This window comes from Macrobrachium nipponense, chromosome 15 (genome assembly GCF_015104395.2).
Source record: "Macrobrachium nipponense isolate FS-2020 chromosome 15, ASM1510439v2, whole genome shotgun sequence".
Lineage (NCBI taxonomy): Eukaryota > Metazoa > Arthropoda > Malacostraca > Decapoda > Palaemonidae > Macrobrachium > Macrobrachium nipponense.
In genome coordinates, this window is record NC_087208.1 from 70,886,626 (window position 1) to 70,956,625 (window position 70,000).

The window sequence follows — 70,000 nt, forward strand, 5'->3', positions numbered from 1 at the left end:
AGGGTTAAGAAATCTTACTCTCTCTCTCTTACAGCTTTACATCCCAATGTATATTACTTAAGATTAAATTAAAACTAGGTTTACTACAAGGTTTGGCTAATTTTTAAAGTTTTACTTGACATGGTTTGATAAAATATTTTCACTTTTTCAATGTTTACAATGGTATTTTGTTATTTTGGGTTTATCCTAACTATACAAGAATGAGGTTTAGCCCTAACTAATTATAAAATTTTCATACAAATGTTAATATAATGTATATGGGGATTTTTTACCCACTGCTTGACCTTAGTCAGTATGAACAAATAATTGTACCAGTATGACTGGTAGATGGCACTGTGCAATTTGCACCAGTGTACAGGAAGTTTAACAGGTAGAATAACGAATAAATACTAGGACAAAAGGAAAGGGTGGGTTAAAATTGCTACATGAATTAATATTAAAGGTACAAAAAGAACCAATCTATAAGTTTCAAAAGTGGGACGTAGGGAGTGCCTTAGCACCTTCCTCTGGATGAAGGTGCCCAGTACTCAGAAAGAAGTATGTGATTAGTAAGTAGTTTAAATGTGGAACAGAAGGTTTAAGGTTTGTGAATGCACCCACACAAGGGGCGAGAAGTAGAAGTATGAAGAGAGTAAGTGGCACTTCCTCTGGATTAGGTAATTTGGGCACTGTGCCAGGTTTGGGCAAGTGCCAGGAGAGCACAGTGGCTCTTGTAGGCTACCTGTAAGACCTATGACTTGTACCCCTCTTCCTGGGTCCTTTTCTAGCCTGCCTGTTCATTGGTATAGGAGGACCCCATGATGCCAGATCCATAGGAGGAGTTGGCATCTTAGGCACTCCTGCTGCCTCAACAATGAGAGTCTTTAGGGTGCCAACATTCATCGTCACTTGCTGGCACAGTTCATTTAGTTCAGCTTTCAGCTGGGGTATAGTCAAATTTTCAGGGGACATGGAAGGAAAGGAAGAAGGTTTGGCAGTCGTTGGAGCCTCACAAGTGGTAATGACCAATTCAGGCATTGTTTGCAAGGCCACACCTTTATGAGTTTCTGCCATTTCTGCCATGGTCATGGTAGTCCAAATAGGACTCAGGTTTACATTGGGTAAACTTTAACTCTTGGTCTGACATGGATGACGGAGCCAAGCCAGGAAGTAGGAGTGTACCCTGTTGGTGATCTCTTTGGGGAAGATGCAGTGTGGGCTCTGGCACTGGATTGGATTCTGGCCCAGGCACAGACTTTGTGCTGAAGAGTGGCTCAACATCCAGAATGAATGTAGTGGAGCACTGCTCAGGGCACTCAAGTGGCACTGGCAGGGTGTTGAGTATAGTTTGTGGAGGACTCTCTGTGGAGGCCTTCAAATCCTGTCCTAGGAGGATGTCACAACCTCCAGGAAGATATTTAACTACTGCTAGTCTACAGATTCTTGAAGGATGAGGTCTGGTGACCCTCAGCTGAACCGTAGGAAGTATCATCATCTTCCAGTTGATTGCCTCTACAGTAATGAGGTTGTCTGTTGATGGTGGCTCCGTAGGGGACTTGATCTTCTCTTATGAAGGAGATGTGTGCACCAGAGTTGTCAAAAGTTCTGACCGTGGAGTACATGGTAGTTACATGTGGGAGGTGACACAGTAATAGGACCCTCGGCTGGAGGTCCTAAGGGTGAAGGTGTGACTACCGCCAAGGCAATAGCAGGTGTAGCAGTCTGGCTTAGGCACTTCGCCCATTAGGCAGAATGTCCGTAAACTTTGCAGGCAGTGCAATAGTTCTGGCTGTAGTCTCTGGGTGGCACTGTTCTGTTTAAACTTAAAGGAGCAGGCCTGCTGCTGGTTCAGGCAAGCATTGCATTATCCGAGCTCGTAGGGGTAGCAGTTGTCACAGTGTGTTGGCTGTCACATGGTTTGTTTGTGACACTGCTCAATGCTATGTCCAGTTTGTTTGCAGAAGTTGCAAGTAACTGGCTTAGAGGTGGGCCCATTCTTGATCTGGGCCATTGAAGATGTGGAACTTGGAGGCATAACTTCCTTGCCAAGAGAGCAGATGTGGGGATGATGGATTCCCAATTATTTACCTAAAAGCAGCATTCAGCAATGGTAGTGGGACGTTTCTCATATATATAAGTGGCGAGTGCGCTTGGAGCATAATAGAAAAAAATCCTCCAAATGTACATGCTCTGAAAGATCCACAAGAGTTTGGACTTTAAGGGAATCCAGCCAACTGTTGAAATCTTTCCCTTTGTGATATGTCCAGTCCATCCAGGACTGTCTAGCTTCTTTGAGTAGGCTATGCCAGCATTGTCTCCAGCGTTCAGGTGTAATTTTCGTACTTTGTTGACCACCCTCTGACTGCTGCAGAACTCCTAGTTCAGCAGTTGTCAAAGTATGTAGCGCTTAATTAAACCCTGCCCTTCGTGTGCTTGTTCAGAATTAAGCAATATCTCAATTGCAGAGGGGCCGTAGTTGGCAGAAACATTCTGTATTTGACCGAGCCATGCTCTGGGCTCATCTTCCAATCACGTCTGGATGAGCATGCTCATACTGTTTAGAGCGGACTGGGGCGTGGCTGGAGAGGAATGATTAGCTCTATGTTGGGGGAGTGCCATGGCACTGCCGTGGCAAGCTTGTTCAAGAGCCAACTGGGCATGCTGTGCTTCTAGCTCTAGTCTCTCCTTCTCCTCCCTGGCTTCTCTGTCTGCTCTTTCCCTCTCCTCCCTGGCTTCTTGTTCCTTTTGTCTTTTTATCCCAGCTTAAGTCACTTGGGCATCAATCCAAGTGGGTGGTCAGGACTTCTCTTCTGAGGGCCAAACCCTGCCTGACTTCTAGAAAGCTCTGGTATAATTCAGCATAAGTAGCCATGGTTGTGGGAGAGAGGTGTATTGTTGAGTATGCATCCTCTACACAGAATGGTGAATCCCCAAAATGGCACTGGTATTAAGGTAAGACGGTGTGCCATAGAAACAGGTGTGGCACTGTGAAAGCAGGGCCAAGATGGAACCACAGGAAAATAGGAAAGAGGGGCCAGTGTGCAAAACTGGGGGGAGTTGTCAAGGTTGGGGATAGGAAAGAGAATAAAAGTTGCTTGCTGGTCCCTTAGGACAAAGGTTTATTCAAAGTAATGCCTTGTGTACGGACAAACCGGCTAGTGCACAGGTTGATAAGTGAGGATTCAAAAACAGGTTAACATGCACACGGGTTGGTACCGATGTTCGTGCAGCTGTTACATAATAATGAAGTACAATGATTGTGTGTGGGAAACGGCAAGTCTAATAAAGTAATAAAGGCAACAAAAAATTTGGTAATAGTAAAAAATGAAACGTCACACATTTTGAATTGTAAATGGGCTTGTGGTGTCTGGCCCCCTTGCCAGGCTTACGCAAAGAAATGAAGTCAGGATAAAAATAGAGAAATCACCAAAATGAGTGCAATTCCAAAGGAACAAAAGAAAAGTTATGCTTTATAGTTTCAAATAAAAAGTTTTAAAATTCCCCTCCCCGCAACTCAGGTACAAGTAATGTGGTTTGATTTAGTAGGCCAAACAATATTGGTCTGTTGTAAAACATAAGGTTTGTATATCACTCACAGTAATATACATGAGTAAATACTATTCTGCTAGTCCATAAAAGGTACATGTTCAAGAATGTATTCAAGCATAGAAAATGTGTTAATGGTTAAACCAATAACACAATGGGGAATAATAAGATCATTCGTGTTATGGAATGCTCTGAGTGAAAGTGAAAGGGGTTTAATGCTTAGCGCTCAGGAATAGTCAAACGGTAAGTCTGTCTATCAATGTGCAGGGAAAGTACCAACACAAAAAAATTGTTTCGCTATTTACGCTGTTATTATTAATTCACATCAAATTCTTTTATAATTAATTATGATGGTAGGTGAATGAAGCTACTGTACCAATTTACTAACAAGTTAAAGTTGTAAAAGGATTTCAAAAGAATTCAAACAGATATTGGTTACTCGGAAGCTATAGCTTACACAGAGGGGGTTGCCAGAAAGGTATATTGTAAGTTTTCTACTAGAGACACATTGTCTCACAGATAACATACACTACTGAGAACACAGCTAGTGGCAACAAGCCTTCTCTGAGCAATGAATGAAATTTTGTAGACACTCATTATCACTATCCATTTGAACATTTAGGACTAATAACAAATAAAAGGAGTAAAAATAAAATACTAGAATAAAGTACTTACAATTGCTTACTGCTGTTCACAGGTGCCAAAGGGGGGTTTTACAATAAAGATTCATTTCTCTCACAACTATCATACTAGTAAGTGGGATTGAAATTTTACTCTGATTGAGAGTTTTAGTTATTAAGACTTCATTTATGTGATCCTGGCAAGGCCGCCATCAGTTACTCTAAAATTAACTGACATCAGACAAGACTGTGTGCCACGCAGTTAACAATAGAGAACAAGGGAAAAAAGTATTAAAAATTATGTAGTATGCAACTTCTTGCGTTCTTCTAATTCTAATCAAATTAAAGATGCACTGTAATTCCCTATCTAAATGCGATTTATGTAATTGGAAGTTGCATAAAGGAGAGAGGATAAGTAACTTAACGCTATTACAGTTAGCAATATAAATGAACACTTCTGGATGCAAGTCACAAATATTATCCACTTCACTTATTCTCTGAAGGAGATGCAATGGGGGATTTGTTATATATTATGAAAGCAGACAGTAATTAAGGAAGGAAAAGAATTGTGCGTCAAAACAAATTTCAAAACCAAAACTGTGCCTTGTTCTGCTTGATAATTGGAGTCTTGGAGTTGAGCCGGGCACAGGGTTAATGGTCTTGGGGGGGAGAGGAGGACTCTACCCCGGACGGATATTTCTCAAGTCTGGAAGAGTATAGGGATAGGGGAAAATTACGACCAATCAAAGCACGAGCAGCTGATATATGACGTCACAAGCCACGCCTTTTAGCTCCTCAGTCACGATGCGAAGAAAAACCTCCCAGTTTCAAAGTTTACGGGTTGTATAACTTATAAATTTTAGTCAGATATATCTAAACATAATACAACACTCATTTAACAACAATATAATCTTCAAACAGATGCACCGTGAAATTTATGTGTTATTGGCTTCTCCCTCTAGGTAATAGTGCTTAGTGCCTGTTTATTCCTGCTCACAAATTAGACATTTACTGTATAAATAATATTTTCATCACGAGTTTCTAAATTATATACTTGAAAATTCATGTTTATAATGCCATTTATGAAGAGTTGCAATAACTCTTGGGATGAATCAAACAATATACAAGATGGTAATATTGATGGTATCTGACCTGTTTGAAGTGAAAATAGAGAGAGGGAGTAGGCTTACAGTGCGGATTTCTGAGGGCATATGCTATTTCGTAGTAATGCACATAACTGTGCATTTTATAAAAGCAATATGCTGGTCATTAATTGGTCATGAACAGGAATCAGACTGATATAGTCTCTACTATTTACAGGGACACAGTATCAGCCTAAGGAAACCAAAGGAAACCTACGGTTATTGTTGTTTTGGTGATCTAAGGTAGCCTACTTTAAACCATATAAGTTACCAGGCAAACTCATTCTGTCAGTAGCTAATCTGAAATAAGGTTTTGTTTTTCAATTTAAGGTGTATTTTATTTTTAAACTAAACTCTTGTAAAAAAAATTGCCGTTTTGAGTGGATTCCGTTTTGATAACCTTAACCAGTTGTCCTTGCCTGATTGGTACTTGTCATTCATTGTGTACAAATATATAAAAAGTTTTTTATTGAATAATTTTTTACTTTTACTTTTCATACATTGTGTACTAACAAATTTTACTTTTCATACTTGTGTACAAACAAATTTTACTTTTCATACATTGTTTATTGACTTTACTTTTCATACATTGTGTACAAACAAATAAAAAATGATAACGATAATTCTTAGTATTGAATATTTTTAGCAAGCCTTGCGTTTGTTTTTGCTTAGATCATTGTGTACAAAGAAAAGACCTGGATTATTTAATTTATCCAAATTTTTAGCCAAGCCTCGTACTTGTCATTTATTGGGCTACAAAAATTAAAATGAGTATTTCATAGTATTTAATATTTTAGCAATTATAGAAGTACATAATACCTATTATTCATAGAGTTACAGTAGACTTTTACTGAGTTGAACCAGAGCAGAATTGATGCATAAATTTATTAGAACTGTGAATAGCTTTAAAATAAATATGGATGACACTTTCTTCCAAACTCTCTCACAACAGAAACTAAAATATATCAATTCATGTATGTATGCATAAGGCAGTTATTATTTTAGTACAGTACATAATATCTTTTTTAGCTGAAACAACAGACAGTAAAGCCTGAAAAATGTTCAGTGTTCCATGCTTTTAAAGTCGTCACTTTCAAAGTCCAAGATTAGATTCATGTTGATGAGAGTCGAAGTGCCGCGAAGTTCTGGGAAGAGTTTAACGATTTTTGAGGATGTTCTTTAACTCATTTTATTCCATATTCATGTTAGCTATTTTGGGAAATAAAAATTATATTTTTGTAATAGTGGGAGTTTTGAAATTCACCTAGAGTTTAACAATTAATTTTTTCAGCTAACTTCAGAGGTGACACACAAAGGAACTATGAAAGGTAGGTAACGTTTTCCCAGTTAGGAGTTCTCAAGCCAATTATTTAAGTGAGTGTCATTTTGTTTTGACACTCATAATATATATATATATATATATATATATATATATATATATATATATATATATATATATATATATATATATATATATATATAACAGAATGAGCTTCATGAGGACGAAAATATAATTCATATGGGATTAGAATTGGACACTGTTGATATTGGTGAACAGGAAACGGACATATAAAAGTAAACAAATACCAACATATCATTTTGTTTTAAACAGAGTTAGGGCTCCTGGATTAGCAAACTTAGAGAAAGAAGTCGGCTCTAATTCTGTGGAAGGTCATTTGACAAAGGTGGATTTATGGTCACTTTACGGAGGACATGACACACTCGAAATTTTGATCAATTTTTAAAAAGGTTGTATAGTTGCTACTTAACGGCGATCAAATGCTGACTAAAGTAGCTTCTAGACAGATATTGATTGATGTATTTGGAGCGTTACACAATTGTGTGGGAAGTCATGAGGTAGTTCTCCTTGTTTCGTTTGGTTGGTTATGGCTTAAGTTAGTCCTATACTAGCACTGGCCTGTCCCTCGGGGAGGCCTGAAAGGATATTATAAGTATAATAAGGACTGGTGTGGATTCAGGACCAATGCAATCGCCTGAAACTCACTGTTTTTAGACATTAAAGTTATCGGTATGTTGATGTTCGGCTTCACATTTTTTTTGAAATATCGAAGTAATTGCTTGTCACATGGAGTTGCCGATTCTCTTTCCTTCTAATCATTAGGTACGACTGCGTCTTTCGTTGTTTGATGTTTCATTTCTTTTTTGAGACTTCAGTACCCCATTCCTTCATTGTTTGATTTTCCCTGCCTGTAAAGCTTTCACTTTCCCAATCCTTGATGCTCCTCTCTCCCTCTTTTTGATGTCCCTTTATCCTTTTATCGTTGTTTTCCTTCGTGTTTGGTGCTTATTCTCTTTGCGGTCGATGCTTCCTTTCTCTTCTCTTTAAACAGGTTTCGCGTTTTTATTTCTTCGTCTTGCTTTACATTTCGGTGCCACTTCTTAAATTTTCCTACTTCACTTTACGCCTCCCAATAGCAGAATCTTTATCAGAAACGAGAGAGAGAGAGAGAAAGAGAGACTGAGAGAGAGAGAGAGAGAGAGAGAGATCCACTAACTTAGTAACAATTTCTCAGATATAAATATGCGGATATTGATGATAATGGATGGATCGATAGAGGTTTTTCCCCTTCTCCAAATGCGATCTGCTTATTTCCTGCAACTGAGGCGAAAAATTTCATTCTCGCATAAATCAGGCGTAACAAACAGAGGGGAAAGTATCAACCGACGGCGGTGCAGAAGAGCCTGAAAGATTCCAAGAGATTACGTCGAGGGGTTTGGCTCTGAAAGGCTGCATTGTGGGTAAGGGCGTCAGGGATGGACTTAGAGTTACTAATATTGTTAGGAAGGTACATTTTAGTTTGAAATTAATCTTTTTGACAGTTGCAGTTTGCTAGAAGTTGTTTTTGCCGTTTCATGATTGTGGAACTTTTTATTTTTTAGTGATTATGACAAATTTGTTCACATCCTATTCCTTTAGAACATATAATTGTGTTCTTTAATTCTTATTCTTATATATATATATATATATATATATATATATATATACTATATATATATATATATATATAGTATTATATATATCTTTAAACCCACGGTGGAAAGGTGTGAACTTGAAAATGTAGAATATACTACGAAAGTACTTGTTCCAGGTCCCTTGTTACACATATTTTCTACCGTGGATTTAAGGATATTCTCAAGTACGTGCTCCTGCTAACTACATTGGATATATATATATATATATATATATATTATATATATATTATATATATATATATATATATATATATATATATATATATATATATATGTGTGTGTGTGTGTGTGTGTGTGTGTGTGTGTTTGTTCGTTTGTAATAATCTAGAAAATGGAATGCGGAATTCGAATAGGAGGACGACAGTGTGGCAATGCATAGTTTCGCTTATTTTTAGCCAAGTTTCACGCGATAACTTCGCCATCAGGGCTAAAAGTAGCAGCCTTATGTGATGGAAAGCGTAGGAGTAAAAATGACAGAGCCGCCGTGGGATCCCGGTTGGATCCAGTTTTATCACATACATCCAGCGTCATTTAGAGGAAACTCTCTTTGGTTACTGCTCATATTCGTTTCGCCCACATAAGGATTATAAGTCCTTTGTGAATAGACGTAACTTTTATACGCTTTTACTAAAGGGCACTAAAAGCATTATTGCCTGCCTTTTTTTTTTTAGATGGTTTAATCAGCAGCTACGAACAATAATTTCCCAGTTCTGTTTTTCGCTAGCAAACTTTTGTTGGTCTATTGGTTCTAATGTTCACTATTCATGCTTTTTGAATTTCAAAGTTAACAGCAGTTTTGAATTACGGCACAGTCTCTTCTGACGGCTTTACTTTAATAACGGGATTAAATGAATGTCTGAAAATGTTTTCATGACGACATAACTGTTGTTCATAACTTGTTTGATAAATGCCCTAGAAAATGTTGAATGACAAATTTCTCCTAGTTATTCCTATGTCTGACTGCAGTATTTAAACTTGATTTGTGGGTTTCTTTACACTTTTTGAATAAGGTTCAGTTTTAAACACACTAACACAGATTATTAAGAAAAACACTATGGCGTCCCAACACTAGTGGCCATGCCCGTCGAGCATACTTTACTCTCGCTACTGAAGCAGTGTTGCTGGACAATCACATCGTTCTGGCTCCATACTCTGTCGGTCAGTAAAGTGGAACGGGTTATGGGAACAGTGTTTGCCCATCGGGCAGTACCCACTAGCATGAACAGGGCCTAAGTTTTGTTTTAATCCTAAACTGGTTCTTAAAAATCCAAGAAAAATTGGCTGTGATTATTGAATCAAAGATACTGTATCTAACCTTGAATGTTCCTTGGTGGTTGTAAGTGCAGCTATCTAAGATGCTAAAAGTGTGAATTGATTGTCACCATGTGGTCAGCCATAAAACAGGCCTTACTTTGATGATGATGTTAAAATCTAGGCACAAGCCGATGGTGAAAACTCTTTCCGCATTCTTAACATATAGGAAAATAGGAAAAGCGAATGGGATTTTGATGTCTTTCTACAAAAATTAAATTCCTTGGTTCCGAGAGTAAAACTTAAAGTAGAATGGGAAAACAATAACCAAATCCCCATTTTAGATGTCTTAATCATCAGAAATAATAACAACTACAAATTCTCTGTCTTCAGGAGAGCGACATTCTCACTTTCATACATACATTTTTACAGCTATCATGATATTTCAGTTAAACTCTGCATAGCAAGTAACTTATTTCTTGGAGCCCTGAGAATTTGCTCCCCAGATTTTCTTAACAAAGAACTTGAAACAATCAGAAATTAATTAATCTTGTTAAAATACCCCCAAGCACATAATAGAAAAAGCCTTGCATAAAGCAAAGAGCATTTTTTACCAACCCACAGAAAACAAAGAAAAGGTAATATTCACAAACAAAACCATAATCCTTCATGTGGATAATTTATGAGGGATAATACAAACATTAAGCCACCCCACCCCTTTCGCCTTCTCTTATCCAAATACATTAGAAAAATCCTTAATTAACTTTCAGCAGAAACCAGTTTCTAAAGACATAGAAGTCTATGAAATCCCCTGTAGGGATTGTCATAAGTCATAAATATGGATTCACAGGAAAATGATTAACAGGAAAATCCCTCTCGGAAAGATTAACTCAACATAAGCGCTCAGTTAGACGTGGACAACATAGTTCAGCAATTTTCCATCATGTAAGTAACACGAACTATACCATGGACTGGAATTTATCCCAAATTTTATGCAAAAGCAGCTGTCGATACAAATGTCAGATGGTAGAACCTTCACTGATAAAACATCAAGATAATAGGATCAACTTTTCCAATGGGGCCTGGGATTCTGAACCTATAGACAACATCTTCCTTAAGGCAATGTTGAGGAGGTTTAAGACATTATTGACAGAACCAACGTCAGCTTAGCACTGACCCCAGGCATAAGCTAAGGGCATATCTCCCACTTTATATTTCGCAAATGTAACTTCCTCTGTCATTCACTACTTGATAAGGGTGGGAGTCAGTCCACCAAAATATATCTTTAGCTGTAAGCCAGCGTGTTTTAATGGTCCCTTTATACTTGACTTACATATATATATATATATATATATATATATATATATTATATATCATATATATATATGATGTGTGTATATATATATATATATATATATATATATAATATATATATATTCATACATATATATATATATATATATATATATATATATATCTATCGTATATACGTATATATATATATATATATATGTGTGTGTGTGTGTGTGTGTGTGTGGTGTTTAATGTCATATTTTAACAAGTGAATCTTAAGAAATATTCCTTTTAATAAGCTCTGTTAGCTGCTACTTATATTTGATTTGAAGGATTATTATTTAAACTTTAGCTTTGGGCCTTAACAGAAATGAATATTTGGCTCTGAATTTTGGCGGATTCGTTCATTTGACACTGCTTCTATTGCTGGTAATTGAAAAATGAGGATCCGGCATTACCGTTATTGGTGGCAATTAAAATCTCGTTTGACATTGTTCATATTCTTTTAATCAGATAGAGAGGATGTGACGTTACGTTAATGGTGTTAAGAGAGTTTTACATTCCTCTCATGTGTGGTGATTGAAAATGGACGATGTTATTTGTCCTGACGTCAATCTCCCAAATTGAGTATGCGCCATACATTATATTCATCGATGTGTCTTACATCAGTCAACTGTTGGGTGTTGTACTGAATTCATGTCCTCGTCCCTTATTAACCGATCCGTCTGCATGTTTCTTGAGGTCCTCTGCTCCGGCCTTGACACTCGCGACCGTTTCATAGAGTGCCAAAAATAACATTTAACTTTGACATCCGTGAAGTGCACTCTAATATATGTTCTGTAAAGGTAAGGGGAATATTTTAAGTATCTCATCAAGGTGTGGTTTTCAAAATAAAAGCAAGAGTTCCAGATATTTCAAAACTGCATAGCAATCGTACTTCGTTGAGCAATGACTTTGCAGGTTCGTCGATATCGTTTTCAGGTGCTCAGTGAATTGCAGGTACTAATATTTTCATTTAGAAGTTTGAATGACTCAGTTGAAAACGGAAGTAGGTCGAAAAATGGGATTATAATAGCTGGTTAACAGTGTGTATGATATTCCTTTTAACTGTGTCATTACAAGGGATGATCTACATCTCTCATATGTACGAATAATGCATTCGATATTTGCCCAGTTCTCACAGAATATTGGTGCTGTTTGAGACGTTGTGAAAGAGATTTACCGGTTTGTCCGCAATAAACTTTATCACATTTTTTGAAGGAATTTCATATATGCAGCCTGGAAGATCTTTAGGAGAATTTTTCATTACTAAACTCTTGACATTAATATTACTGAAAAAAAATTTATGTTAAAAAGCTTTAAAATTCTAGGAATTTCTAAAAACCTTTCATCATAGGGTAATTTTAGAATGTTATGCTTACTAAGTTCAAGTTAGTCAGTTAAATAAAATGTTTTCAAGCTCTTTTCCCTGCCACATCTACAAAAGTCCTTGGGTATTTAAGTTTCAAGGCAATATCATAAATAGTGATTGGAGTAGTAATGGACAAAAGGAGGCAATGTTGGTTGATTTCCGAAAGACTGAAAAGGTGAAATTTCTATCATTTCTATGGACAGTTACATCAAGAAAATTCAAATTACAATTTCTTTCTTTCTCTAAAGTAGATTTTATAGAAGGGACTAAATTATTGAGATTATTAAGGAATTCCTGGAGATTTTCGTGACCTGGCCAAATACAGAAAATATCCACATACCTAAACAATATAACTTTTTTGGGGCAAAATTTTTAGTAAGAGTTTTGTCTCAAAAAATTCCCTGTAAATATTGCTAAGGACAGGAGGTAAGGGATTACCCATAGCCATGCCAAACTTCTGTACAAAAAATTCCCCATTAAAACAAAATTTACTATCTTTTGATACATAACCTTATGACTATGAGGTTTGTGACAAAAGTCTTCCGAATGTTTGATGTGACTGGGAGAAAAAAGTGCCTAAAAAAGGAGAAAGGAGCCAGCTAACCATTCATGCGCCGGAGCTTTCGATTACAAAATTTCTAAATGGTTAGCTGGCCTCCTTTCTCCTTTTTAGGCACTTTTTCTCCCAGTCACATCAAACATTCGGAAGACTTTTGTCACAAATTCAGAGAAGCACATATACCACTTCACAACATAAACAACTTTTAAGCCTTGACGTAGACTCCCTATTCACAAAAGTACCAGTACAGGACGTTCTTGCAGTTTTTAAGGGAAAAATATCCCCCTTATTCAGATCATTTCCCTTTGGCACTTGACAAAATAATAAAGTTAGTTGAATTATGTGCATCTAATAACGTATTTTCATTCGGGGAATCATTCTACAAGCAAAAATTTCGGGTGTAGTATGGGTAGTCCTTTAAGTCCTATTTTTATTTTAGCCAATCTGTACATGGAATACTTTGAAACTACAGTAATAAATGCAATAAAACCCAAAAACATGCTGTGATGAGATACGTGGATGACATACTAACATTTTGGGATAATAAGTGGGGTAAATTTTAATGAATTCCTCTCAAAATTAAACGCATTAGTGCCCAGCATCAATTTAAAGTTGAATGGGAAACAGACAACAAAATTCCTTTTCTTGATGTTTTAATAATCAGAGACACGACAGAATACAAATTTACCATATACAGAAAACCAACGTTCTCACTTTCATATATTCACTACTTTAGCTATCATGACAATACTATCAAGATAGGTCTAGCTAGCAACCCTATTCTTAAGAGCCTTACGAATTGTTCCCCAGATTTCCTGAAAAAGAATTTGAACTAATTCGCAAGCAACTTTCATCTTTAAAGTATCCTGACCATATAATTGAGAAAAGCAATTCAAAAAGCAAACGTCAATTTTCTACCGACCCCCTAAAGACAAGACCAGAGACACACCTAACAATAAAATAAAAAATTCCCCACCTGGAGACGATTAAGAGAGTAACTCACACCCTTGGGAAATCCAACCCTTTTGCTATTTACTACCCAACCCAAATACCTTAGCCAAATCCCTGATTAACGTCCAATAAAAGACATCGCCCAAAGACTCTGGGGTATATGAGATCCCATGCCAGGACTGTGACCAATCTTACATCGGATTTACAGGTAAATCACTTCCCCAGAGTATTAATACAACACAAACGGTCAGTTAGGTATGGACAACAGAACTCGGCTATTTTCAACCATATAAATGAACATAACCATAGAATAAACTGGAATATGTCACGTGTAATTTATAGCAGCAACTGCCGGTACAAGAGTCAAAATGATGGAATCGGCCTTAATAAAAGAGAAGCAGGTAATGAACATCTCAAAAAGGGAATTGGACATCGGACATCGTCGACGCAGTGTTCATTCAACCAACGCTTAAGAAGATTAAAGGAAGATTATCAGCGGGGGTGACCTAAATTGGCTTACTTGTGGACGAATCTCTTGGTATAAATACCACCTTTTCTGTAAACTTTTTCTCATTCTATACCTAAGAGAGAGACAGCAGTCTCTGAAATATAGTACTTTTCTCTCTACATTTTGGTGTTTTTATGGGCTCCTTTTTGTTTATTAGATGGAATTCTGTTGTTACAGAACACTTTTACCAGTCATATATATCATATATATATATATATATATATATATATGATATATATATATATATATATATATATATATATATATATTATATATATAGATATCAAAGATGTCTGCCATTATACCTGAGGAGGAAGAGATTTTTTGCTTTTCACGCAAAATTAATTTCTCTCGGACTATTTCATTTTTCTAGTTATTCTAATTGTGGGAGGGGTTTGCATGTTCACAGAATATAGGAATTATATTAGAAATGTATATTATATATATGTATATATATATATATGATATATATATATGCATATGATATATATATATAGTGTATCTATATATATATATATATATATATATATATATATATATATATATATATATATGTATGTATATATATATATATATATAGATATATATATTATATATATATATATATATATATATATATATATATATATATATATATATATATATATATATATATATATATATATATATATATATATATATATATATATATATATTTATATATATATATATATATATATATATATATATATATATATATATATATATATATATATATATATATATATATATATATATATATATATATATATATGCATATATATATATATATATATATGCATATATATATATATATATATATATATATATATATATACGATATATATATTATTATTCTGGCCACATCTTAATATTAAAATTTCAATTTTTTCTTCTATGTTCCTACGCGCTTTGCGTATCACGAGTCCACAATATCTGGACCAAGAAATAGAATACATAAAAAAGATAGGAAAACGATCTCTGCTACCCACCTCATTTAATTGATTTATGTTATCAAAAAGCTCACAAAAAGTTTTATAATGTTGCAATAATGAAAAAGAAATGCCGAAAAATGTACTTAGCTTACCTTATTTTTCGTGTGGATTTGAAACCATAAAATCAATATTTAAATCGTTTAATGTTAATGTAGTGTTCTCTAATACATACCATTAAAGATATGCTAATTAAGAATACTCCTGTAACAAATAACAACATCATTTACAAAATTCCTTGTAAGGATTGCCCATCGTTTTACGTTGGTCAGTCAAGTAAAAATTTATGTGTACGGATTAAGCAGCATATGTATTCAGTTAGAACAGCCATACTTCAATGCACTGTTTATCCATCTGAGTGAAAAATCTCATTGTATTAATTGGGGTGATACCTCGGTAATTGCTAGATCTAATGATTATGTTTCAAGAAATTTACTGGAATCGGCAATTATACAAATCACTAATAAAAACAATCTAATCTTAGTCTGGGAATGTACCTTTTGACCCATATATTTGTAAGATGTTTATGAAGGACCTTAAAGTAAATGAACAACTAATAAATTAGTCCCACATGTATATAGTTATTATTTCTTTCTCTCTCTCTCTCTCTCTCTCGCTCTCTCTCTCTCTCTCTCTCTGTTCGATATCGATATTTTCTCTCCCTCTTTCTCTTGCTCGATATATATATATTTATATTTTCTTTCGTCTTTCCATTAATAATAATTTTTTGGAAAAATTTGTGTAAAAATTCATGATATTAAATTGTATATGCTCCGTGTTTTTTCAAACTGTACTGTTTTCTGGGAAAATCACTTGTTTACTGAGTGTATCCTTCAAGGTGTGGCTTCCCATCAGGCAGCTCCTCACTTCTGTAGTGATGAAAATGAAAATCGCCCTATTGCTTGCTAATTTTTGTAGTGTCAGTTTGTATATTAAGCTTTCTTTTGAATATGTTGTTCTCTGTAAAATCAGTTTGCCTCAGTAAAGGGTCCGAACAGGACCGAAAGTACTTGGCTATCTCGCTTTTTCATTTTTTCCTTCGTGGCAAAAAACCTTTATCTATACATAGCATCACGTTTTATATTCTTCGTGATCAAGTTATTCATATATATATATATATATATATATATATATATATATATATATATATATATACATATATATTTATATATATATATATATATATGTGTGGTGTGTGGTGTGTGCGTGTGTGTGTGTGTTTGTGTGTGTGATATGTCACATATCTCTAAGTACAGTATATGGTGTTTCATATATATATATATATATATATATATATATATATATATATATATATATATATGTATATATATATCGATATATATGTATTATGTATACATATAAATAGTATATATATATATATATATGTGTGTGTGTGTGTGTGTGTGTGTGTGTCAATTAGTCCAAAGGAGAGAAGAATATACTAATAGTTCGATAATTTCGCTTCCCACCAGGCCTCTTCAAGAGCTTTATTTTAACTAAACAGATTTAGTGTATGCATAAAGATCATTAACATTTTTCTCAAAGGTAAAATACAATTAACAGAACAGTTGTCAAAGTACAAAATAGGTCGTTTAGATCATAAACAAATTATCAAATTAGTCATTCAGAAAAGTTAAAGGAGAGAACTTCTCAACTATTTGGTGATTGGTCATTTAAACTTTTCTCTGAATTTGTACTGTTGGGAAACAATATGAATGATAAAGGGTCCATTTATATATGCCCCGACTGTTACTGAAGTTCTTTTGTTTGCTAAAACATATATATGCAAGCTGTCCTCAACAAATTTCTTGCAATCATACTTTTCCCTTGAATGATATATCTGCTTTGTTCCAAAGGATAGGACAGCCACAATTTGGCACATGTAAATTAACAGCACTGTTTTGGGGAATTTGTCCTCGATGTTTGGAAATTAATTCTCTTATCAATATCTTTTCCGGTTTGTCCCAGTTTTAGATCTGCTTGAACTCTAATATATTGGAAACTTAAATAAATGTTTTTTCCATACCTGTTTCAGACATTTTGAAATTAATTAGACTTGTGTAACAGATACAGGTTTTGCTTTTAGCAATAGGTATTATAAGCAGAGATTTGGAATGCAAATGAGCAAATGTTTGTCTCTAGTACTGTCCAACATATGCATGGAATTTTATGACACTCGAATTGCCTGCAGCATATTGCCAGATGATGTTCATTGGCTTAGATACGCAGGTGACACTTTTCCTGTTTGGAATGTAAACCACGACACAGATAAATTTCTATCTGATCTTAACTCCTTAGTACCATCAGTAGAGTTCACCAGGGAGAAAGGAAGAAATAACTCCATAAAATATTTTAGACACTAATGTGAACAGATAACTGTTAAGTACAAGGCTTTGAGATTTCACTTTTTAAGAGCACTTAGACTAGCTAGCCCTGAGTACTTAGAAGAGGAGATTAGTATTATCACCAGATTTGGCATGAAAAACAACTTTCGATCAAGGAAATAGAGGAATGTTTATTCTTAGCTAAACAAACTTATTATAGAACAAACACCAAAAAGGAATATGATATGAGTAATACTCTGGTTTTCCCTTCCCACCCTTCATTCAGGAATATTGTTTATCCTTTGAGATTATTCAACTTCAAAGTGGTATTTCCTTGCTCCAAAACAATGGGAAAGACAGTTATTCACAACAGCCCCAAACAAGGTGTGGTTTACAAATACCTTGTGAATGTGGCAAATTCTATCTAGGACAAACCGGAAGAGATATTGATAAGAGAATTAATTTCCCAGCATCGATATTGTATAAGGACAAATTCCCCAAACAGTGCTGTTAATTTACATGTGCAAAATTGTGGCTGTCCTATCTTTTGGAACAAAGCAGAGATATTATTCAAGGGAAAAGATTCGATTGCAAGAAATTTGTTAGAGACAGCTTGCATATATATCTGTTTTAGCAAACAAAAGAACTTCAGTAACAGTCGGGGCATATATAAATTGGACCCTTTATTCCTTCATATTGTTTCTCAACAGTACAAATTCAGAGAAAAGCTTAAATGACCGATCACCAGTATTGAATAGTTCTCTCTTTCCAACTTTTTTTTAATGACTAATTTGACCATTTGTTTATGATCTAAACCAGGGATGTCCAACCTGCGGCCCACGGGCCGCATTGTGGCCCACTCAATGTTTGGATGCGGCCCACTATCGACTCTCATTAAAAAAAAAAAGTTTTAGCAAATTTATCATGTAGTGAGTACCAACTTGAACTGATCGAGCTGCAAAGTCGGGAAGGTTTAAAAACTTTCCATAGAGAGCACACACTTCCTTTATTTTATAAGAAATTGCATTCTCTCAATGAATTCAATCAAATTATAAATTATCTAGAAAATTATTGTGTATGTGGGGAAGTACATACTCTTGCGAGCAGTTTTTCCAGCATGAAAAACATTAAACTGCAGAAGAAATAGTTGACTGACAGACATTTAGCAAACATTCTTAGAATTAAGAATACATCCTTCGATGCAAATATTGAAAACATTATGGCTGGAAGACAAAGTCAAAAGTCTCATTGAATTAATATTGGTTAATTAAATTTAATGGGTTATTTTCTATGTATAGCTACATATAAAAATTACAATATTTACAACGTTGTAATGAAGTGTGTTCACATGGTTTTGTTTTATATTGTCATTTTTCATTAAATTCTGGAAGACAAAGTCAAAAGTCTCATTGAATTAATATTGATTAATTAAATTTAATGGGTTATTTTCTATGTATTGCTACATATAAACATTAAATATTTACAATGTTGTAATAAAGTGCATTCACATGGTTTTGTTTTATATTGTCATTTTTCATTAAATTCTGGAAGACAAAGTCAAAAGTCTCATTGAATTAATATTGGTTAATTAAATTTAATGTTTTTTCTATGTATAGCTACATATAAACGTTTAATTACAATAATTACAAAGTTGTAATAAAGTGTATTCACATGGTTTTGTTTTATATTGTCATTTTTCATTAAATTCTGGAAGACAAAGTCAAAAGTCTCATTGAATTAATATTGGTTAATTAAATTTAATGTTTTTGCTATGTATAGCTACATATAAACATCACAATAATTACAATGTTGTAATAAAGTGTATTCACATGGTTTTGTTTTATATTGTCATTTTTCATTAAATTCTGGAAGACTAAGTCAAAAGTCTCATTGAATTAATATTGGTTAATTAAATTTAATGGGTTTTTTTTCTATGTATAGCTACATATAAACATTACAATATTTACAATGTTGTAATATTCATGGTTTTGTTTTATATTGTCATTTTTCATTAAAATGTATTCAGAATTTCTGGGGTTTTGCGGCCCAGTTAAATATTTAAGTTTGCAATGCGGCCCATCAAATTAAAAGGTTGGACATCCCTGATCTAAACAATCTATTTTGTACTTCGACAACTGTTCTGTTAATTGTATTTTACCTTTGAGAAAATGTTAATGATTTTTATGTATACACTTATCTCTTTGTTTAGTTAAAATAAAGTTCTTGAAGAGGCCTGGTGGAAGGCGAAATTATCGAACTATTAGTCTTTTTTTTTTTTTTTCTCTTCTCCCCTATGGACGACATTGACATATATTCCGGTTTATGAAGCTTATATTGTATATATATATGCTGAATATGGATCTATACATACATACACCCACATATATATGTATATTGCCATTGTGTGTGTATGTATGTATCCATATTTGTATATGCATACATTCATACATACATATAATATACATAGCCTATACATGTATATATATATGTTATATATATATATATATATATATATATATATATATATATAATATATATATAGAAAAAAGATACATTATATATTAAATAAATATAATTTTATATATATAATTAATATACATATATATATATTTAGATTCTATATATATATATATATATATATATATAAGTATATGTAATAAATAATATAATATATATATATCATATATATCTATATATATATTATAGTACGTATATAATATCTATATATATACTATATATGTATATATCTTATATATATATATATATACTATAATATATACGTATTCATGATATATATATATATATATATCTCTATCTCTATTATATAATATTCTACTATACGTATATGGGTCTATATCTATATCTATATCTACGTCTATATACTATCTAGATATATAATATACTATATATAATATATATAGTATTATATACATATTTATCATAAACTTCATAAAATCCCAAAATAAAAACACTATTTGAACATAGCAACATATATTTTCGAGCACTTCCTTCAGTGCTCCTGATCAAATAGTTTTATGGGCATTTTATCTTCATACTGTACTGTTGTAATACATTAAAAGACATACATACGTATATATTATAGATATATATATATATATAATAATATATATTATACATAATATAATATATGAGAATATACATTATTCATACTTATATATTATATAAAGTATATTACACATACACACAGACATATATACAGTGTGTGTGTATATATATATATTAATATATATATATTATATATATATATATATATATATATTATATATATATATATATACACCATATACACACACTGTATGTATATATGTGTGTATGTGTAATATACTTTATATATATATATATATATATATATATTATATATATATATATATATATATATATAAGTATGAATAATGTATATATATATATATATATATATATATATATATATATATATTGGATATACGTATGTATGTCTTTTAATGTATTACAACAGTACAGTATGAAGGTAAATGCCCATAAAACTATATATATATATATATATATATATATATATCTATATATTAGTAATATATATATATATATAATATAAATACATATATATATAAATATATATATATATATATATATATATATATATATATATATATATATATATATATATATAGTTTTATGGGCATTTTATCTTCATACTGTACTGTGTAATACATTAAAAGACATACATGCATGCAAATCACTCCCACAATTAGAATAACCAGAAAAATGGAATAATCAAAAGAGAAAATTAATTTGGCGTAAAAAGCGAAAAATCTCTTCCTCCTCAGGTATAATGGCAGACAACTTTGATACTGCGTCGCCAGAGTGGAAGTCTTCCGGTCTCTCGACGGCACGAAGACGTCTTCAGCATCGTTTCATTCCTTCGGATGAAAGATCGGAATGTTGGATTCTTTTAGCCTCACCCGAAGAGGCTCCGGGATTCTCGGAAAAGATGTCACGTAGTCCGCGTCTGTTTTTAAAACTAGGCCATCGCCAAGCACATATCAGAGGCCTAGTTATCATGACAATGTGTACTAATAATAACAATGTTTTAAATGAATTTATCTGGACAGCTCTACTCCCGGCAGTAGAGCTTGTATTATCTTCTTACTTAGAAAACCCTGAACTAGAAGAGGTTGGCGGCCAGGTGGCGGAAAAGCTGACTAGACAGGACGTTCTAGCAAAACTCCAGTCCCACCTGGCTTTACTGTCTGAATCAGAACAAGCTGGCAGGAAACCAGCGGAAGAACGAGCCACCTCAAAGGACGAAGACAATGATCATGTTGCAAAGAGGGATACTCTGACTCTGACTTCTGAGGAGCTGGACGAGTCGCAGCCTCCAAGTGCCATGCTCAACGCCGTCGGGCGAAAGGTCGGAGGCATCACACGAATGGTCAGGAAAGAATGGCGCCGAAGGGAGGCGCCCTTCGACAGACAACGTTATCTCCCTGAACGTCGAGTGGATGGAACTCTGAAAGGTAAGTCTCCAAGTGTTCCTACTCCTTCTTCCTCGGCTTTTATTCTTCCTCCTCCTCCTGAATCTCCCTCCCTTTCAAACCCTCCTCTTTCCTCAACCCTTCCTCTTTCCTCAACCCTTCCTCTTTCCTCATCCCTTCCTCTTTCCTCAACCCTTCCACTTTCCTCAACCCTTCCTCTTTCCTCAACCCTTCCTCTTTCCTCATCCCTTCCTCTTTCCTCAACCCTTCCTCTTTCCTCATCCCTTCCTCTTTCCTCAACCCTTCCACTTTCCTCAACCCTTCCTCTTTCCTCATCCCTTCCTCTTTCCTCATCCCTTCCTCTTTCCTCAACCCATCCTCTTTCCTCATCCCTTCCTCTTTCCTCAACCCTTCCTCTTTCCTCATCCCTTCCACTTTCCTCAACCCTTCCACTTTCCTCAACCCTTCCTCTTTCCTCAACCCTTCCTCTTTCCTCAACCCTTCCACTTTCCTCAACCCTTCCTCTTTCCTCATCCCTTCCACTTTCCTCAACCCTTCCTCTTTCCTCAACCCTTCCTCTTTCCTCAACCCTTCCTCTTTCCTCATCCCTTCCACTTTCCTCAACCCTTCCTCTTTCCTCATCCCTTCCACTTTCCTCAACCCTTCCTCTTTCCTCAACCCTTCCTCTTTCCTCAACCCTTCCTCTTTCCTCATCCCTTCCTCTTTCCTCATCCCTTCCACTTTCCTCAACCCTTCCTCTTTCCTCATCCCTTCCTCTTTCCTCATCCCTTCCTCTTTCCTCAACCCTTCCTCTTTCCTCAACCACTCCACTTTCCTCAACCCTTCCACTTTCCTCAACCCCTCCTATTTCCTCAACCCCTCCCGTCTCTCCCATGGCTGAGGAAGACTTGGACGGATACATGGAGCAATTAGAAGACGAATACGACAGCTTAGAAAAGCTCATTGCAGAACTAGACGAGTCAGAAACTGCAGGAGGCAACAAGATCAATGGCATCCGTCGGAGGATATTGAAAATTAGAGATATCCTCAGGAAGATCATTCGCCACAGGAAGGCGCCCCCCTGTGACACACGGCATCTCGTTCCCTACTCAGTCTGGCCTGGACTCTCTGGAGGACCTCGAGTGGACGGCCCTCAAAGAGGTAAGTCTCCAAGTGTTTCTCCTCCTTCTTCATCGGTTTCTCATCTTCCTCCTCCTACTCCTCCTCTAGGATCTCCTTCCCTTTCCATTCCCCCACCTTCCCCAACCTCTCCTACTCATGAACCCCCTTAAACCCCAACCTCCTATTCATGAATCCCCTTCCCCCAACCTCTCCATACTCCTCAATCCTCTTTCTCTTTCCCAACTCCCCTACCCTCCCCAACCTCTCCTACTCCTCAAGCCTCTTCTCTTTCCCACTCCCCTACCTTCCCCAGACCTTCTCCTACTCCTCATCCTCTTCTCACTCGACGCCCTACCTTCCCCAACCTCTCCCACTCCTCAATCCTCTTCTCTTTCCACTCCCCTACCTTCCCCAACCTCTCCTACTCCTCAATCCTCTTCTCTTTCCACTCCCCTACCTTCCCCAACCTCTCCCACTCCTCAATCCTCTTCTCTTTCCACTCCCCCTACCTTAACCCCAACTTCTCTACTCCCTCTAATCTCATTTCTTTTCCACTCCCCTACCTCCCCACCTCTCTACTCTCATCCCTCTTCTCTTTTCCCCATCCCCTACCTTCCCCAACCTCTCCCCACTCCTCAATCTCACGGTCCCTCATTCTCCCCAACCTTCCTTTCCCCTCTCTTCTACTCGCCCAATGTTCCACCCACTCCCTCTCCCCATCCCGTCTCTCCCATGACCGAGGAAGACTTGGACGGATACATGGAGCAATTAGAACACGAATACGACAGCCTGGAAAAGCTCATTGCAGAACTGGACGAGTCAGAAACTGCAGGAGGCATCAAGATCAATGGCATCCGTCGGAGGATATTAAAAATTAGAGATATCCTCAGGAAGATCATTCGCCACAGGAAGGCGCCCCCCTGTGACACACGGCATCTCGTTCCCTACTCAGTCTGGCCTGGACTCTCTGCAGCACCTCGAGTGGACGGCCCTCAAAGAGGTAAGTCTCCAAGTGTTTCTCCTCCTTCTTCATCGGTTTCTCATCTTCCTCCTCCTACTCCTCCTCTACGATCTTCTTTCCTTTCCATTCCCCCACCTTCCCCAACCTCTCCTATTCATGAATCCCCTTCCCCAATTCCTCTCCTATTCATGAATCCCCTTCCCCATCCTCTCCTATTCATAATTCCCCTTTCCCCATCCTCTCCTATTCAATGTCCCCTTCCCCATTCCTTCTCCTATTCATGAATTCCCCTTCCCCATCCTCTCCTACTCACCCTTGAAATCCCCTTTCCCATTCCTCTAACCACCTTCATGAAATACCCCTCCCTTCCCCATCCTCTCCTATCATTGAATACCCTTCCCCATCCTCTCCTAGTTCATGAATCCCCTTCCCCATGTTCTTCCTATTCATGAATCCCCCTTCCCCCATCCCTCTCCTATTCAAGAATACCCTTTCCCCAACCTTCTTCCTATTCATGAATACCCTTCCCCATCCTCTCCTATTCATGAATACCCTTCCCCATCTCTCCGTTCCCCTGAATACCCTTCCCCATCCTCTCCTATTCATGAATACCTTCCCATACCTCTCCTATTCATGAATACCCTTCCCCATCCTCTCCTATTCATGAATACCCTTCCCCATCCTCTCCTATTCATGAATACCCTTCCCCATCCTCTCCTATTCATGAATACCCTTCCCCAACCTCTCCTATTCATGATAACCCTTCCCCAACCTCTCCTATTCATGAATCCCCTTCCCCCATACTCTTCTATCATGAATCCCCTTCCCCATCCTTTCCTACTCATGAATACCCTTCCCCATCCTCTCCTACTCATGAACCCCCTTCCCCATCCTCTCCTATTCATGAATACCCTTCCCCAACCTCTCCTATTCATGAATCCCCTTCCCCATCCTCTCCTATTCATGAATCCCCTTCCCCATACTCTCCTATTCATGAATCCCCTTCCCCATCCTTTCCTACTCATGAATACCCTTCCCCATCCTCTCCTACTCATGAACCCCCTTCCCCATCCTCTCCTATTCATGAATACCCTTCCCCAACCTCTCCTATTCATGAATCCCCTTCCCCAACCTCTCCTATTCATGAATACCCTTCCCCAACCTCTCCTATTCATGAATCCCCTTCCCCAACCTCTCCTATTCATGAATCCCCTTCCCCAACCTCTCCTACTCATGAATCCCCTTCCCTTCCCACTACCCCACCTGCATCCACCTCTCCTTCTCCTGAATTTCCTTCACCTCCTACTTCTTCCGTCTCTCCCTCTCCTCCTCCCAATGCTCCACCCCCTCGCTCTCCCCCTCCTGTCTTCATTATGGCTGAGGAATTAGACCACGAATATGCCAACTTAGACAAGCTTTTCTCAGAGTTAGACGAGAACAAAATCCAAAGCGAAAAGTTCACAGTCATCTACCCAAAAATGCACCAAATAAATCGGCTGACGAGGAACCTGATCTATCGCTGGAAACACAGGAAGCCTGAGGAGGACGCAGCAGCAGCGGCCTCCTCCACCGCTCCCAATGTCGTACGGCCGGGTCTCTCCGAACATCAAAGTCAATCTCCAGGTCTTTCTTCTAGTCCTCCTCCAGTTCTCACTGTGTCACATTCGCCCCCTGATTCTCCTCCTTCTACCACTAACCCTCCTCCTCCCTCTTCTGGTTCTCCTCCTCCTCTCTCCCCTGTTTCTCCTCCTCCTCACTCACCTGTTTCTTCCCCTCCACCTTCCATTGTTTCTTCCCCCAATGCCCCTCCTGTTTCTCCTCCCCCCTCTCCTGTTTCGCCTCCTCTCTCCCCTGCTTCTCCTCCTCTTCCTCTCTCCCCTGTTTCTCCTCCCCATGCTTCCCCTGCTTCTTCCCCTCCTCCCTCCCCTCTACCTCCTTCTCTTCCCCCTTCAGCACCTCTTTTCTCTGATTCTTCTCATTCTTCCCCATTCCTCTCCTCCTCTAACTGGGGTATTAATGAGCTGGAACAAATGGAGGAACTTGAGATGCTTGCCATTCAGAACATCAAAAGGGTTTTCAAGTCATTGAAATATCCAAAAGGATTGCTGAGGGAAAGCAAAACGGAGGGATATCATCCTTCTCTCTTAACTTCTTCCTCTCCACTCTCAGCATCATCTTCTCCTCTCTCAGTATCATCTTCTGTCTCTCATTCTCATGCATCCGCTGATTTGGTCGCCGTTACAGTCGGACAATTAGAGGAGTCTAGAGAAGCTCTTGTCAAAATCGTCAAAGAGATCTTCCAGGTATTACGAATGAAAGGCCAAATAAATCGACTCCTAGGAACGAAGCAGAGAAAGAAGAAGAAGAGGATGAAGGAAAGGCAAAGAAAACGGGAAGAACGCCTGGCCAAAAAACAAGGTGCTGATGTTGAGCAACCTGAACCAAACGCTTATCCTGGATATGGACAAGGTTGGGAACAGCAAGGATACCAAGGACCCCCAGTGGGTCCAGGATATAGACCAGGCATGGGCCCGCAAATGCCTGGGCCTCATATGTGGCAGGGCGATCCTCAAAGATACCCTGGCCCTCCACAAATAGGACCTGATGGGCGAAGATACCCTGGTCCTCCACAAATGTTGGCCGATGGCCAAAGATACCCTGTTCCTCCACGAATGGGACCTGGTGGTCAACAATATCCTGGAGGTCAACAATATCCTGGAGGTCAACAATACCCTGGAGGTCAACCATACCCTGGTGGTCGACCATACCCTGGTGGTCAACAATACCCTGTTGGCCAACAATACCCTGGAGGTCAACAATATCCTGGAGGTCAACAATACCGTGGTGGTCAACCATACCCTGGTGGTCAACAATACCCTGGAGGTCAACAATACCCTGGAGGTCAACCATATCCTGGTGGCCAACCATATCCTGGTGGCCAAAGACACCTTGGTCCTCCAGCTCCCAGATGGTAAAGGCGGTAGGTACTTCCCGTGTCTTCCCAAAAGGCCCCTCCCCCCTTCCCCATCCTGCCTCCTCTTCTTATTCTTCTTCCCTCTTTCTCCCTTTCCCTCCAACCAACTCACATTCAACTTCTACTGTATAGAAAACTATTAAGACAAAGTCAAATAAGGACAGTCTCATGTTCCATAGTGGTGTAACCTGATGTCTCCAAACCTCGAATGTACGGCTCACCAAGAGGTAACACTTCTCAGCCTAAGTAAGTTAGGTTCGGTTAAGTCTCCTAGTGTTTCATTTCCTTCTCAACTTAGGTTAGTTTAGGTTAAGTTAGGTTAGGTTAACTTAGCTTTTAGGTTAGGTTAGGTTAGGTTAGGTTTTAGGTTAGTTTAGGTTAGGTTATAGGTTAGGTTAGGATAGTTTAGGTTAGGTTAGGATAGTTTAGTTTACGTTAGGATAGTTTAGGTTAGGTTAGGTTAGGATAGGAAAGGATAGGTTAGGCTAGTTTAGATTAGGTTAGGATAAGATAGTTTAGGTTAGATTAGGATAGTTTAGGTTAGGTTAGTTTAGTTTAGGTTGGATTAGGTTAGGATAGTTTAGATTAGGATAGTTTAGGTTAAGTTAGGATACTTTTGTTTAAATTAGGTTAGATTAGGATAGAATAGTTTAGTTTAGGTTAGGTTAGGATAGTTTAGGATAGGATAGTTTAGTTTAGGTTAGGTTAGGATATTTTATGATTTAAGGATAGGTTTAAGTTTAGTTTTAGGGGTTTTAGGATTTAGGTTTTTGGCTTTAGGTTAGGATTTAGGTTTTAGGTTGGATAGGAGTTTAGTTTAGATTAGGGTTAGGAATAGGGTTTAGGTTAGGATTTAGATTAGTTTTAGGTTAGGATAGTTTTAGGTAGGAATAGGATAGTTTAGGTTAGGTTTAAGATAAGTTTAGGTTAGGATAAGTTTTCATGGTTAGGTTAGGATAGGTTAGTTTTAGGTTAGATTAGGTTTTAAGTTAGGATAGGATTTTTAGGTTTAGGTTTGGATATTTAGGTTTAGGTTTAGGTTTAGGTTTATGTTAGGAATAGGATTTAGGTTTAGGTTAGATAGTTTTTAGGTTTAGGAATAGGATCGTTTAGGTTTTATGGATTAGGTTTTACGTTAGGATTTTAGGATAGTTTTAGGTTAGGATGGAATTTATTTTAGGTTTAGGAATCGGTTTAGGTTAGGTTTAGGATTAGTTTAGGTTTGGATAGGATTTAGGTTGTTAGGTTAGGTTATGGTTGGAATAGTTTAGGTTAGGATAGTTTTAGGTTTATGTGGATATTTAGGTTAGATTTAGGATAGGTTTAGTTTAGGTTTAGGAGTTAGGAAATAGTTTAGGTTGATAAGGTTTAGGTTAGGTTTAGGATTTTTAGGTTTAGGTTATGATAGTTTAGGCTAGGATAGGATAGTTGAGGCTAGGAGTGGATAGTTTAGGTTAGGATAGGATAGGTTAGGATAGGATAGTTTAGGTTAGGATAGGATAGTTTAGGTTAGGATAGTTTAGGTTAGGATAGGATAGTTTAGGTTAGGATAGTTTAGGTTAGGTTAGGATAGGATAGTTTAGGTTAGGATAGTTTACGTTAGGATAGGATAGTTTAGATTAGGATAGTTTAGGTTAGGATAGTTTAGGTTAGGATAGGATAGTTGAGGTTAGGATAGTTTAGGTTAGGTTAGGATAGGATAGTTTAGGCTAGTATAGTTTAGGTTAGGTTAGGATAGTTTAGGTTAGGTCAGTTTTAGGTTAGGAGAGTTTTAGGTTAGGATAAGTTTAGGTTTCGGATAGGATAGTTTTAGTTTTAGGTTAGGATAGGATAGTTTTAGGTTCGGATAGTTTATGTTAGGATGAACGGTAATTTTAGGTTTTTATGGTTAGGATTAGTTTAGTTTGGATTTTAAGGGTTAGGATTTAGGTTAGGATAGTTTTAGGTTAGGAATAATTTAGGTTTCGTTTAAGGTTAAGGATAGTTTCGGTTTAGGATTAAAGATAGTTTTAGGTCTAGGATAGGATAGTTTTTAGGTTAGGATAGGTATAGGTTTTTAGGATTCGGATAGGATTTAGGTTAGGATAGGAATAGTTTTAGGTTAGGATAGGTTTATGTTAGGAATTTAGGATTAGTTTTTAGGTTAGGTTAGTTTTTGGTTAGGATAGGAAGGTTTAGGTTTCGGATAGGTTATGGTTAGGTTAGTTTTGTTAGGTTAGGATAAAGGATCGTTTAGGTTAGGATAGTTAGGTTTAGGATTTAGATTTAAGGTTTAGGTTATGATAAGTTTTTAGGTTTTTAGGTTATAGGATAGTTTGGTTAGGATTAGGATAGGTTTACGATCGGATTTAGGTTTTGGTTAGGATAGGATTTTAGGTTTATGTTACGGATAGGATATTTAGGTTTAGGATTATTAGGTTAGGATTAGGATTTACGTTTTAGGTTAGGATAGTTTTAAGGATTAGGATAGGATAGTTTAGGTTAGGATAGGCTAAGTTTAGGTTTCGGTTAGGATTAGGATTAGGTTTAGGGATAAGGATAGTTTTAGGTTTAAGGATAGGATTTAGATTTAGGTAGTTAGGATAGTTTAGGTTAGGATAGGATTAAGTTTTTAGTTTAGGATTTAGGTTTTAGGTTCGGATGGATTTTTTATTTTAGGCTTAGGATAGTTAGGAGGTTAAGGAATGAATAGGTTTAGGTTAGGATTAGGGTTTAAGTTTTTAGGTATAGTTTTAAATGGTTAGGATAGGATAGTTTTAGGTTAGGGTTGGATAGTTTTTAGGTTAGGATAGGATAGTTTAGTTAGGCTAGGTTAGGATCGGATTTAGGTTTAAGGATGAGGATAGTTTAGGTTTAGGATAGTTTAAGGTTAGGATAGGCATTTATTTAGGTTAGGATAGTTTTAGGTTAGGATAGGATTTAGTTTAGGTTAGGATAGGTTTCGGTTAGGGTATTTAGGTTAGGATGTTTTGGTTAGGATTTAGTAATAGGTTTAAGGTTTGATATTGATTTCGGTTAGGTAGGATAGTTTTAGGTTTTAGGTATATTTAAGGTTTTAGGATTTAGGTTTAAGTAGGAATAGATTTGTTAAGGTTAGGATAGTTTAGGTTAGGATAGGATAGTTTAGTTTAGGATAGGTTAGTTTAGGTTAGGATAGTTTAGGTTAGGATAGTTTAGGTTAGGATAGGATAGTTTAGGTTAGGATAGTTTAGGTTAGGATAGGATAGTTTAGGTTAGGATAGTTTAGGTTAGGATAGTTTAGGTTAGGATAGGATAGTTAAGGTTAGGATAGTTTAGGTTAGGATAGTTTAGTATAGTTTAGGTTAGGATAGTTTCGGTTAGGATATGATAGTTTAGGTTAGGATAGTTTCGGTTAGGATAGGATAGTTTAGGTTAGGCTAGTTTAGGATAGTTTAGGTTATGATAGTTTTGGTTAGGTTAGGATAGTTTAGGTTAGGATAGGATAGTTTATTTTAGGATAGTTTAAGGTTAGGATAGTTTAGGTTAGGATAGGATAGTTTAGGTTAGGATAGTTTAGGTTAGGATAGTTTAGGTTAGGTTAGGATAGTTTATGTTAGGATAGTTTAGGTTAGGATAGGATAGTTTAGGTTAGGATAGTTTAGGTTAGGTTAGGATAGTTTAGGTTAGGATAGTTTAGGTTAGGATAGGATAGTTTAGGTTAGGATAGGATAGTTTAGGTTAGGATAGTTTAGGTTAGGATAGGATAGTTTAGGTTAGGATAAGTTTAAGTTAGGATAGTTTAGGTTAGGATAGGATAGTTTAGGTTAGGATAGTTTAGGTTAGGATAGTTTATGTACATAGTTTAGTTAGATAGGAATCAGTTTAGGTTAGGATATTTAGGGTAGGATATGATAGTTTTTTAGGTTAGGATAGTTTTAGGTTAGGATCGGGAGAAAATATAGTTAGGTTAGATAGTTTTAAGTTAGGTTAGGGATAGTTTAGGTTAGGATTAGGATTTTTTTAGTTTTAGGTTCGGATAGATAGTTTAGGCTAGTATAGTTAGGTTAGGTTAGGATAGTTTAGGTTAGGATAGGTAGTTTAGTTTTAGGTTGGATAAGGTTTAGTTTTATAGGATAGTTTTAGTTAGGAGGAAGGTGGTTTAGAATTAGATTAGGATAGTTTAGGGTAGGTTAAGGATAGTTTTAGGTTTAGGATAGGATAGTTTAGGTTTCCTTAGAAAATAGTTTAGGTTAGGATGGATTAAGGTTAGGTTTAGGTTTTAGGCTAGGGATAGATAGTTTAGGCTAGGAATAGTTTAGGGGTTAGGTTAGGATAGGATGGTTTAGAGTTAGGAATAGGAATTTAGTTTTAGGTAGGATAGTTTAGGTTAGGATAGGATAGTTTAGGTTAGGATAGTTTAGGTTAGGATAGGATAGTTTAGGTTAGGTTAGTTTAGGATAGTTTAGGTTAGGATTTAGTTTAGGTTTTTAGGTAGGATAGTTGGTTTAGGATAGGTTAGGTAGGTTAGGATTAGGTTTAGTAGGATAGTTTAGGTATTTAAAGGTTTAGGATAGTTTAGGTTAGGATAGGATGGTTTGGTTAGTTTTTAGGTTAGGATAGAATCGTTTGGGTTTAGGATAGGTTAGGTGGTAGGTTTTAGGATGTTAGTTAGGGAGGTTAGGATAGGATAGGTTTAGTTTTAGGTTAGGATAGTTAGGTTAGGATAGATTTTTAGGTTTAGGTTAGGATAGGTTAGGTTAGGTTAGGAATAGTTTTAAGGGGTTTTAGGGATTTAGGGTTAGGTTTAAGGATAGTTTTTAGGTTAGGATAGTTTGGTTAGGATAGATAGGTTTTAGGTTAGGATAGTTTAGGTTAGGATAGGGGGGGATAGTTTTAAGGGGGGGTATTTAAGTTAGGATAGTTAGGTTTAGGTTTAGGATAGTTTTTAGGTTAGGAAAATAGTTTTAGGTTAGATAGTTAGGTTAGGATAGTTTATTTTTAGGATAGGTTTGGTTAGATAGTTTAGGTTGGAGGATAGTTTCGGTTTAGGCTATTATTTTGATAGTTTAGGTAGTATAGTTTGGTTAGGGATAGGATTGTTTAAGGTTAGGTAGTTTAGGTTATTAGTTTGGCTAGGTTAGGATATGTTTTAGGTTATGGATAGATAGGTTTAGGTAGGATAGTTTAGGTTAGGATAGGTTTGGTTATAGGTTTAGGTTAGGATAGTTTTTAGTTAGGATAGTTTAGTTAGGATAGATAGTTTAGGTTAGGATAGTTTTAGGGTAGGATAGGAAATAGGTTTAGGTTAGATAGTTTAGGTTATAGGATTTTTAGGTTTAGGAGGTTAGGTAGGTTAGATAGGAATAGTTTTAGGTTAAAGAATTAGTTTCGGTTTAGGATAGGTTTGAGGATAGGATAGTTTAGGTTAGGAATAGTTTTTCGGTGGAGTTTAGGTAGGTAGTAGGTTTAGGATTAGGATAGTTTAGTTTAGGTAGGATTAGGATGGTTTTAGGTTGGATGGTTTAGGTTAGAATAGGAATTTAGTTAGGTTTAGGATAGTTTAGGTTAGGGTCGGATTTTTTAGATAGTTTTAGTTTAGGTTTAGGTAGGATAGGTTTAGGTTAGGATAGTTTAGTTTTATTAGATAGGATAGTTTAGTTAGGGTTTAGGATAGTTTTTAGGTTAGGATAGGATAGTTTAGGTTAGGATAGTTTAGGTTAGGATAGGATAGTTTAGGTTAGGAGAGTTTAGGTTAGGATAGGATAATTTAGGGTAGGATAGTTTAGGTTAGGATAGGATAGTTTTAGTTTGGTTATAGGTTAGGATAGTTTAGTTAGGATAGGTTTAGGTTTGGGAGGTTAGGATAGTTTTTAGGTTAGATCGGTAGGTTAGGATAGGATAGTTTAGGTTTAGGATAGTTTAGGTTTAGGTTAGGATAGTTTAGGTTAGGATAGGTTTAGGTTATGGTTGGTAGGATAGGATAGTTTTAGGTTAGGATAGTTTAGGTTAGGATAGATAGTTTAGGTTTATGGATATTTTAGGTTTAGGTTTAGGATAGTTTTTAGGTTAGGATAGATAGTTTTAGGTTAGGATAGTTTAGGTTAGGATAGATAGTTTGGTTAGGAATATTTAGGTTAGGATAGGATAGTTTGGGTTTGGGATAGTTTAGGTTAGATAGATCGTGTTAGGTTAGGAATTAGGTTAGGATAGGATAGTTTAGGTTAGGATAGTTTTAAGTTTTAGGATAGTTTTGGTTAGGAATAGGAATAGTTTAGGTTAGGACAGTTTTAGGTTAGGATAAGATGTTTTAGGTTTAGGATCGTTTAGGTTAGGATAGTTTTTGTTAGGATTTAGGATAGGTTTAGGTTAGGAAAAATAGTTTAGGTTAGGATAGTTTAGGTTAGGATAGGATAGTTAAGGTTAGGATAGTTAAAGTTAGGATAGTTTAGGTTAGGATAGTTTAGTATAGTTTAGGTTAGGATAGTTTCGGTTAGGATATGATAGTTTAGGGTAGGATAGTTTCGGTTAGGATAGGATAGTTTAGGTTAGGATAGTTTAGGTTAGATAGGTTGGTTAGGTTAGGAATATTTTTAGGTTTAGGATAGGATAGGTTTTTTTTCGGAATTATTTAGGTTAGGTTTAGGATCCGTTAGGTTTTAGGATTAGAGTTTAGTTAGGTGTTTAGGTTATGATATTTTAGGTTAGGTTTAGGATAGTTTTAGGCTTAGGATAGGATAGTTTAGGTTAGGTTAGGATAGTTTAGGTTAGGATAGTTTATGTTAGGATAGTTTAGGTTAGGATAGGATAGTTTAGGTTAGGATAGTTTTAGGTGGAAGGATTTAGTTAGGATTAGGATAGTTTAGTTTAGGAATAGTTTATGTTTTAAGGTTTGGATAGGATTAGTTTAGTTAGGATAGTTTAGGTAGGATAGGAATGGTTTTAGGTTAGATAGTTTTAGGTTAGGTTGGAATTGTTTAGGTAGGATAGGATAGTTAGTTAGGATAGGGGGTTTAGTTAGGGGATAGATGTTTTAGGGTAGAATAGGACTATTTTTAGGTTAGGTAGTTTAGGTTAGGATAGGATTTAGTTTTAGGTTTTAGGATAGTTTTAGGTTTAGGATAGAAATAAGTTTAGGTTATTATAGGATAGTAAGGTTTGGATATTTTTTTAGGTTAGGTTAGGATTAAGGTTTAGTTTTATTAGGTTAGGTTAGGCCAGTTTAGGTTAGTTTAGTTTAGTTTAGGATAGTTTAGGTTAGTATAGGATAGTATAGGTTTGGATAGTTTAGGTTAGGTAAGATTAGGATAGTTTAGTTTAGGTTAGGTTAGGATAGTTTAGGTTTGGATAGGATAGTTTAGTTTAGGTTAGGTTAGGAAAGTTTAGGTTAGTTTTTAGATTAGATAGTTTTTATTTTCAGTTAGGATCGGTTAATTAGGATAGTTTTTAGGTTTAATTTAGTTTAGGTTAGGATAGTTTAGGTCAGGATAGTTTAGTTTAGGTTAGGATAGGTTAGGATAGTTTAGTTTAGTCTAGGATAGGTTAGATTAGGTTAGGTTAGTTTAGGTTAGGATAGTTTAAGTTAGGATAGTTTAGTTTAGGTTAGAATAGTTTAGGATAGGTTAGGTTAGTTTAGATTAGGTTTGGATAGTTTTGTTAGTTTAGTTTAGGTTAGATTAGTTTAGGTTAGGTTAGGATAGTTTAGTTTATTTTAGGTTAAATTAGATAGGTTAGTTTAGTTTAGGATAGGTTAGATTTTGTTAGGTTAGGTTAGGATAACTTAGGTTAGGATAGTTTAGGTTAAGTTAGGTTAGGTTAGGATAGTGAAAGTTAGTTTAGTTTAGGTTAGCATAGTTTAGGTTAGGTTAGGATAGGATAGGATAGTTTGGTTTATTTTAGTTTAGGATAGGATAGGATAGTTTGGTTTATTTTAGTTTAAGTTAGGTTAGGTTAGGATAGGATAGTTTAGTTTAGTTTAGTTTAGGATAAGATAGTTTAGGTTGTGTTAGTTTAGGTTAGGTTAGGTTAGGATAGTTTAGTTTAGTTTAGGTATTATTAAAGTTTTAGGTAGGAATAGGATTAGGTATTTAAGGTTTGGATAGTTTAGGTTAGGTTTTTAGGATTTAGTTTTTGGTTAATTAGTTTCGGTTGATTAGTTTAGGTTAGGAATAGGTTTAGGATATTTTAGGTTTAGGTTTAGTTTAGTTTAGGTTTTAGTTTAAGGTTAAGTTTAGGTTTAGGAATTAGGATAGGTTTAGTCTAGGTTAGGATAGTTTAGGTTTGGTTAGGATACTTTAGTTTAGTTTAGATTAAATTAGTATAGTTTAGTTTAGGTTAGGTTAGGATAGGATAGTTTAGGTTAGTTTAGGTTAGGATAGTTTAGTTTTAGGTTAGGATAGGATAGTTTAGTGTATGTTAGGTTAGGTTAGGTTAGTTTAGGTTAAGTTACGTTAGGTTGGTATAGTTTAGGTTAGGATAGTTTAGTTTAGTTTAGTTTAGGTTATATTAGGCTATGTTAGGTTAGTTTAGGTAGGTAGGTAGGTTAGATTAGGTTAGATTTAGAATAGCTTTTAGTTATTCTTGTTAGGTACGGATAGGTTGGTAGGTTTTAGGTTTAGTTTATTTATTTAGTTAAAGTTCGGTTTAGTTTTAGGTTTAGCGTAGCTTGGGGTTTAGTTGGAGTTTTTAGTTTAGTTTGGTTTGGAGATTAGTTTAGTATTCGTTTTAGTTGGTTGGGTTAGTTAGGATAGGTTTAGGTTAGGTTAGTATAATAGGTTAAGTTAGGTAGTTTAAGTTAGCTTAGCTTGTAGGTTTAGTTAGGTTAGGTTTGGTGAGGAGTTAGTTTAGTTTAGGTTTGGGTTAGGTTAGTTTTATAGGTTAGTTAGTCTACGTTTAGTTAGGCTTGTAGTTTTAGATTTCAGGTTCCAGGTTTAGGATTAGGGCATATAGGTTAGCGTTTTAGGCTCAGTTTGGTTAGGTTAGTTTAAGTTTAGGTTAGGGATTAGGTGGGGGCGAGTTTAGTTTAGTTAGTGGTTAAAGGTTCCAGTTAGGGTGTGGCATGTAGTTATGTTAAATAGGTTAGGGCTCGCATATTACCATTAAGGTGTTAGGGTAGTTTTTAGGTTAGGGGGTTGGGGGTTCAGGTTGAGTTATATAGGAGGGTTAAGTTAGGTAAGGGTTAGGTGATTGCTGTGGGTTTAGGCTTTAGGTTAAGGTGGGAGGGTAGTTAGGGTAGGTTAGGTGAGGGCTGGCTAACCTAACCTAACTACCCTCCTACCTAATGTAACCTAACCCCCTCCTAACCTAACCTAACTACCCTCCTACCTAATGTAACCTAACCCAATTCAACCTAAGCTGACTACTTTCCTACCTAACCTAATTACCCTACCACCTAACCTAGCCTAACTACCCTACCACCTAACCTAACCTAACCCAACTCTCACCTAACCTAACGCCTAACTATACCCCTCCCCACCTAACCACTATCCTTAAATGCCCTTCCCTACCTAAGCTCAATCCCCCCCACCTAACCTAAAGAACCTAACTACCTTCCCACCTAATCTAACCTAAACACCCAAACCCTCACCTAACCTAACCTAACTACCCTCTTACCAAACCTAACCTATCTACCGTCCCACCGAACCTAACCTAACCCCCACTTATCCTAACCCAACCTAACCTAACCTAACCTAAGTACCTAAGTAAAGTAGGTTAGGTGGGATGTTAGTTAGCTTGGATTAGGTTAAGTTATATGGGAGGGTAGTTAGGTTAGGCTAGGTGAGTGCTGGCTTAGGTTTGATTAGGTGGGAGGGTAGTTAGGTTAGGTAGGGGTTGGGTTAGGGTAGGTTTGGTGGGAGGGTAGTTAGGTTAGGTTGGGTGGGGTTTATGTGAGGGTAGTTTAATTAGGATAGATGAGGGCTGGGTTAGGTTAGGTGGGGGTTGGGTTAGGTTAGGTGGGGGTTTTAGGTAATGTGGGATGGTGGGTAGGTTACGTTAGGTGAAGGTTTGGTTAGGTCAGGTTAGAATGGAGGGTAGTTAGGTTAGGTTAGGGTTAGGTTAGGTTAGGTGGGAGGGTAGTTAAGTTAAGTTAGGTGAGGGTTGGGTTAGGTTGTGAGGGTATGATAAAGAGGCAGCTAGAAACAGTACTGCCTTTATTACAGGTAAACTCAGGTCATCATTCAGGTGTGGGGGCAGATATGTAGCATGTGACCAACACTGACACAGAAATGGATTTGTTTATGGACATGCTAATTTACATACTAATTTACATAAATATTATTCGTTACAATGGATTCATATATATGAATGATATGTCGGCAGCAAGGCCAAAACGTACTTAATCATATGATGTGAGGTACAATGCAGATAGGAAAACTACATATATAAATTTAGGAAAAAGGTGTTGTCCTTACAAAATACTCCCCCCATCAAGACATTGGTTATGGCAGTGAACATTGGATGATAAAACAGGAATGGGAAGGTCTAATATTAATCTTGGTAGTGTATCGGAGGGTGGAGGTTGCCCTGATTCAGTGACACCAGCTGTTTTGTGGGGCTCTCATTCTTTGTGTCTTCTGGAGGGCCCGGCGGCAAGATTCCACCCCTGGAACGAGTCCTGGAGGGTTTGACTGCTATCTTAGGAGGGTTGCAGTGCCCTTGGTATAGTTTGGGGGCTCAGGGGAAAACAGGTTCTGCGGTGGCACTTTGGGCCAGTTGCCGGGTTCATCTTCAGCAGTATCCTCCTCTGTCAGGAAGGCTGGCTTCATCCTGCCAATGGAGACCCAATCCTCGCAGCCACTGATATGCAGGAGGTAGGCCTTTTCTGAGTGGTGGAGGATGCAGAAAGGACCATGGCATGGGGGCGGTCGGTGTGTGTTGTGGCGCAGACAAAGACGTTTTTGCTTGTGGCTAAGGCCTTGGGCCAAAAATGACCTATCAGAGAAAGTCTTGAGGCAGAGGGCGAATTTCCCGGCAGATTCTCGCAGTATAGTGATCAAGATGTTCTCGATGTTAGTCAAGGGAAGAATTCGCCTAGAACTACCAAGGTTTCCCCGTAGACTTTCTCTGCGGGTGATGTTTCATCGTTGGCCCTTGGGGCGGTGCGGAGGCTGAGGAGGACCCAAGGTAGCTGCATCTCCCAGTTGTCACCGGAGTAGCGTGCCATCAGGGAGGCTGTGGGGTTATAGGTAGTGGTTCTGTGGTGCGAAGTCCCCATTAAGAGAGCCAGGGCAGCCCACAAATCTGACAGAAAGGTGGCCCTGCAGTCCATCATGATGTGGTCAGGCGCTCTAAAATGGATGATCCAGCTGGAGAGAAGGGCTTCCGCGCACATGTTGGTGGTGGCCTCTGTCTTTGGTGTCGCTTCGGGCCATCTGGTGGATCAATCGACTGTGAGGAGGTATCTGTGACCTCCAGATGGAGAAAGAGGCCCTAGGACCTCCAAGTGGATATGACCGAATCTCCACTTGGGCTGGGGAAAACTGCCAATTCCTGACTCAATGTGTCTGCCGATCTTGCTCGTCTGGCATGGGATGAATGTCTGGCCCATTTCTGAGTCCCTTTGGAAGCCACGCCACACGAATTTCTCTGTCAGGAGGCAAGTTGTCCTTCAGCCCAGCGGATGTGAGAGGCTGTGGATGACCCGACGGATGCATACACAGGTCTCCTAGAATGCTGTCCATCTGACGCTGGAAGGTGGCTCCAGCGTTCCCCAGGTTGAAGGGGGAGTAGGAGAAGACATAGGACCTGAACGGTGTGATGATGGCTGTCTTAGGGATGTCCTCAGGGTGGACTGGTATCTCAAAATATGATTTGAAAAGGTCCATTTTTGTAAATAATTTTGCTCCATGAAGGGCCCCCGTCAGGTCCTGCATGTTCGGCAGGGGGTAATGATCGGGAGTAGTCACTAAATTCAGCCGACGGTAATCCCTGCAAGGTCTCCAGGTTCTGTCCGCCTTCTTGGCCATGTGGAGGGGTGATGCCCATGGGCTGGAGGCCTTCCTGCTCCATTTCCATGAGGGCCCTTTTGGCATCTGGCATCTTGGAGGCGGTTCAGCAGTAGCCTGCAGAACTTTGTGTGTGTGGGCGGGAAAGTGGTCGCGATGTGATGGTAGATGCCATGCTTGGTCAGGGTTCCGGCCACCTGACGAAGTTCCGGCTTGAACACGTCGGGGAACTCATGAAGGAGGGCTCCGTATTTGTGGAGCGCTATGGAGCAGATGGTAAGAATGCCTGGGCCTGCGAGGGAAGAATCAGCAGGTCCATGTGTCAAGGAGGCGTTTGCCGGCCACGTTAACCAAGAACCCATGTTGTACCAAGAAGTCTGTGCCAAGAAGGGGACCCTTGACGTCGGCAATGATAAAAGGCCACAAGTAGGTCCGTCCCAGGTTGGATATCCTGTGGGATCTGGTGTCCACTAACATTCTCCAGCCGGAGACCTCCTCGTGGACATAAATACCTACGGGTTGTGGCCTCTGTAGGAGCGCGGCCATGGTTGCTCATGGGGGTGGCTGCCTTCCCCATTTTTTGACTGGATGTATGAACATGGTTTCTTGCACCATTTGGCATATTTGCCAAATTTTCTATGGTAGAAACACCAAGCTGGGCTTCCACCTCGCTGCTGTGTTGGGGGTCTTCTTTGTATGGCATTGATCTCTGCTGCTTCTACTTCTACTTCATCGTCCTCCATCAGGCAGTTGGTTGAAGGCATCGATTGGATGGAAAAAGTGGCCGCCAAGGAGGCCTCAGTTAGCCTTTGGGCCTTCACGACCAACTCATTGTCAGATAGGGTGTGGCTTTCTGTAATCTGCGTCCTCACCTCTGGGTCCAACTGGCAGAGGAATATCTCCCACTTAAGGCTGATCTCCCTCCGTTGCCCGTGGTCATCCCACTCCGGCAGGAGGATGAGGTCCATCAACCTATTCCAGGAGACCTGTGGGTTGGGTTGCATATGGGGTTTGCTACCAGGTCCAGAATTCGGGTGGTCCTGTTGGTGGAAGGGAGGGAGAAGGTGTCGATCAGCTCTGCCTTCAGATTGCTGTGGCATATCATGTCTGGCTGTGCAAACATCCATGGACACATTTGGGCATACACTTCCCCCGACCGGGTCGACATGACGAAGTCAGCCTTGCAGGCTTCGTCCAAGATGCCCACGATCCGGAACTGGCTTTCTCTGCAGGAACCCTGAGGCTGGATTCTTTACAGATATCTATACAGATACATGTACTAATAACTGTAGCACTGTAGTAATGAGTTATGACAATGAAGGGAAAAGGATAAATAAAGTATTGCTTTTAGATAAAATAAATAAATCATATATAAATAGTATAATAGAAGTAACAAAAGAAACCACTGAAAATGCAGAACTTTGTTATTTTTCAGAAATAGAAGATGCTTAACAAAAATATATTTGAGAGCAAAAGAGAATGTAAAAGCTAAAGATGTTCTATTATTGAATGACGAATTGCCAGATTTTGTCAGAATGGATAACTCCATAGTCCACATGAATGGTGATAATTGTGAAGTTTATGTCCATGTCACGGACTGATAGAGGTCCACTTCAAGTTTGATATTATGATAGACAAAAAGAATTCAACACCAACAGTTGAAACTGGGGATACGAATATAGAAAGAAACACTAACAGAACAAAGGTTTATTTACAAGCTTACTAAAAAAGATAAATGCAGAATGGTGTCTCCTATTTACATAAAAAAGGTAAAATCTTACAATGCATGAACTGGGGAAACAGCGCAGTAATGAAAGTACTTGCTGGCCAGTTTTGCGATTTGAAACGATGGCTTCACAAAGGAGAGTGGTGGAACTTTAGTCATCTTCTTGACTGCGTACTGTGGAAAGCAATGTCTATTCTTGATACTCGAAGGGCAGGAGCTCCTCAAAACCTCTTGTAGAAAGTTTCTTCTCTCAAGGCTTGCTCAACGTCGAAAACCCGGTCGTTCTCACTAACTGGACGACTTGGTCAGATTCCGATCAAACTCTCGAGCGCCTTTTTCTCTCTGATCCTTCGTCTGTTCCTTCTTCTCTTATCTCTCTCTGATGATCTCTGATCCCTAACTGATGATTTCTGCTGCCGAGCTCTCACTGTTGATCTATTCTGTGACTCTCACTGATCCTTCTACTTCGTCAGTCGTATTTATACGGTGACCTGGGGCGGGGCCTACGGGGGGTGGAGCACGAACGTCACAGACTCCCGAGATGACCAGAACATCTTAGAAGGATCTCGACGAAGTATTGCATCATATTTCGGTGCATTTTCTGACGACGTGACAGCGCGTGTTGCGTTCCACAAAACTCCTGCCAATTCTAGAACCATCATGAGAACAGGCACCTCCAATACATGCACAAATGCCTCCTTGCTGCAGAACTTCTCGAAGATGCGTTTTCCTTTCCTTTATCTTTCTTTGCTACAAGGCAATTACCATGACAGTCCAAAACTATTCAGATGACAAACTAACACTATACGCAGGCACTGTCTTTTTTTATAGGAATAGTACCTATTAACAATCCTTTACCAACAGTAGAAGAAAAAGCATTTTTCTCTTTAAATGGTCAAAACTCTCTAATAAATAAGGAAGTAAATAAAACAGATTTTCCAGAAAATACAAACAAGTTAATTCAAGTACTAGAGAAATACAGAAATGTAATAGCTGTAGAAGGAGATAAACTAGTAAGAACATATGTTCTACAACATAAGATTTTGTTAGATGATGGAGCCAAGCCATTTTTTATTTCTAATTACAGATTACCAATAAGCCAGAGACCCATATATGTTGACAATTTGATTGAGGAAATGAAAAGAGATGGGGTAATAGTTCCTTCTAAATCTCCATATAATTCTCCATTGTTACTTGTTCCAAAGAAAGATGGTAGTTGGAGACTTGTGATAGTTTACATGAAATTAAACTCCAACACAGTTCGGTAATTCAAGATATGTTAGCTCAATTAGGAGGAACCAAAATACTCTCATCCTTAGATTTGCTTAGTGGATATTGGCAAGTACCTCTAGATGAAGAATCCAAACAATTCACAGCCTTCAGCACACATAAAGAACATTTACCTTTTGAAGTAATGCCATTTGGACTCACATCAGCCCCTTTAACATTTGTTAGATTAATGTTACAAATCCTTCCTAGGAGATATAGAAAATGTTGCAGTATACTTGGACGATGTTATCATTTTTAGTAAAGATTTAGAAAGCCATATCAGAACATTAGAATTGGTCCTAGAGAAATCAAGAATTGTAGAACTAAAAATTAAATTGAAGAAATTTCAGTTCCTGATGAAATCATGAAAATACTTGGGTCATGTACTTAGTGAAGACGGACTGCGGTTGCAAGCAGGTAAAATAAAGGCAATACATAATTGACTATCCAGCTCCCCACTAAGGTGAAAGTATTAAGAAGGTTCCTAGGCATAGTAGGTTACTATCGCCCGTTTAGCCAAACCTTTGACAGAACTAACCAAAAAGGATGTTAAATATGAATGGAAGGATGAACAAGAAACAGCCTTTCACAAACATTAAAGAGCAAAATGACCAAGAACCCTGATTTAGTCTACCCAAATTTTTCAAAAGATTTTTATTTAGTTTGTGGTGCCTCGAGTACAGGGCTAGGAGCTGTATTGTTACAAAAGGCCAAAACTGGGATGAGAGCAGTATATTATGCTAAAAGAGTTTCAAGCTCAGAGGAAAGACACTATAGTACCACAGAAAGTGTGTGTTTAGCTTTATATTGGAGTTTTAAAGAAATTTAGCCACACTTTTAGGTCATAAAGTTCATGTGCTTCCTGATCAGAAACCCATTTATTGTTAGGAAACAACGAGGGTCTGTCCAGAGAATAGGTAGGGACAAATTAGTTAGGAAAATATATTGATAGAAAAATATATAGTGAAGGTAGAGTGATGAAGAATCTACCAGAAGTTAAGGTAGAAAAGGGAGTAGATGTGTGCAGCATAAGACTGCAGTTTCGAAAACTAGACCAAACATTGGCAGTCAAGTTCCAAAACAGTAAAATGCAAACCTCACCAGAAACTATGAACTTTGACTCCTTCAGTGGGTGGTTACCGTCAAGAGACGAAACCAATCAGACTAATCTAGGGGTGGCACCGGAAGTAAGGAAAGCCACTCAAGTAGAAGTAGGATGTGTCTTATAGAGTAGTTAAGGAGGAGCTAATTGAATCAGTTAGGTCCCAAACTTCATTTGAACTCCTAGAGAAAATCAGGCTGTGTTCCTTCTCACTCTGTTCCAGTGTAGTGTGATAGTGTTGTATTGTGAACTTTGTACTTTATCTAATTACAAGCAAATTAATTAAGTGGTGTTTAACTTGCCCAGAATCCGTGGAAGTACTCAATCCATGGAAGCTAAGAAAACCCTCCTGAGAGACATGGCTAAAACAAAATAAATAATCTACAATGTTCCTATGAGAAAACAACTCATCGCAAGTGATAAATGAAGGTTAGCCATATAACAAATAACCTTTCAAACTTTACCCGTAGCCACGAAGAGAACCAGAAGAAGAAGAGAGAATAACTCGTAGGTACGCAACGCAAACATAACGAAGTGAGTAATAAAAATATAAACACGTAACATTATGATTTGTTTAAAAAGAGAGCTTTTACTAATAACATGAAATTCAACAGATGGTTCATTAGCATATTAGAGTTTGCTCCAGAATTCAGATATATTCCAGGGAAATTTAACACTTTGGCAGATGCATTACCCAGATCTGAAGAAGAAACAGAAAATGCATTACAACTAATAACTTTTGTTTTAGTTGTCAAATTGTATATTTAGATTTAGAAAGAGTGAAAATACAACAAGAAAAAGATGCAGAAATCAAACAAATAGTAGGACAGCTACTACTTAATAAATCCTTAAAACCTGATTTTCAGTTAATAAATGGTTTGTTGTATAAAATACCGACAGAAAAAAATGGTTGTTCTCGATTATATATCCCAAAAACACTAACCAGAGAAGTTTCAGAACTAACACACTCATATAAGTCAGCAGGACATCCAGGAAATAAAAAGACGACCAGAATCATAACCAGAAATTATTTTTGGCCACGTTGTAGTGAAGATGCCAATAACTTTGTACAAAATTGTGTATTTTGCAACCAATATAAAGGTAACGTAAATCCAAAAGCTCCACTTGAAAAATATCCATCAGAATTAAATGCATTTAAAGTAGTAACTATGAAGTTTTTGGGTCCATTTCCAACATCTATTAGAGGAAATAAACAAATATTAGTACTCTTAGACTATCTAACTAGATACGTAGAAACCGTACCTGTAAGAAACAGATACAGCTACAGTAGCCAAAGCTTTTAAATCTAGAATTATCACCAGACATTCATGTCCACAAGTTCTTTCTGATAATGCTGCTGAATTTACTAGTGATCTTTTACAGAAATTATGTATGTGAATTTTATGAAATAATTAAGTGTCAGATAACGGCTTATAGACCTAGTTCAATGAGACAATACGAGAATCCCCACATTATTTGCTATATGGTTACCAGAAAGGAATTAAGCCTAACACACTGCTAGACGATTCAACACCACCAGACATACTTATAACTATATATCGAGCTACAAATGTCCTTTAATATCTAATTCGCTCTACCTCGGAATTAATATATTTTCATATATGTTTAACCGAAGGGGAATTTTTTAGTCGATAAGAGATTTGCCGGTGGTGGGGTGGGTTAAGGCTTCACTGTCGTCATAAATTTGAAGGTGTCGATGGTTTGCACCCGTGAGCCGGCAAATCTCTTATCAACTAAAAAAATTCCCCTTCGGTTAAACTTATATGAAAATATATTAATTCCGAGGTAGAGCGAATTAGATATTAAAGGACATTTGTAGCTCGATATATGTATATGAATCACGGTAATGTGATAAGACTTATAACTATGATGACTAAGTTGGATGGAAAACCAGACGTAGTACTTCGATACTATCATGCAAACAAGAGCTAGACTGAAAGACGTACATGATACTCAAGCAAAGTACTATATAATAAAAATACCAGCAAACCAAAAATGAGGTGGGAACTTACATTTATGTTCCGAATCATGTACCGGAAGGTCCAAAAGTAAAGGTTTCTCCCAAATTCACTGGACCATATTGAGTAACAGAAGTGTTAAAATTGAACAAATATAGAGTAATTCATGAAAGTGATCTAAGGGAAAGGGTAGTTCACTGGAATCATGTGAAGATATTAAAAACAGATCTATGGTCTACTGAAGATATAGATAACATAAGAAGTGAAACTACTGTAGAAAATCCGATTACAACAAGGTATAATCTAAAAAACAGAAAGAGTTAAATATGTGTCTTTACATCTTTGTATATATGTAAATAGTGTTGGACTGAAAATATCATAAGTATGATGTATGTGGTGAAACTTATGTATATTTGTATATACAGAAAAATCTGATAAAGTCTATTCTCGCAGATGCAAACATGCGGCTCATTATAGCACTAGTTATGATTGGACTCATCTCTTCAGAAAAGGTGCTTTGCTTAAAAGACATGGAAACGTCAAAATGATCAAGGACCTAGGAATAGTTAGTACAGACATCTCCACAGTGATCAAACGTGAAAGTGGATAAAGAGAAATCCAAAATGGTATTAAAGCAATCCTGCAGAAGGGTGATTATAACAGTGCCATGTCACTATTGGAAAAGTTAAACATGAACATAGATAACACACTGAGAACAGGGTCCAAAAGATCCCTCTCACCCTTTACTGGAACTGCTTTAAATCAATATAAGCAAATGTAGAACAAGAAAAGGAAAGAATAGACAGACTACAAAAGTGGGCAGAACAAATAGCAAAATTGAAGGTTTTTATAAATCAAGTTAATCAGAATGTAACAGAGGAACTGAATAATTCAGAAAACAAATTTCTCAAAAACCTTTGCACTACAAAGTGATGTGATGTTACAGGAACATGAAGACATGCTCAATGCTGTCTTACTTGCTTACAAAGGTATTTTGAGCCCAACACTAATCACTCCAAAAAAATTAGAATACATTATTAAGTTTTATGTAATTGAAACGTGTTGTATACCATTAGTAGAAGATATCTTTATGTACTATAACTTAATGAATGCCAAAGTACTCTATGACAGAATTATTTTAGTTATACCTTTCAACACCAAGAACACAAATTTCCTAAAGTCATTGTACCCTTTTCCTACGTTAATTGAGAATCAAATGATTATTAGAAAGGGGATTAGTTTACATTTTGCATTAGAAGAACATGGGTTATTCATTTTGTTCTTTAAAGATAAGCAATTTAATGAATGTATCATGTTAAAGGAACGGGAATATGTATGTAAAACCGATAACTTGTATAAAGCAACTCATTTTTATCCATGTATTTAAGAAATTGTTTTGAAACAGAATCAAGAGAAGGATATGTGTTCGCAACCATTTAATAAGACTTTTGAAGCAATGATAATTGTGCAGGACCTTTTTGTCTTCTCATTAGATACTGTTGGAGCCACAATCACTTGTCCTAATGTTAGTACAGAAATAAAGTTAAAAAATTTTATGTCTTTTGCAACCTCATGTAAGTTAGTTATAGCAAACCAATTATACTATGAACCGCACCTTTTTCACAGAATATAAATTCAACAAACATGTGCCATATAAAAATTACACATGAAATAGATGACTTTGTCTCAGTTAGAATGAAAGAAACTCGAAAACTTGAACTTTGTTGACGACTGTTTTCTCTACAAGGAAGAAAGGGTCTCTCCAGTTGTGTCATTAGTAAATCTAGCAGTAATAGAGTCACTACAGTTTTGTTGATGATAATAGTGAGATATTTAATTATCAAGAAAATACAAGGGATATTGACAGAACTCAAAAATAGCCATGATTAGTGTATGGTGTTATATAATATTTTTGTTTGTGTTCATTTATTATACTTATATGATGTAATATGCTTGTAAGTTTATATGTTTAACATTTACTATGATTATTTCTTTTAATGATATTTTGATGAACATATCTTTTCCTCCACAGCTGGAAATACAATTTTTATATATACATTTGCATTTATTACCAATTTTTATTGTATCCATTTTGTTATTTATAAAAAAAACACATTGAGGACAAGTTGGTAGGTGATTGAGTGATGTAATGATAGCTAGGAGAATGTCAGTTAGGAATAGCGTAAATATAAAAGAGAGAAAAAGAACCATTAATAGACAAATGAAAGAAATTGAGAAAACGAATAGAGAAGTTTTAATCTAAGCGCTCCCATTAAAAATCTCACCTGTGACCTGGCTTTTGATCTTTCGCCAGAAACTCGACAGTTCTGGTGACGTCATTAGTTCCACTCACAAGGGGAGGAATCAAGTCAAGCAATCACACCCAAGAGACGGTGGTAGATAATTTTCAGCCAATAAGGACCACTACCCGGCGGGAAAATAGCAAATTCTCCGCCTTTGGTAGGTGGGGTAATTTCCTTTGGAGAACCTCCCAGATCGCAGCAAGCAGAGAGCAGAGGAGCAGATAGACAATAGCCGGGAGCCTAGGCAGAAGTGTTGTGGGTTAGAAGATTCAAGAAAGGCTCACACTTCGATTGCAGTCATATATTTAACTTGTAATTTTATGTATATTTTTACTATTGTGTTAATGAAGTAAGAAACCTGCACTGTGTCTTGCTAAGCCTCCTGAGACTCTAACAACTAACAATGAATAAAGCGAGAAATGATAAAGGATCTATAAACTAAAACAAATTAAAGAAAACAAATGAAGAAAAGAAAGGACATGACAGGTGAGTGGGGGCTGGGTTAGGTTACGTTAGGAGGGAGGGTAGTTAAGTTAGGTTAGGTTAGGTGGGGGTTGGGTTAGGTTAGGTTAGGTGGGAGGGTAGTTAGGTTTAGTCAGGTTAGGTGTGGGTTTGGTTTGGTTGGGTTAGGTTAGGTTAGGTGGGAGGGTAGTTTGGTTTGATTAGGTTAGGTGCAGGTTGAGTTGGCTTAGGTTAGGTTGAGTTAGGTGGGATGGTGCTTTGATTAGGTTAGGTTAGGTGGGAGGGTGGTTAGGTTAGGTTAGGGTTGGGTTAGGTGGGAAGGTAGTTAGATTAGACAGGGATTGGTTAGATTAGGTTAGCAGCCTAGAGAGAAACTTTCTCCAACCAACAGCAGGAACGGAATGTGCCATCAACCAATAAAAAATCAGCGACCTGTTGATTCCCTGCTAACTTACCACTGTATATTGAGTAGTTCTTGACAGCATCTACAGTCTACTCTGACCCACTGCCGTGATCATACTCGTGTGATACCTAGAGAAACGTTGGCCACTACAAGAATTCGTCTAAACCTAAAATTGACTTATACCTTGATTTATTTATTTACTTTCTGTAATAAATAAATTTTAAAGCAACAATATCCCTGAAATTAATCATATCGGCGCAATACTCGCCAGTTGTAATTGCAGAGAGAAAGCAGTTATTAGAAAAATAAAGAAGACTATTTACAAGTTAAATGCAGCTGACGCAGCAATATCTTTCAATAATACTTGTTTGAAAGAGGGTCTCCTTCATTATTGCAACAATAATAATAATATTAAAAGTAATAATAATAAGATAATATATATAGCTGCTCGAAGTCACACATTAGCAGGGAGATCGCTACTCCATTGATTGACACTATGGTTCATCATCAAGGCAGGTGGGAGAAACAAAAGACGTCTGTTGCTGCTGCGCCACGTGTCTGATGGAGGACGCATGTGTGACTAGTTCATGGTGGAATGAGTATTGGTCTACGTATGTATGTTTGATTTAGAGAGGTTGTTCAGGACGAAGCAGCACAGAATAGTCTGAAGGGTTATTCACTATTCTTTCGAGAGACACTTTACAAGTTCTGGGGCATCGCCTAACACCCCTCAAATGCACAGAGATACTTAGGGCTTAATCGATAGATGACACACGCAGTTTTCTGAGCGACCCCGTGGTAGGGGTACAAGAATACTACCACCCTAAGTCCTGCGTGCCGTAAAAGGCTACTAAAAGGACAGACGCTGCATTACAGTCTTACTCTTTTTAGTAAAAAGGCTATGCCCAACGCTAATAACTGTGGAAACTGCTGCCTTACATGTGGACTTTTTAGTCAAAGGTAAGGCCCACCGCCGATACCTGTGGTTGATGACAGCAAGGGCATGTGGTCGTAAAAACCCATTTACCAAACTATAAACCATGCCTGGTGTAAGGAAAGGCGCATCAGGCAACCAACCCCCCTTAGTGTAGGGATAACGGTGGGAAAGAAGAAGAAGAATAAGACACTTGCAGTTTTCTGACTGTTCTTGATCCCGATGTGATCATGCGGGGCTGGAGGTTTGCTGATCTTGGTTAAGCAAATGCCACTTCAAACTTCAACAGTTTTCCTCTTGACGCTGACAATAAAAGAATGCTTGCTTGCTGTTTGATCGTTATGTATGGAATGGTTTTGTAGCAATACGAATGTTTTACTCTACCAGAATCGAACGCGGGTTCTCGGCTGTGAGAAGCCCGCTACCAAATGCCACAATATACATTCTTTATTATGGTACACAATTCACAAGCATCAACGGAAGCATTTCACATAACAGAGAATTAGATTTTGGTTACATTTTTTTTTTTTTTTTTTTTTTTTAAATAACCATAATTCTTTATTGACCTTCGAGAATACGTAAAGAATGCAATTGCCCTAACATTCCCTCTACTAAAAAGCTCCGGACGAAAATAGTTCATTGAAAAAAAGGCTAAACAAAACCTATGTTGATGATCGAAGAAACACCGTAGTGAACAAGAAGGAAAACTACAAACGAATGATGTATACATTACAGAAATAGATATATATATATATATAGTATATATATATATATATATATATATATATATATATATATATATATATATTTATATATGTGTGTGTGTGTGTTGTGGTGTGTATATATATATATATATATATAATATATATATATATATATATATAATATATCATATATATATATATATATATATATAACATTTGTACTGCAAAATGCATGGAATGTTTGCATGCAAGCAATTCATAAACATAACAACATTCCCTTTGATCTAGTTAAGATTTTAAAACCGGTTATTTAGGATTATGTTGGGGAAACTGCATCCACCCATGGTTTTTTCTTACTTAGGGAAAACCCAAACTTAAAATTTATCTAAATGACTCAAGAAACAGACCGAAGTTTGTCAAACCGGCGAACTTTTTCTTCAACGAATGTGTCAGGATGAAGTACAACAAATCATATAACTCGTCTTCAAAAATGTAACAATATACATCGAGTTCAATATAAAAACAATATATATTTCTTTTATTCATACAATCATAAGGCCAATCTACAGTAGGTCATCCCATGCTTATGTACAATACTGGGGACTGGCCTTAAGGAGCTTTATACACCAAAGCTGAAAACCAGACTCTGTAGATTTTCAGTTACAAACTCTGACGATCTTTGTAAGGCAAATATTATCCAGGTACAGGATTGACTGAGATCAATGTCCATAACAAATATAATATGGATTTAATTTCTTCATTAAGAGACCCTACAGAAATCTCCGCACTGGTTCATCCATCCCCGAAGAATAACAATATTTCAAATCACCTTTCTTCCGGGATTCCTTAGAAACCTTGACGAGTTCTTTGTGAGATGTAAGACTGTACAGTCTCCACCGATTGTGTATAAAAAAGTAACATTTTATTTCATAAGGCTTCACCTAATACAGGCGCGCTAATGAATTTTTATGTACGGAAATATAAACGTAATGCTGTACATGTACTTCTAGTAATCACTCCCACATTATGTATGGTACACGATATATATATATAATATAGATATATATATGTATATTATATACTATATATATATATTTATATACATACATATATTACATATTCTATTATATATATATATATATATATATTATATTACTACACACTTTTAGGGCATAGTTTTTCTCTTATACAATTTTCGTTAAAAGCAATTGCTTTAGTGGCATCAATAAGTTTCTTGGAGGTATCTTCATACCGACTATGTTTTCTCCGATTCTCGTTCGTCAATTTCTGGTGAAAAATACGCAGACTTCCTTCTTCCATTTATTGAATTTTGTCGCGACAGCTGTTTCGCCTTATGGCATTATCAAGCGTCTACTGGCTTACAATCTGGCCTTTCGGCCTATTTATTTCATCGTGTGGGAAGTATGACCTTGAGGTATGGGTACTGGTTAGTCTAGGGATTAACAGCTTAAGGCCGTTGTTTTGAATACAAAGAACATAAGGACATATGTACTGTGACAATAAAAGTGAAAGTTTAAACAGTGGTTAAATAAATATTCAAAATACAATACCATGTGCTAGTGTTTCCTTAAATGTATGTTTAAAATTTAATATGTTACATGTTGGTTTTAGATAAAAATTACAAATTTACATACAGGAATGAAAATGAATATAGAAATCTAAATACAGGAATAATTATATAATAATATATACATATATATATATATATATATATATATATATATACGTGATTACATAATAAAAAATATGGAATGTTATTCCATATATATAAAAAACTAAAACTAAAGAGGTCAACCAGATTGCTTGCAGGAATGTGATCAGAACAGAGACGATAAAGTATGCTATACAATAAAGTAGGCTAAGATGACATGCTGTCATCTGTGGTCCTTCATTTGTTTTGAAAACATTAGTCCAAGCTTCCTGCTTGAGACAACTACCGCGACCTATAATTCAAACGGCCTACATGATTTCTAATGTGTCTCATTTGTATGTATGTTCATATGTTCGAGCTACTGTCTGCCTCCTTTATGACTTGTAACCGAGATGGTAGTGAGAACAGAGTGGAATTAGCCATCATCGTTGGCAGAAGCGATCAAGCCATCGTCATTGGCAGACCTGTACAATCCTATTTGATCTTCATCATGTAATCTCAGAGAATAGAACTATTTTTTATACTTCGTGTTTTCTATTAGAAACCTCACATCAGAAAAGATATCATCATGAGTTTAACACATCGTCGTCATAACCACTTCGTAAGTTATCAGCAAACCCCAAGAGACTCCAATGAGTATGGAAGTGCATAACCAACCGACTTAGCGTAAGATTATCGCAAGTCTAACATTACCTCATAGGGCGCCTTATTATACAAGGCAACAGCCCTAATATTGGTGGCAGACCACTACAAGAACTCTACAACGTCTTTCGAAGAAAAACCAGAATAATGAATAATGTATCATATCAGAAGTCAACGACGACGAAAGCAACAGATTCTTCAAGCAACTTAGTATCATCGTTTTAGTGAGCGACTTTAGAAAAACAACAAGAACTCTTCAACGTCTTCCGAAGAATAACGAATAATGTATCATATCAGAAATCAACGACGACGAAAGCAAGAGATTCTTTAAGCAACTTAGTATCATCGTTTAGTGAGCGATTTCAGCAGTACATAACTTCAAGAAACAAACCGAACGCGTTTTCAGCATCGGATCTTTAAAGGACACGAATCATCCAAACAACGCGCACGGGGGAAACTCAAGCCAAAAAACCAGGTCATCCGCTAAACAGAGAAGGAGGGCCAAGGGCACATCGTTATCGGAACACCGTGACTTCCCACAAAATCAAGCTAAGTACAATTTTTTTATTCATTTGGAGTAACTGAGTGTTTCCTTTACAGGTCGAATTTTCGTTATTCCTGTGGCTGAAGTTATGAGACATTCTTAATCTTACATTTTTACAGAAATTATCTACATCATTAGGATTTTGCTACTGCGAGTTTTTATCTTTGAGTTTCTGTTTCCAGAAGTTCTACTGAAATATCATAATCATATACTGTGTTAATTTTATCATCTTGGGTGAATATTAATCCTTTACGTAACAAATCATATTAAACAGTGAATATGCGTTTCAGTGGACATCTGTATTTATACAGATGCATGGATAGGGTTGTTAGGCACCGTAGTGATTAGAAAACACACAAAACAAGTGGAACACCCGTACAAATCTAGATAAATTAGAGGTAACACTATTTCGGGTCAGGACAATAAAATGCTCCTGTGCAAGGTCCCGATCGCAGTTTTAGCCTTGAGTTTTTTGAGTTATATGCATAAAATATCGAACCTCAATGACTCAACTTAACTTTAAAAATACGGCTGGATTGCAAGGAATAACATGTCTGTAAAACACTTTCATTAGGCTAAATGCGCTGACCAGGATCCCTCACTATTTCAAATTTTAGCAAAGAATGAAGTAAACCACAGCAATTACACGATAACGCAGTAGAGATAACTTGTTTTAATAGTAATCGCTCAATTCTGTATAGTTCAAGTCATTCATACGTTCGTTGCTTTATAGACTAACAGCAACATAATGCTAAAACACACAATACGTTGCCGATGGTAATAAAGAGAAGAATCCTAATTATTATCAAAAGAAATAGGTAAACAGTAGCCCTAAAAATCAGAAATCAAACAAATCGTGCTTAAGCAAACTTGGTTACTGTGTCATCTAGTCAACGGTCAGGGTCAGTTAAATCTGCCGAGTGTAGCAAGCAAAGCACATTCCACATAAGCGACTTCAGCGGAGAGGAAGAGCGATGTTGGAAAAATTAAAAATGAATTTTCCTATGAATCACACGACCGTATCAAGTAATCAGAGCAGGTTCTCGTAATTTTAATACAATAAGTTATTCTAATAGTGGTGGATTAAGCCCGACTGTACACGCCGTAAAAATTAGAATATCTTGTTTTATTCCTTTAGTACACGTAATATCCTGTATTTACGGACTCACCGTCTGTTGTTCGAACTTCCCTATTGAGAAGTTCGGATAAGCGAGCGCTTACAGATACCTCTGTAGTTATAAAAAACATTGATCTGTATCTAGCGTAATTGTAAGATATCCATCTATGTGTATACAAAACATTACCTTACCCCCTGCCAAATAAGGCGTGTTTATCAAAGGAAAATTCTATAAACCCTCAAACATATTAAAATCCGTTTTGAACAAAAAGAGACAGTAAATCAAATAATAACTTATATAGAGGAACTATTCATTTGTCTCATAAATCGTGATATTGTTCAACGACCCAACAGAATTCTCCCACAACCGCAGTTGCAGTTTGCACGCAAAAATCTCGAGACGCATGCACCCACGAATGTTTTAGTGCGTGAAAAAAGACTGTGCTGGGATCTGAAATTTTAATCCTTCCCGACACTTTGAAATATAACGATTTCCGCGAACAAAGCCCTAGACACGGTTGACTTGCAGCAACAAGTTAAATTTAGTGATCCACAAACCTATACATATCGTGGATACGGAAGTTATAAATATCGCATTTTTTATTATTGCTAAAATTTAATCACGCCCAACCAGTCGTAGACGAATCTCTCTTATACTCGATCTAAAGTAATATCCGTAAAGTTATTCAAGCAGGGGTGATTCAGCAGAAATTTTCTTTATCTTTTATCTGAATGCCAGGAAGTTTCTCCACTAGCGAGTGATCTCTGGGGAAAAACGGATGTCATTGAAAACAAAATACGGTCTAAGGACAAGCATAAAGCTATATACGTACCTTCGTATAGACTCCCAATGAAATTTCAAAAAAGAGATAAATGACGAAGTTGAAAAAATGTTAGTAATAGGAGTCATTAGGAAATCAAATAGCCCATATAATTTTTCCCTCAAACGTTATGCCAAAAAAGATCGGACTTGACGTATCGGCGTAGATTTCTGTTGTTTAAACAAGGAAACGATTCTCAATCGTTTTCCAGTGCCATGAACCGACGATATCTTATCTTTGTTAAGTCAGAAAATTTTTTTTTTTTTTTTCACCAGCTTGGACTTACTTAAAGGCTTTTACCAGATACCATTACCTAAGTGATTGTACCTCATACACCGTTTTCAGCACACTCAGGGGACATTATCAATTTTTATGTATGCATCCGGCTTACGTTGCGCCCAATTACAATATAGTGTTTGGAGACTTTTAGGGGATACCCAACATGCCTATTGGTTGGTCTTGTAATCTTTTCTAATACCTTAGAAGTACATTCACATAAACTAGAGCTAGTGCTACAGAGACAAAGACAAATAATCTCAGAGTAAAATATCTAAATGTGAGTTTTTAAAAACCGAACATGTTTATCTAGGTTTCATGTGTCTAGTCAAGGTCTTAAAGTAGTCCATGGTAAGGTGTCGGCTATTCATAACTTCCGGTACCTATTAACTTAAAAAGGGGATACAGCACTTTTGCGCAGTAGTGGGTATTACAATCGTATGTAAATATGTAACTCTTCAATCATGACAGCTCCTTTAACAGATCTTACGAAGAAGGGCGTAGATTTATTATGGTCTAAAAAGCATCAACAGGCGTTCGATATCTTAAAATAGCGGGGGAATTAATGCAGCTCACCTAAACTTAAAAATCGCTGATTTAAATAAGGAACTTTTTTTTTTATAGCAACAGACGCCTCAGACCAAGGGGTAAGAGGGGTACTACTTCAGCAATATGATAAACAGTTCGTCCCTATAGCTTTTTATTCATGTAAACTAAAGCCCTCTGAAAGTAACTATGCAGTGATAGGCAAGGAAGGGCTAGGTATCGTTAACTCACTAGTACATTTTAAGTTCATAATCTACGGCTATCCTGCTAAAATCCTTACTGACCATAAGTCATTTACCGAGTTTTTCAAAGGCTTTAAACACAGTCCCAAAGGAACTTGTTGGCATATGATCATTCAGGTCTTTGGAGCCAAGTTAAGATATCTACCTGGGAAAGCAAATATCATAGCTGACGCATTATCCCGCAATCCCGCACCATACTGCAAAGAACCATTAATTGGACTAAAAGATATAGAAACATCCGTGCCTATTATTAAAACCATATCTAAACAAGAAAATTCATTAACCCAAGAGATCGCGAGCATTGAATAGCTGGGTTGGAGCGCAGAACTGTTACAAGCTGAACAAAACAAGGGCCAGCAGCTAAGCAAAACATAAACACTTCGAACGGAAACAAGGTCAGCAGCTAAGCACAATAACACTTCGAACGGAAACAGGGTCAGCAGCTAAGCAAAACAATAAACACTTCGAACGGAAACCCTAAAGCAAAAGTATATTTAAAGTATGTGCATCAGAATTATGTAATCAAATGTAATATTATATGTAGGTCCGTGACGAGGAAAACCCGAAGAACACAGCAGGTGACTAACGACCAGGTAGTAGTAATAATCTCTTTCATACCAATCTTCCTAAACTGGTTGCATTCCGTCATCCAGGGTTCTCTATTATGTCACAGAAAGCCAAATCACTGTTTTACTGGCCTATAAATCTTACAGATATAAAAGCACTAACTTTTAATTGTAACACGTGTCATGAAAACAAGGGACACACTAAGACACCCGTCAGTTTAGGTAGGGCCTATCCTGTGCCAAATCAATCCTTGAAAGATATACATGAATTACAGAATTACGAGTCTGACAGAGGAAAAATAAACACTCCTTAGTGTTAATAGTTCCCTTGACACGCTATATAGAATTAATAGCACTAAAAACAAACACAGCAATTGAGTGCGCTAGGAATATTTATGAGTGCTAAATCAGTAAACATAGAATTCAACACATAATAATCTCTGACTCGGGTGGTGTAAATCAATAATATCTCCTTAACTCGTTGTGTGAATTCCTTTCCATTAAGAAAACAAATCAATACTATATTTTATCACCCAGAGTCAATCGGCTTGGTAGAACGGATAAATAGGAAAGTGTCAATGTCTTACGAGTTACAACTCGTGATATTGGATCCGAACTGGATTATAGCGGTTCTCGCACTTTTAAATACCTTTATCATTCATATCTTGTATCTATAGAAATGATACCGCAAGTAGCCTTATACGGTACGCCGCTAGGACACTTTTCCACATATTCAAGCCAACCATTTAATTTATCAAATATATATAAAAAAATATATATAAATAAATAAATATAAAAAAATAAAATAAATATGGATACAAGTGGAGCCAATATAATACACTCCGTAAGAAGTCGGAAGGGTTACAAATTATAACAAAAAAGGAATCACGATAAAATCAAATAAGCAAAACGTAACCATAGGTTAATTAAATATCCAAATATATATGCTAAAGATTTTAACTCTAACTTACGCTTTAGTTAATGACAAATAAAGCTAAACAAAGTTCAAATACACATATCAAAACCTACTGACATATTGTCTTGTCCACCGGTAATTTATATTCGTAGTCAATGAAAAATAAATAAATAAAATAAATAAATAAATAAATAAAATAAAATAAATAAAATAGATTTTAAAGTCAGGAAGTCTAGAAGTGAAAATGTATATCTATGGAGCAATCCTATATGGATCTTACAGGGCAAATAGTATATATAGAATCTGTATGGAAACCCTTTTCATTAGTTTGAATAAGGAATATCTAATTTAACATAAATAATTACATTTATTTTAACAATCATGCAGATTTCCAACATGAAACTAATATTATATTGTTCAATTTGGTATTCTGTTTTTTTTGAGACATTCTCCTCATGTGGGTGGAGTATTAAAAACAAAAAATACACAACTTATACTTAAGTCATATTTATTACAGCAAGTAACGTAACTCTTAGCTGGCTGGGAGCAATCTCCCGCCAGATGATGAGGTCATCAGTCCTGAAGGTGCATGGCACGTTTGCCCATTCAGCATTGTTCCTTTTAACCTCAATAAACCGCTTGCAAAGCAGGGTGGCTGGAGAGAGGAATGCTTAGCCCGAACTTCTCATGGGCAAGGCAGACGTTTAGGTACGTGTCTATCCGTATGTGCAATGCAACTTTAGTTAAGGAATTGCAATCGTTTTAAAATTAATGAACAAAATAAGCAAACAGAATTTCTATAACATCAAAATGAACTAACTGAACCTCATAGACAATTAGAGTCAATAATTCAGCTTATGACATTGGTAAACGGACATTTAGAAGTATCAAGTCATGGATATGAAATATTTATTTCAACATTAGTCTTTTACAATTCAAGTAAATCACATTCATGGGAAAATGTCACATTTTCTTGAAAAACCCAAAGTTTATATAGAATTAGTTACATAGTGGGTTCTATCATAGGGGGCAATCTCCTGCCTAAAAATTAACCTAAGAGGATGCGCGCGAGAAAATTGAAGATGAAACTTTTGTTAGGGGCACATAGGATCGGATTGTATTTCAGCTTAATTTCAGTTAGCATAGAGAAATACAGAATCATGATTAATATTCTCTTTGACTCTTATGTTGGCTGGCAATCTTACAAATAGCTCGGTTTTCCACTTCTTTGTCTATTAACTTACTACCAGTAATATCGAATTTTCTTTGGGATTCGTATTGATATCTGTTTATTTTTTATAACTATGGATATTTTTACAGTCATCAGAGACCTGGATAGGTTCACTTATTGTTATAATGCCATGGATAAAAAAGTTTGTACAGCTGACTCTTTTGAATTCCATAAAATATCAGCGAATTCATGTGGGTTAAGTCTGGTTCTTAATGGCTTTCACCCTCCCGAATTTGGATGTTGTCTGAATTTACTTTGCCCTTGTGACAAGTATAATTTCACTTGCAGGCTGATTAATGGAACCTGGTTACAGTATCCTGCAGTACGAGAGTTTCCACACCGCAACTTCAAAAATCGTTCGTCGCTGCGGACGATGGCAGTCAAGTAACAACCGCCTACAATGTGAAAGGAATAAGCACCATCATAAGTGAACAAGCTTTTCTATTCTTCGTGGGGACTTCTTCGACTGCACCTGTAATCCCGTCGTTTAATCTCGTTTTAATGCGGAATGCTCCGGCGGCTGTCGGAAATCGACTACAAAAGGGACATACTTCCAACAATTACGACCAGAAGGATATTTAACTCTACGTTGCTAGCGAAGGACTCGTGCTGGGGATGATTTTATTCATCGCGAACGTATTCGTGTGGCTGGTAGGATGGAGAGAAACAAGTATGAGCGCAAAATAAAACGTTGGACCCTGACCAGGCAATTTTCCCTTGTTTTAACCATTTGGAATTGGCCATTTCATTTGGCTATAGGTGGTTGTCTGGAACTGTGTAATGGACGAAAAGTTGTTCGAACACGCTAGTTAAATGTGTATAGTATAACTTCGGTCATGGTATCCTATATATAAAGTATCATGTATCCTATATATAAATATCAAAATAAATATAGAGTCGAAATATATCTTTGCGTGTACGCACTAGGAATCTATTTAAAGTGCACCTAGATAATCACTTATTAGATTAGTCGTTTATGTAATCAGTTGTATAAAGTGCACATATATTGATCATAATTATATGAATCCATATACATATGTATAAATAAATCAGGTAGCCTATAATCAATCTGTTACCTTTTATCTTATCAATAACTGCAGATATATAACCATTAGCATAAAAATCAACTAATCAATCGCATAAACATTAAAATAAATTTTTTATAATTCATATTAGAATTTTTATCAGTTACAATATGATTTTTATCATGTTAATCTTTATCATATTGCAATTATCAGAGTACATTAGTATTTTCTGTAGCATATGTGTCTTAAAGAGATTAAGTGAAAAACTGTATCAGTATATATCACGTGATCACTATTATTTACGAATATCATCATATGCATATTATGTTTTATATCCTAGTACTTGAATCTGTAATTGTGTACACCATGAATTTTTTTTTTTACTTATAAGTATTTCTTATATATCTATATATATTCACATAGTGTCTGTATCACACTCCTATAAGTCAATGCAAGTCAAGCTTGAGTAATATTCAGGTGGCTGGTTTTGTAGCTGACCGAGCTTTTTATGTAAGTGATACATAAGATAAAAATATGGAATGTTTTATTCCATATATATAAAAAACTAAACTAAAGAGGTCAACCAGATTGCTTGCAGGAATGTGATCGGACCAGAGACGATAAAGTATGCTATACAATAAAATAGGCTAAGATGACATGCCGTCATCTGTGGTCCTTCATTTGTTTTGAAAACATTAGTCCAAGCTTCCTGCTTGAGACAACTACCGCGACCTATAATTCAAACGGCCTACGTGATTTCTAATGTGTCTCATTTGTATGTATGTTCATATGTTCGGGCTACTGTTTGCTTCCTTTATGACTTGTACCGAGATGGTAGTGAGAACAGAGTGGAATTAGCCATCATCGTTGGCAGAAGCGATCAAGCCATCATCATTGGCAGACCTGTACAATCCTATTTGATCTTCATCATGTAATCTCAGAGAATAGAAACTATTTTTTATACTTCGTGTTTTCTATAGAAACCTCACATCAGGAAAGATATCATCATGAGTTTAACACATCGTCGTCATAACCACTTCGTAAGTTATCAGCAAACCCCAAGAGACTCCAATGAGTATGGAAGTGCATAACCAACCGACTTAGCGTAAGATTATCGCAAGTCTAACATTACCTCATAGGGCGCCTTATTATACAAGGCAACACCGCCCCCCCCCTAAGTATATATATATAATATAGATATATAATATATAGATATATATATATATACTATATATATATATATATATACATATATATAAGATAGTTTAGCATGCATAAAGGTACAAGTCAGATAATTTCTGTTTATACATAAATGTGTATAATTTAAATTTGAGTGAGTGAGCGTGTGTGTGTGTGTGTGTGTGAGTGTGTGTCCAAATGGTCTACGTTGGTTAACGGCTGCAGATTCGTGTTGGGCGGAGTCTCAGCGACCTGAGCAAGGATGTTACTTGTCTTTCTTTGGCGCTGGGTCCTCTCATGTCTTCTAAGGGGCGCGATGTTCCCGGTGGGTTGGTGCGCATTGTATGGTCCCTGTTGGCATGAGTATTCCTTCTCCTGCTGGAGGGGAGTATGTGGTCCGATTCTTGTTGGACGTTCAAGGTCGGCTTCTGAATAGTGATGCTCACCACTTCCGTTATTAAGAGGCGACCGTAGTTGTCTTCTCTGTGCACGACCTGGGTGCCTTCTATGAGCTCTTGTAGAGATGGCTTCCTGTCGTGTACATCTATGTAATGTTGATGGATGGCCCCTTGATTTCTATGAGCCAGCAGACGTCTCCGAAGGGTCGTTGTAGTGTGCCCGATGTAGTTTTGGCTGTGAGATTTACACATCTCCTGAAACAGGTAAATTTTGTAAACTACATTCGTGCCACGATCTCCTTCGGTCCCCCCGGAGCGATGCTGTTTTTCATTATTAAGGCTGCTAAAAGGTTGGGCTTACTGTATATCCTGAGGCTTATTTTGTGGTAAGGGGCTTTTGGGGTTACGCCTCTGTTTATTATCCCGCGTAGCGTGCAGCAATCCTCCTTGTATGCAGACCCATAATGCACACGATGGTAAATAATCAAGTTATCCTCGTTTTTCGTCATCGTGTTGGGTTGGTAAAATTCGTCCATTTTCTTTTTTATTGCTGCTTCGATCATTTGATCTGCATAGCCGTTGTTTGTCAGCAGTTGGCGAATTCGATCGAGTTCGTTGTGTATGTCTCTCCATGATGAGCTGTGTGTGAAGTCTCTGTTGACATACGCACTCACGACAGACTTTTTGTATGCGTCCGGGCATTCCCCGCGTGCATCAGGCAACGGCCAGCGTTCGTTGCTTTCGTATAAACGGCCGTCTTAAACTGTCCTTCTTGTTGTCTTACCAGGACATCAAGAAATGGCAAAGTCTTCTGCTGACTGTGCTCTGTGGTGAAGTTGAGCACTGAGTTTCTTTTCAGAGCATCTGCTAGTTTTCTGGCATCGTCAGGTTCTTTTATTGTGACGAATATATCGTCGATGTACCGCCCATAGATCCTAGGTTTTTTATCTGAAAGATAGAAGCTTTATATATTACATCATTCGGACAACGCCCACTTCTTCCCCATCGGGCCTAGAAAACGCTGGGCAGGAAGGGGCCCCCCCTCAACAGCATCCACGACGTCTTGTTTATGATTGGAAAGAAGTATGAGATGACGGCCGATCAGCAGCATCCGCTCTGAAGCCAGGCCCAAAGAGGAGTCTGGTGAATCCTTTTCACGACGTTTTTCTACGCTAATAATGCAACGCAAATCCACTTGGCCAAGTACATCCGGGGAATTGGCATTTCCTCTGCGGGGTTTGGTTTTATCCGGAGTAGAGGAAGTCCCTGGAATGAAGGAAAGTGTTGCAGGATCATAATGCCGCTCTCTCTCTCTCTCTCTCTCTCTCTCTCTCTCTCTCTCTTTCTGTTAGATTAGGTTAGGTTAGATTATGAAATTTAGGTCATGAGGACCAAGCGCCGTAACCCATAAGGGTATTCAGCGCCGTAATGAAGACCTCTCTTTCTGATGGGTATCTCGAGTAACAGATTATGAAATTAATGTTACGGTATCGTGCCAAGTTCATTTCCTAAGCTAAGTGTATTTTGCACCATGCATAAACAAGTCTGATGTCATAGGGATGTGGGCTACTTTCCTCTTGATTACAGTGTATTCATGTCTTGGAAATTCGTGGTTTAACAGTGGATGAAACTAAGGGTATAACGAAAACAAATTAATTATGTGGCAGTTCATGAAGCTATTTGGTTCACTGCAGATTCTCCCAGTGGATGAACGCAATAATTGTGGTGGTTTCTACACGTTACTGTGATCTACATAATAGTAATTCTTTATCTTTTAAATTGCTTAGTGAATTGTGGGAGGTATTTCCTATTAAACTCTTGTCTGACTAAGTACCTCAAATTTTCTTATAGATACAGAATGAACCTCAATGCTTGCTAAGCAGAGACTATAATTAATTATTCTACTTTCTATGTCATCTGAATGTCAAGAAAACCACACGTGTTCATTAAAGTCTGTCCCAACCTCCTGTCGACGTCAAAACCCCGTCAGTCCACTTACATATACCTGGTGTAGTTGCCTTCTTGTCGAGGCGCGTGAGGCTGTTGCCCCTCCATCGTAGGGGGGCTTTGGCACCGGCCTTCGCCATGACCTTAGGCGACCGGAGGCCGGAAGCGTCGCCCTCGCTTGAAGACGCAGATCCGACTCAGCGGCGGCGGTAGGGGGGGAGGGCCAAGGCCGCCAAACTCGAATGACGAACCGGAGGCTTCTTGATTGGTCTGGAGGAGAATGAATGGCATGTAAGGGTTCTTACAGAAATGGCATGTACGGGTTCTTATAGAAGTGGCATGTAGGGGTTCATACAGAAATGGCATGTAGGGGTTCTTACAGAAATGGCACGTAGGGGTTCTGTATCCTGGAGATAAAACTCTATAGTACTTCTTTTTAGTATATCTCCTACTACCTCCTGTTACTTCTTTCTAACGAACGCCTTACTATTCTGTGGAAGCTGGAATTCAAAGTCAGTGGTCCCTTTGGTGGGCTTGTTCCATAAAACAGGGTTCTTCATCTTCTGAATAATGATGATAATGAACCGTTCAGATTCTAAGGTATCGGGGTTAGATACTTTAGTAGACTCACATCAGTCGTGCATTTGATGTCTTGGCCAGTCCCTTACGACGTTCCCGATTGGCTGTTGATAAGCCAATGACAGGGCTAGAATCTCTCAGTCTCTCTCGAGAGTTCACATGGGCAGGACGTATGTTCCAAATCTCCTGAGGTATACTTTTGAAAGACGTATCATCCCTCAGGAGAGATGGAACGTACATCCTGCCTATGTGAACTCTCTCTCGAGACAGTTTCCAGCCCTGTGATTGGTTTATCAACAGCCAATCTTTAGCGTCGTAAGGGACGGGCCTAGACATCAAATGCACGGTTGATGTGAATCTACTATAGCCTTATCTACAGTGAGATCATGATGCTCAAACATTTTCTGACAAAGAGAGAAACAGAGAACAAGTTAGTCCGTGTTACGGCCTCTGAGAGAGGTCCGCTTCAGGTTCGATATGAAATAATAAAAAAAAATATTTCAACACCAACAGTTGAAACTGGGGATACGAATATAGAAATAAACACTAACACAACAAAGGTTTATTTACAAGCTTACTATTGCCATACCTGAATATTCGGGACGTGCATGAAATGGGAATTCTCTATGATTCACTAATTACTTGAATTCTGACAGCGACATCAAATGATTTATACGACTGTCAGGAACTGGAGAGCCATTTCGACGTGTAATTTAGCGTTTCGTGGTAATTCATGCGGGACCTCTCAAGGCTGATGTGACCGGGACTTGATCTCGACTGTCTCGATAATAATCTTGTATAATTAGATAAAAATTACAGTTGGTGAATAGCCCTCGTATTATTCCTTAAAAAGAGGAAGGTTGAAGAAATGCAGGGAAGAAATTCCACAACTTTGAGCAGTAAGGAACAAACAGTCGCTTAAATTAGGTTATCTGGTGTACAGACACGTATGGAAAAAAGCTGTCCAAAACGAGCACCGTCCCACAGCATAAAGGTGCTAAGTGATGACAGACTCGCCTGATAAAAAAAGAGGCGGCTTATGCGATTCAGGGCTGAGAATTCACAATGAATTATTCGCTGAAAATTATCTGGGGATACAAGTGCTGATATTGCACAATAGGGGTAGATAGCATCTCTCTCTCTCTCTCTCTCTCTCTCTCTCTCTCTCTCTCTCTCTCTCTCTCTCTCTCGTGGCGCAATGATAACACACATTTCTCTGTCTAGGCCTATGCCGTTGTTGAGCTCAGCGGTGTTTTAGGCAATTCGTTGTTGATCGGGCCTTGTGTAGAGAGAGGAGAGATAAAAGATTTAACCAGACATGCATGTTCATTACTCCGCCAAAATGCAGTAACATCGAAACCGAAGGTCTTCGGTAAAGTATTTTCACGAGACCGGAGAGAAACTATTCATATGATATTCTCTCTCTGGAAATTATTTCTTTAGCAATAAGTCTATTTCAGCTTTATATCTTTAGTATACACATACGCTCATGCATACATACATATATGTATATATGAGTGTATGTATGGAAGGCAAGCCAATATTATGTAACGAAAGAGTAAAGCACTATCCGAAATAAACGGTGATAAGGGCATTCGATTTTCAGTGAACCTAGTCCTAAAGTATTTAACACATACATACACACGTATATACACACAGGTACACACACACACACACACACACACACATATATATATATATATTATATATATATATATATATATATATATATATATAATATATATATTATACTTTGACTTTTATAGTTTTACATTTGATGCAAACACTATCAGTCTATTTTGGCATCATCGCCATGACGCTGTTAACCTTGTAACATGATCAGCATTTTATTGAAGTCAAGCGCTGAAGACTTATTGCATTTCAGCTGAAGCGTTTATTTTTAGACCAGTCGTGTAACACGAACCCTTGCCATTAAAAATGAGGTGATCGGAAGAATCAGGTTGCGAATATAATTCACATCAAGGCTCCTTCAGAGGCTGATACTTCTCAGCGATGCCATTAGGCTGTTTATGCTACTCGAGAGGAATCCGTTGGACATCAGGCATCCTCTCCTCTCGGTTATATTTGTCACCGTGGGCTGTGAAATTGTCGATTTCATTCGGCGAATTTTGCAACCTTGGTTTTTACCCTTTTTGTTCTTTTGTCCTTTTTTTTTTCTCTCTCTCTCTCATTATTATATAACTTTCTGCAATTTCTTTCTGGTCTGTTATCACTTAAGCATTGTGTTATAAGTATGTCTCCTGAATAATTTCATTGTCATCTGTATTAAGTACTTCATAAAAAGGAGGGCAGGTTAGTAATAATGATAGTTATATTCATTGAGAAGGCTGATATATTAATGAATTATGATGAGGTTGATCTGAAAATAATGACTCATGGTGAATTTGATATAATGATAAATAGTAAGGGAGCTAATAAAAATAAGTGGACAAGTTGGTATTATAATGATGATGAGTTGTGAGGAAATATCATTCGAGAGTCCTTTTCTTACCCAGACCTCAGTGACTCCTTAGAGAAATGGTAAGGAAAATTAAGAGTGGGACCTAATCCTGTAGGAACCACTAGATCCTTCTCCTGTGAGTAGGAATGTTACGGGACATAGGGAACAAAGATATAAGAAATCCAAAGCCTCTGATATGAACGGTTCCGATTAAAAAGAAGATACAATCGGAATGCATGATGGGAGTTAGATCTCACGTTCTCTTTCAGTTTACTTTAATGTATGCACACGTTGGAAGACGGATGTCAAATACGTGATAAAATAACATAATCGTGTGGGGTGATTAGCTTCATAGCCTCTGACGCTTTGAATTTCCCAACAGAACATTTACATAACCCAGTTGAAATCATGTGAGGAAACCAGTTTGGTGCTCTCTCTCTCTCTCTCTCTCTCTCTCTCACACACACACACACACACACACACACACGAAGTGTGAACTATACATATACTAGTTCATTTTTTTAATAATCCTACTGCTGTCTTGGTTTTATAGTTTTCTGTCCGTCCTAACTTTTTTTTTTTGTCCTCCCTCAGATCTTAAAAGCTACTGAGTTCTAGAGGGCTGCAAATTAGTATGTTGATCATCCACCCCACAATCATCAAACATACCAAATTGCAGCCATCTAGCCACAGTAGTTTTCATTTTATTCAAGGTTAATGTTAACCATGATCGTGCGCCTAGCACTGCTATAAGTGCCAGCAACACAGGCCACCACCAGCTGAAAATTTCATGGTCCGTTGCTGAGAGTTTCATACAGCTTTATACGTTGTACAAAATACTTGCTTGTTTCTTTGGTGCATTTTTTGCTTGTGGTGCTCTATTCCTATAACTTTCACCCATCAAAAATAGGTGGATGTGCTCTTCCTTTTCAGTTAACATCCACTTTTTTTATCGCTCCTTTTTCTTCCTTAGGGTTTCCAAACTTAAAAAGGAACGCGTGGGCCTCTTCTGTACCTTGTAAGTGACCTTAGAACTGCATACCTACGGGCTGCCTTATGAGCAAGAGCCCATGCTGGCCTAAGGCCAGCTTAATCTCCAATAACAACAGAACTGAATGACCTTGAACTCCTGTAGAAAACGCGTTACGCTTGATCTCAATAAAAAATTTAAATCTGAATGACTTTAGACTAGGTATCATGACCTTTGAGTCTGAATAAAATATGATCTTGAGTTGTAAAGTCATCACGACACTAGCAGTGAATAATGTATCTGCTTGTTTGCTGACTTGCTGGCAGTGCATTTGAGCTAACAAGTTCATTCCGAAAATACCTTTTTAGAATCAGGCCCTGGAATGATCCTTTTTGTATAATATATATAGATATATATATATCTATATGTATATATATATATATATATATATATATATATATATATATATATATATATATATATATATATATATATGTGTGTGTGTGTTATATATATATATATATATATATATATATATATATATATATATATATATATATGTTACAGTCAAGGTGTGAAACTAGCCATTTCATGTAATGCCTGGAAATTTCAGTCGTTTCAAGAAATGACCATTTCACTCGGTCATTTCGTGAAACGACTAAAATATTCAGCTATCACGTGAAATGGCTGGAAAATTGGTGTCCTCATTACACAACCTGGCTAAAAACTGTTTAGGGCGGGAGGGAGGGGAGGGAGATTCTAGTTGCAATTCAGTGTCTACATGGTGTTGTACAGGTTATAAACTTGCCTACCGTGTGTTTGCAGATTGTAATAACTCAGTGTAATTTTGAAGTCAAGTTTACAGAAGCGCTTTTTCAAAAATATCATCAGTGTAAAAAGAACTTGATTGCCAAAGAAGAGTGCTACAAGACAATTGAAGACCTGAAGACAGCTGCCTAGGGATCCATCTTCGAAATCTCGTCATGGATACTACATTCTCAAGAAGTAAGATTTTATTATCTCTTATTATCGTTTCCGTACATACTTGAACTGAAACAGTCAGCTGGTGTAAGTAGATATTTTGACACAGTAGTTTAGATTTTTTATGAATGTACCTATTTATCGTGAGAAATTAAGAATTACTGATTTAGTGCAACTATGAAATATTTAATCAATTTAATATCTCATTAATTTTTTATGAAGTTCTTATTTCAAAAATTACAAACAGATATCATATATTCATAAAATTACAAACAACAACAAAATAAAACATTATTACCTGCAGAACTTTGTTTGAAAACCTGTAACCACGAACTCATAATTCAGATTTTGCAATCACACACACACACAGGTATGCAGTTCTTCAGTGTGGAGACGTGGAGAAGCTGATCAAGAAACGCGCAACAGCTGAAGAACCAACACTTTATTATGTCAGTATTGAGGATACTTATGACATCATCAAGATAGCACATACTGCAACAGGTCATGGTGGCCGTGACAGAATGAAAGCTCATCTTGCATCAAAGTATGTAAACATCACTAAAGAATCTTTAGAGATGTTTAAGTCTTACTGCATTGTCTGCCAAGAAAAATGTAAAGCCTATTTTAAGCAGCAATCTCAATTCTCGGGGCCAGGTTGATCTGGTAGACATGCAGTCATCTCCCCAAGCTCAGTTCAAGTGGATTATGGTACACCAGTGCCACTTAACAAAGTTTGTGATACTTCGACCTCTTACATCAAAAAGAGTAGCTGAAGTTGCCTTTCAACTGCTCAACATCTTCTTGCTGTTTGGTGCTCCTGCAATCTTTCAAAGTGACAATGGTTCTGAATTACAGTTCATGTCATCACAGAGCTAAAAGATCTTTGGCCAGATCGCATCATGGTCCATGGAAAACCAAGACATCCCCAAAGCCAAGGTAATGTGGAACGTGCCAATGGGAACATCAAGGATATGTTGATTGCTTTTATGTCAGACAACAACACACAGGATTGGTCCATTGGTCTTCGTTTTGTCCAAAACATGAAGAACTCCGCCTATCACTCAGGTATCAAGCGCACACCATACAAAGCTATGTTTGGTTGTGATCCTAAAGTGGGTCTAACATCATCATGTCTCCCTTCAGAGGTTATTGAGAGACTTCAGACAGAAGATGACCTGCTTGCCCTTATTTCAGAACCAACAGAAGATGAAGTGTCAGCTCACACCTCGCTTACAGCAGACACTACAGCATCAAGCAACACTACTCACTCTACACCAGACCCTACAGCACCAGCCGACACTGCTCCGTCTACACTCCCAACAGTCCAATCCCCACAGCCTACACCAGAGTTCATATCGCCAACCACACCAATGAAGAGTCTCCACCACTCAGTCCGTCACCACTTAAAAGACGTGAGCGTGAGATAACACAGGAAAGGAAGCGAGCAAGAGAAGCGCAGCTCTCGCAAGCTGAGCGCATGGTAAAGCGCAGCAGGTTAGACTCGAAGGCAGGGGAAGTAGGAGATAATGTTGCAGTTCCTATTCCTTTTGGTGGATAGGGGACGGGGGGATGCACGTCATATCCTCGGTGTCATCATTGATCGTGATGAAAATGACATTTACACCATAGCTGTTAAAAGTGGCATAATCAAGACCAAGTATTCACGCAACCAATTTGATCTTTGTCCGCAGAGACTTCTCACTCAGTCTGATGTCAAACAAGATGAACAGGTTTCCCTTTGGCAGGCTTTGAAATCTACACCACTCGTGGTCAGGGTTTCTTAAAATGCGGCTGTGGTACAGGCAAAAAAAGTGTTCTACAAATCGATGTAATTGTTACAAGGGTAAGCGCAAGTGTAACAGTCGATGTCATAACAGTCTAACGTGTGCAAACAAGTGACTAAGTAAATCTGTTCAACAGAATGTTCAAAAGTGTTTTATAATTTTGACTACTTTCATTTATTTCTAACTGTCCAAACAAATAAG

At 37.2% G+C, this 70,000-nt stretch overlaps 5 protein-coding genes across 5 annotated transcripts; 3 read left to right on the forward strand and 2 right to left on the reverse strand.

Annotated features, from left to right (window-relative positions):
• Positions 1-21,456: 21,456 nt before the first annotated feature.
• On the reverse strand, positions 21,457-23,344 carry LOC135226892 (nipped-B-like protein B). The gene has a single exon (XM_064266582.1). It carries the CDS (start codon positions 23,118-23,120, stop codon positions 22,065-22,067), a length of 1,056 nt encoding a protein of 351 aa, XP_064122652.1. The 5' UTR covers positions 23,121-23,344; the 3' UTR covers positions 21,457-22,064.
• On the forward strand, positions 23,339-24,427 carry LOC135226713 (uncharacterized). The gene has a single exon (XM_064266420.1). The coding sequence runs from the start codon at positions 23,339-23,341 to the stop codon at positions 24,425-24,427; it is 1,089 nt and encodes a 362-aa protein (XP_064122490.1).
• A 1,089-nt stretch (positions 24,428-25,516) lies between these two features.
• Positions 25,517-27,118, forward strand: LOC135226714 (arginine-glutamic acid dipeptide repeats protein-like). The gene has a single exon (XM_064266421.1). The coding sequence runs from the start codon at positions 25,517-25,519 to the stop codon at positions 27,116-27,118; it is 1,602 nt and encodes a 533-aa protein (XP_064122491.1).
• A 10,588-nt stretch (positions 27,119-37,706) lies between these two features.
• Positions 37,707-38,407, reverse strand: LOC135226715 (uncharacterized). Its single transcript, XM_064266422.1, has 2 exons — positions 38,117-38,407; positions 37,707-38,021 (listed from the first exon to the last, which is right to left on the reverse strand). Exons 1-2 carry the CDS (start codon positions 38,405-38,407, stop codon positions 37,707-37,709), a joined length of 606 nt encoding a protein of 201 aa, XP_064122492.1.
• A 24,755-nt stretch (positions 38,408-63,162) lies between these two features.
• Positions 63,163-68,891, forward strand: LOC135226716 (KRAB-A domain-containing protein 2-like). Its single transcript, XM_064266423.1, has 3 exons — positions 63,163-63,233; positions 68,386-68,559; positions 68,648-68,891. Exons 1-3 carry the CDS (start codon positions 63,163-63,165, stop codon positions 68,889-68,891), a joined length of 489 nt encoding a protein of 162 aa, XP_064122493.1.
• The last annotated feature ends 1,109 nt before the right edge of the window (positions 68,892-70,000 follow it).

Bases quoted from the DNA above. Each gene is read 5' to 3' on its own strand.
- LOC135226892 (XM_064266582.1), bottom strand. From the start codon at position 23,120: ATGATCTTCCTGAGGATATCTCTAATTTTCAATATCCTCCGACGGATG.
- LOC135226713 (XM_064266420.1), top strand. From the start codon at position 23,339: ATGAACCCCCTTAAACCCCAACCTCCTATTCATGAATCCCCTTCCCCC.
- LOC135226714 (XM_064266421.1), top strand. From the start codon at position 25,517: ATGGCTGAGGAATTAGACCACGAATATGCCAACTTAGACAAGCTTTTC.
- LOC135226715 (XM_064266422.1), bottom strand. From the start codon at position 38,407: ATGTGCGCGGAAGCCCTTCTCTCCAGCTGGATCATCCATTTTAGAGCG. The intron at 38,022-38,116 runs GTAGTTCTAGGC...CTCTGCCTCAAG, and splicing joins AAGTCTACGGGGAAACCTTG to ACTTTCTCTGATAGGTCATT.
- LOC135226716 (XM_064266423.1), top strand. From the start codon at position 63,163: ATGACCTTAGGCGACCGGAGGCCGGAAGCGTCGCCCTCGCTTGAAGAC. The intron at 63,234-68,385 runs GTAGGGGGGGAG...ACACACACACAG, and splicing joins GATCCGACTCAGCGGCGGCG to GTATGCAGTTCTTCAGTGTG. The intron at 68,560-68,647 runs GTATGTAAACAT...TATTTTAAGCAG, and splicing joins AAAGCTCATCTTGCATCAAA to CAATCTCAATTCTCGGGGCC.